The 71,617-nt window shown below is 42.1% G+C and overlaps 3 protein-coding genes across 6 annotated transcripts in view; 2 read left to right on the forward strand and 1 right to left on the reverse strand.

Moving 5' to 3' along the window:
- Window positions 1–4,340: 4,340 nt before the first annotated feature.
- Window positions 4,341–7,667, reverse strand: barx1 (BARX homeobox 1). The gene is made up of 4 exons (XM_075461866.1): window positions 7,111–7,667; window positions 5,702–5,993; window positions 5,175–5,259; window positions 4,341–4,784 (listed from the first exon to the last, which is right to left on the reverse strand). The coding sequence occupies exons 1-4, from the start codon at window positions 7,310–7,312 to the stop codon at window positions 4,617–4,619; spliced, it is 747 nt and encodes a 248-aa protein (XP_075317981.1). The 5' UTR covers window positions 7,313–7,667; the 3' UTR covers window positions 4,341–4,616.
- A 14,106-nt stretch (window positions 7,668–21,773) lies between these two features.
- ptpdc1a (protein tyrosine phosphatase domain containing 1a) lies at window positions 21,774–50,357 on the forward strand. Of its 4 annotated transcripts, none has more exons than XM_075461863.1 (10): window positions 21,774–21,952; window positions 29,349–29,444; window positions 36,089–36,260; window positions 37,050–37,130; window positions 37,330–37,448; window positions 42,066–42,203; window positions 42,294–43,396; window positions 44,445–44,630; window positions 49,660–49,770; window positions 49,841–50,357. In XM_075461863.1, exons 2-10 carry the CDS (start codon window positions 29,357–29,359, stop codon window positions 49,952–49,954), a joined length of 2,112 nt encoding a protein of 703 aa, XP_075317978.1. In that variant the 5' UTR covers window positions 21,774–21,952; window positions 29,349–29,356; the 3' UTR covers window positions 49,955–50,357. The 4 variants fall into 4 exon arrangements, with proteins under 4 accessions (XP_075317978.1, XP_075317979.1, XP_075317980.1 ...); XM_075461864.1 differs by lacking the exon at window positions 21,774–21,952 and adding an exon at window positions 22,007–22,204; XM_075461862.1 differs by lacking the exons at window positions 21,774–21,952; window positions 29,349–29,444 and adding an exon at window positions 35,429–35,975.
- Window positions 50,358–63,772: 13,415 nt separating this feature from the next.
- wnt7aa (wingless-type MMTV integration site family, member 7Aa) overlaps window positions 63,773–71,617 on the forward strand; it is a 13,528-nt gene continuing 5,683 nt past the window's right edge. The window contains exons 1-3 of the mRNA XM_075461867.1: window positions 63,773–64,195; window positions 64,518–64,744; window positions 66,918–67,189. Of these exons, the coding sequence (XP_075317982.1) occupies window positions 64,125–64,195; window positions 64,518–64,744; window positions 66,918–67,189 (570 nt within the window). The 5' untranslated portion in view covers window positions 63,773–64,124. The remainder of the gene's footprint in view (window positions 64,196–64,517; window positions 64,745–66,917; window positions 67,190–71,617) is intronic.

Consider the following 71,617-nt stretch of genomic DNA (forward strand, 5'->3'; position numbering starts at 1 on the left):
TGAGAGTTAAAGGAATAACTGGCTCAGCAGAGCTCGGACTCTTAGTCAGACTGGCTACAGTGCTGAAAAGAAACCTGGGATTATTCTTATTCTCTTCTATCAATGATGAATAATAAGCAGTTCTAGCTTTACGAAGGGCTTTCTTATACATTGTTAAACTATCTTTCCAGACTAATTGAGACTCTTCTAAATTAGAGGAACGCCACTGTCTCTCCAGCTTTCTTGCAGTCTGCTTTAAAGCACGCAGCTGTGAATTATACCAAGGAGCCAGCCTCTTCTGACTGATTACCTTCCTTTTCAGAGGGGCAACATTGTCCAGTGCTGTACGCATTGAAACTATAGTGCTGTCAACAAGAGAGTCAAGTGTTGCTGGAGTAAAGTCTAGGTAGCAGTCATCTGTCCTATTTGTGAACTCTTGGCTGTGGATAAGAAAAATTTGTTCAATATATTCAAAATATTCACAGAATTAATTTGCCAAAAAACATGCAAAGTTCAAACTGACAGATGGAACTGTTATTATTATTATTATTATTATTATTATTATTATTATTATTATTATCATGAAATCTTATGGCAAAACAGTGAGTGGGGTGGAAATCTGATATTGTGACAGCTCTAATCATAACTGCATCTATTTTAATCCTATTGAATGTGAGTCCCTCTGCAACCTTCAGAAAATAAGCCACAGGTTGTGTGTGGAAGTGCACAAGGACCACCATGGTGGTTCTGTGTGTGCTGATACAAGCTCAAACTCAGGGGATTGGGGAGCAAGCTTTTTTTTTTCTTTTTAGGAGGTGGGGGAGGGGACCATGAGGTTGACAATAAGAAATATTGTTATTACTAAGCTGTTAAACTCATTCTGAACTCCCAACATGCTATTTCACTGCTGAGCTGGATGTGAAAAAAATTATCGAAAACTCTGATAGGAAAACATCTGTAAACATACATGAGCATTGTTTTTCATAACTCCAGTCCTCCTTGCATGTTTCTATACTTTAAATAAATTAAGTTGTTAACCTGCAAGTTGCACTTAAGGCCTTTAATTTCTATATTAACATTGTGTGTAAAACACATTTCCTTTGAAGTAAATGCTCTCGGCACTCGGGCTTTGTTCTTTTGTTTACAGCGCTGTGTAATTGCAGACATGAGCGGCGGTGTTTGCCCCATCCTGACCCAGCTGCGCGTCAATCCCACACACTTCCAAGCCACAGGGACAAGCCCTTAAGGTCATCAGAGCCAAAGTGAAGCTTTCAATTGAGGAGCAATTACAAAGAGGCACATGTTAAATCTGTTGCTTTTCACATGGTGTTATCAGCTCTACTGACCTGCGCTTATGTCCACTCGTGTAAAATCTTTTTCATGGAAACTGATTTAAGCTGGAAATTTGTGATTCAGAGAAGTGCCATTTTGAAGAGCATTTCATCCTGTTAAAACAGATTTGATTATATTATTCTATTTAAGTGTCTGCTGTCTTCACAGATTTAGTCATGATAAGTGTTGTTTGTTTTTTACTGTGCCTTTTTGGCATATTTTAATGTTGTAATTGTCTAATCAACAGTTTGATCTGCTGCTATAAATATCTATATATTGCTGATCCCATGATAAATATACAGGAAAAACAGCTCTAAAGTTGTGACATGACAAGTAATGTTTATGGACAACAAAAAAAGTTTTTACACATCATGAAATATGGTTGTGGTGTGACTTGTCCTTCGCTCACAGTAAATTGCCTGCTTTGGTCACTTTCGCCATTACTTTACACTATTAGCTGCCTGTTTTAACACATGCAATATTAGATTTAAAAAATAAATTTAACATCTCCTATATTGTCAACTGGCTGTTAGGCTGCAAAGATAAGATTTATAAGCAACACGGGACACTTTATCAGGATGTTCAAAAGTTCATTTGCTTGAAAACAAAAACGACATTGGAGCTTGGAATGTTTGGAAGGGAGATTTCAGCCATCTTGGAAACGTTCTGGGATGCTGAAGGACAAATTTCTTATTTCGCTGCCTTGAAACAACTTTCTGAGTTGTGACATTTTGTCCACTTCTGAGGAAAAAAATGTGCAGCATGTGAAATGTCACTCAGTTTGATATATTGTATTTCAGTAGGTTAACTGTACAAATAAAGTGTGTTTTTAAACGGCTGTCAATTTTAGCTACTTCCATAGAGAGTAATGATTTCAGTAATTTATGTTTATACATTAATGCTGCTGAAAAGTGTCTTCTTCCATTTGGACCATTAACCACTGTACTGTGATGTTTACATGAAACGTTATTAGGAATTAGACTGAGGTATGTAAAAGAAATGTTAGCCATATTCTGCCTGTAGAAGGGAACCACATATTTTTTGAAGTCCTACTTAATGGTATGAAACAACTTTGCCTGAATGATGTCTGCAGCACACTGATGAACTTGTGATGACCACATATTTAATGATATTACCTGCACTGCATCTGTTGTAGGAGGAACAGGAGCTTTGGTGGAAGACTCGCATGTGCTGTTAATGTTCCAGAAAATAAAAGTATAATATAGAGACAAATGCAGCCTGCAGATGTAAAAGTAGCCTTTCACTAGAAGCCATCAGTCATATAAAGGTGGGTCTTTCCTTCCTTTCTCCTTGAATAGTCTTAACTTTTGAATAGACTTAACTATTTAAAAGCAAATGCTGTGACCAAGTAGTATTTTCATGCATTTGAATTTGTGGCTGCATTTACACATTTCTAAACTGAAACTAAGAGAATATTCGATAAATTCTTTATTTTATTTAACAAGACTTAAATATATATATATATATTTTTTTTTTATTTTTTTTTTATTCTTTTTTTAATTGGCGTTACATGAATACAGTTCAAATTAATTTGGCTGATTTGAGAAAAATTGGATTCGAATTGAAATGTTTCCTTTTTTCTCTCCGCGCTTAGATGACGCGTGTTGTAAAGTGGCGCCATATAAATAAACTGAACTAAATCTAATCCAATTAATCTATTTACTTCACTTTATCAGATCAGACTTGAAGTTGTTTGGGCTGGATACAGTCTACATACAGCCTGACGCAAAAGGTTTGGGAATATTTTCAGGTCAAATCCCAGTTTGTTCGCTTCAAATGTCTCAAATGTTCATTTCAAAACGACGTGTTTCATTTCGGGTCGCAAACCTTGAGCCAGAAGACAAATGATGCCAGGAAATAAAGCTGATATCTAAGAGTCTGTTTGTTCAACGCGTTTGGATGCGGGCTGTTGATCCAGGCTGCAGCTTCGGCGCGCGCTGCGGTGCGCGCTGCGGTGCGCGCAGCTGCTAATGAGAAGGTGTGAAAGAGCAGAATGAATTAGTTTGAATGAATGCCGTGTTTGTGTTCATTCTCAAAACTTCAGAGAGGTGTGACGCTGTTACGGCATAATGTGAATATAAATAGGTTAGGCTTGGAAGTAATAGCTCATAGGTTTCTACATTAAAAAAAACGCAAGCCGGAATTATCTATTTAATTTAGCCTGGGCAAAAATGATCAATTCACTTGATAGAGCAAGAAATAGTTAAATAAACTTTGAGTTCTCAAGGATGAAGGCTGTAAGAATCCAAGAGCTCCACTTATCACTTTGAAAAAAAGCGGCTGGAAGGCTCTGGGGTTTGATGAATTAGGCTGAAAAAAATGATCATTTGCACTTTAATTTGATACAGAATAAAGATGGGTGTTAATGAATATTGTAACATAGGGCGATATTTTTTTTTAAATTGGTTAAGGTGGACAAAAGGCATCAGCTTCATGGCAGTTTCCCCCCTGAGTCTCAGCACCTCGGCCCCTTTAATTCTATTTATAAAGTCCACAAAGACACTCTATCCGTCTGGGCTCAGTTAGGTAGTTACCAAGGAAAAAACATCAAACGAAAGTATAGAAATATATCCGCATAAAAATAGTTTTGAAAACCAAACGTTATCTTTTCTTTTGTGCACTGTGAACCCTCTGCAGGAGCATTTGGCTTTTAAAGAACTGCTGCAAACACAATGAGGCCTCAGCCTCAGTGGGCTGCCAGTGGTTTTAAAATGAATGAAAAATGCTTCCGGTCAAGAGAGTTTGCAAAAGGTTACGTGAAGTCAATCAGTCAATAAATAAAGAGGAGGGTCCATATAACTGCTGACCCAATAAGCATTTTCTTGAAATGAGGGTTTCTAATCATATCAGGCCTGTGTGAATGTGTCTGTCTGACTGATGGCTGAGCTGCACTCACATGGCATTAAAAGCTCATCTTGACACGTTTCCTTGATGATAAATGAAGAACCGCGTTAGTGAAAATATATTTAATAATTAAACATGGCATAGTTACACAAAGGAAATGCAAAACAAAGGAGTGAAAGTGGATCCGTAGAATATAAAAGAAAGACCTACTGCAAAGGTTTGAGTTTCCCCGTCAACAGCAGCAAGTTCATCACGAGGGAATGCAAGGCAGGGCTAGGACAAAAACACATTTCTGCTGGAGGATGCTTCCTCCTATCGCTTACGTCTGTGCGGGTCTTTCTGTGTGGAGACTGCACGAGACGGTCCAGCAAATAACTTTCTCCACTCACACTGAGTGTCCCAAAGGTTCTGCAAGTCCAGTCCTATAATCTGCGTGCGGGTCACTCCTCCTGGGTGTTCTCTGAGTGAGAGCTCGAGCTTTCGGACTGCCGGTCCGTGTCGGCAGCAGATCTTTCCTGTTCAGAGAGCTGCTCGCTGCTGGGGATGGAGTTCTTCTTTGGGCGACCTTTTGGTTTAGTAGGCGACTCCAGGCCCCCGCCTTGTAGTACCTTCGGGTCCAAAGTGAGTGAGAAAAATCAGATTTAGGTTAGAAAAAGAACTGACTGTAAAGAATTTAGGTAATGAAAGCGCAGCCGTCACGATGCAACAGCCTCTTAAAGCTTTCTGAATACTACAGCTTTAAGCACTTAGACTGATTTATTTCAGAGGACTTCCAAAAAAAGTCTCCAACGTGGGCATGTTCTCTAAACAGCGTAGTGTGACAGTGACATTTCATTTCGCTTAACTACGCCTCCAATCATTTGTTAAAATAACTGAAGGCAAAATCATTTTCTGGTGTTTGTACTGCTTCTTTATTGTTGCAGCGTTTAACTTGTCCACTTACAAAACCACCGCATACTGTACAACTGTCATGGCATCGTCATCAGTGTCCAACTTACAATTTTCTTCCACTTCATCCTTCTGTTCTGGTACCACGTTTTCACTTGCAGTTGACTGAGGCCCAGAGACTCCGCCAGGTCTATTCTGTAAGGAGCAAACACATAATTAAATTCAAATATTTGATATTTTAATTCAAAATCAGGTCAGAAAAAAACTTCTACATTTTACATTGCTTGCTCCTAATAGTTTGAATGAGTTTTTCTTTTTTTACTTTTTGTGGTTTAGCTGCTTTATAAGGTTGAAATTTACACTCTTTGATTTAAAAAAATAAAATGCGCATAATGTGTATTTTTAGTAATATTTTCGTTCCTGAATTTTGAGAGTGCACATGTTTAAATTGGACCAGAGACCAATAAATTAAATGATTGCCACAGTGTGTGAAGATAAAAATCCAACAGGAAATGCGATGTGCAGACATTTTTATTGGATAAATCTGAAAGGGGACATTAAAAATAAGATCACATGTGTTTTTTTCTGGTCAGAGGATGGTAGTCACTGTCCACTATTCACGCCGTCATGGACGCACCTGTCGGGCGTAGAGAGGTACTTCTGCTTCTCGAAGCGCTTCTCCAGGCCCATGAGCTGCAGCTCGGTGAACACGGTGCGGCTGCGGCGGCCCTTCTTGGTCTTGCTGCCTCCGTCGGCTCCATGTTCCAGCTTCCCGCGGAGGTGCAGGTCCAGCGGCAGGTGGTGGGACGCGGCGCCGACCTGTAGGCCCGGGGCCGCGGACAGAAGCGGGGAGCCGAGCGGGGAGCCCAGCGAGCAGGACAGGGGTGACATGGGGAACTTCAGCAGGCTCGTCTGGTCGGCTTTTAGTACTATAACAATGTCAAGAAGAAATAGAAGAAAAATTAGGTTTGTTTTGTTTTGTTTTGTTTAAAAAAAAAAACAGGTCTGTGGTCGCTGTTTTTCTTTTGGCTGCACGTGAGATTAACGTAACTAGTCTCAACCAAAGTAAATGCTATATTTATTTTATTAGTTTATTCTCTAACACGGTATTTTCAATAGTGGAGAAATAATACTACATGCAGGGAAGATTTTTGGTCATCTGGGAAGAAAAAAAATTGAATCATGAATTTATAAAAGGCTGAATTAGACCCACTGATGCAAAAAAAACTTAAAAACATGAATTATCCTTAAGTAAACATCTGTTATCATACCAGGCTGTTATATCATTAAGGACAAGCCTGTGTAGACTATTTTAAATTAAACCAGATTAAGAAGGGATTGATAATAAGATCGTATCTAAAATGTAAGTGGTAGAAGTCACAGTTTTGGCTCAAGTTGACCTCCTGACTTTGAGTTTGGGAAAAAAAAAAGTCCTCCTTGATAAATCTTCATCAAACAAATCGAAGCTTCAGTTTGCCACAGGTTTGGAGTAATGTTAGATATTAGAGGTAGGCTACAGGCGCTACAGGGTCCGAAAAACATTAAAAATCACCTTAAATATCACTGTTATTATCTGACATACCTGAACGAAAGTAAATTAAATAAATGTATCCTGAAACCTGACAGGAAATCCTCAACTGAAGCACCTTCCAAAATAATAATAAAAAATCTTTGATTTGAAAATACAAGCTTATTTTGGGAGCCTTAAATATTATTATCAATCACATAAAAACAGATGTTTTATTCGTTTACTGTCAGTTTATACTAGAAATCCTAATAGGCTATATAAATATATTTTTTTATCAGAGGCTAATATTTGGATTAATTTAATATCTTAGCTGTTACCGAAATGTAACACAGAAATGGAAAAATGCAGCAACATTTACAATTATGTTAATATTGTAGGTTGTTACATATTATAGCATCAATAAAATGTTCAAACATTAAGCTACAATAATAAAAACAGTAAGGACAATGCTGTTATTATCAATGCTGTTCCTTTGGCCTGTTTTCCAGCAGGACCCCCCTCACCGACCACCCTCTTACCCAGCTGGCTGTGGAAGGGCCGGGCAGAGAGAAGAGCCTGTACTCCGAATTTGAGCAGCTCCCCTGCCGGGGCTGAAACTTTGTGCTCCGGGTGGTCAGTCAGGATTTCCTCTATCATGAAACTCCTGTAACGATGAGTTCTGTGGTCCGGGTGGACTTCGGGAGGATAGTAATGCGCCCCCATATCCAGAGGATGATGCATATCGTGGCCGCGCGGTCACCGTGACGGACACCAAACGCCTTCACCAATTATCACTCCTTCAGTGGCCCAAGCCAGAACTCATGTTCCCTATGTAGCCCCACTTCAGTCCGAAGATCACCACCGTGGCTCGGAGTTATCCTCAGGCTCAGACCGAGCGAAGGTCGCGGAGTTTCTCTGCGCGTCTGTGGCTCCTCTGATGGGACTTTATTCGCTACTTCTGTCCAGTTAGGGCTTCTTTAAGAGAAAATTTTTTTTGGAGACGATGGGAAACAGTTGACCAAAAATCCCCGAATCCGACCGTGTGCATGCCCAGTCGATGTCTGGGGACCGCGTGGGTCAGAGCTATTTGTCAGGCGCGCAGCGCGTCACCTTGGCAGTGAGTTGAGGAATAAGCTTTTGGTTTTAAGAGTCTCGTTATGGCTCCACCTCCTCTCTGAGTTAGTCTGCCTTCAGCCTTTTCTAACCAAAGATACATGCAAACCGCACTTGACCTTCACGGATTTATGCAAAACGGAATAAAATAAGGACTTCAAAGCGTGAACACTTTTAGCCACTTGCGAGTAACTTTTCCGCTTTTGAGGCCATTCGCCTTGTGATGATGAACATGTTGAAAATGATGAGCAGACACAGCATCAGAGGAAGCTCCACTTACAGAATGATTTTTCTGATAATGTGTATGTCACTGCATGCTTTGATAAACATTCACGTGGGCTGATTTGCATGAGGCGTTCCGGCTGAATTTTGCAGTATAGCGTTGGTTTTGATGCTGTTTTCTGACTGGATCAATGTTCTGCTCCGCTCCACTCACGCATCTCAGAGGTCAGAAAAATACAATTCCACAGCACATCTTTCTTTGCAGATGCTCAGATATCTCCGGCACGATACTTTTCCTCCAAAATAAATCTACAAAGGCACACGTTTTATTGGCTAAATAGAAATATGCTTGCGTAACATAAATGCAATGAGTTCAGGTTTACTAACTGATTCATTCTTGTTGGTTTTCATCAAAGATTTGTTGAATGAACATTTAAGATGGTTTATGGTTTATTTTTATGGTTTATTTCAGCATTAGACAGTTCTATTGTATCATGCGAAATTATTTGGGTCAACATACTCTAGGGCCAATTAAATGTACTTATTTTGTAAAATAGTTTTGGTTTTACGAGGTTTGTCCTTATCAGTCTCGTGGTTCCAGTTCGGTCTGTTTTCATTCATTAAATAAGACTTACAAGTAACTGAGACAAGATTCAGTTTAATTTCAGTAAAAGTTATGTTGATCCAACCCAGATACCCAAGTAGACGCAACAGAATAAAATATTGTTTAAAGAAAACTATAGTTGTGTGGAAATGTGCTGTTTTTTTTCTTTTTGTATTAATTCAACAAATCGTGTTTTTGAGGAGCTCTGGTTCTGTACCATGGAGCTGAAACCTTAAGAGGATCCAGGGATGATTTACAATCTGAGATTTAGTGAGTTGAAATTTTCATTCTCTGAGTTTTAAACTTTTCAACTATGAGCAGACTGGAATGTAGAGAAAATGGGAATACATCTCACAGCACCATAGGTCTCAGATTTAGATGTGTGCACATCAAAAATAATTCCCACTGTAGGCAGTATAAAATGTTAAGAATCTTAAATGTTTAAAGAAGTGTGTACTTAGAGCTCAAGATAAAAACTTTGATCTTAGCAGACCTCCTTGTAGAATAGAGTACAAATTTAGAATGTCCATCATATGCTTTTCATTCTGCTGTCTAACTGATCTATAAGTGGCTCATGCATGGAGTTTTACATTTCTTATACTAAAGCAAATATTCTGTAAAATGCCTTGGCAGTTTTAGAGTTGGTCTCGACGGATAACCCACACCAATAAGGGAGGCATCTGATTGGTCATACATTCATTCTGTTGCAGAGCAGCAAGCTCAAACATATGCCACATTCATTAAATAAACTGTCATCAACCTCATGAAGCTCAATGATAGATCCCCTACAAAGACTTGATCTGGTATTAAGCTGAGATTTAAAAAAAAATCAACAGAGGTTCTCCAAGATGCTGAACAATGTAGTGGTCTGAGTTCCAATGTAGGAGAATAAATGCAAAATGGCCAAATGTATTGATACGTTTCGAATAGCTGTTTTTGGAATGAAAGCAAGTGATCAATATTTTATATTCATGCAATTAAACACATACCTGATGCCATTTTTTCATCTTAAAATGAATTTCCTGCACTGCTTGACTAGATCTTCCTCTGGTGGCCACAACTGAGATTGCCACGAGGTCTTCATGATGCTCATTATTTCCACCTCTGATGGTCAAAGTAAAATGACAGGCAGACATACCAGCCATGTATTTTATCTGACATTATATTTCCAAGTGTGATGGATGTATCTTGTAGTATTCTTATTATGTTGGTCAGAGGTTGAGCACACTGTCCATTAATTAGAAGACCCGTGTCATTGGGCATTATAAATACAGATTCCCTAGTTACCCCAGAAACACCAGTGTTATGTGAGTGCTTTTTTTCTTCTTTATTAAGGTGGATGAAAAGATTGTGTGAATGTGGCCTCTATTCTGAAGTACTTCCAGTGATCAAAAATACTGGAGAAGTGCTATATAAATGCAGTAATGTGTCTTACTTGGGTTATGCTCCTTTTGTTTGACATTACATGTAAGTTTTAGAAACTCATCAGCTGATTGACTAGAAATGATTTAGAAATTACTCTTTGAATTAAACAATAAGATTGTTCCAGCCCCACCCCCCCATGAGCTGTCACCTTACCATGGTGGGGGGGTTTGCTTCGAGGACCTCCTCAATAATACCGACACGCCTTCCGATGAGGAAGCAAAGTTGGGGAGCTCGGACGTGGGGCCTCCCATTTCTGGGGCTGAGGTTGCCGAGGTTGTCAAAAAACTCCTCGGTGGCAAGGCCCCGGGGGTGGATGAGGTCCGTCCTGAGTTCCTCAAGGCTCTGTATGTTGTAGGGCTGTCTTGGTTGACACGCCTCTGGGCAGTGGGGGCAGTGCCTCTGGACTGGCAGATCGGGGTGGTGGTCCCCCTCTTTAAAAAGGGGGACCGGAGGGTGTGTTCCAACTATAGGGGGATCACACTCCTCAGCCTCCCTGGTAAGGTCTATTCGGGGGTACTGGAGAGGAGGATCCGCCGGATAATCGAATCTCGGATTCAGGAGGTGCAGACTAGTGTGGTTTTCGTCCTGGCCGTGGAACAGTGGACCAGCTCCATACCCTTGGCAGGATCCTGGAGGGTTCATGGGAGTTTGCCCAACCGGCCTACATGTGTTTTGTGGACTTGGAGAAGGCGTTCGACCCTCGGGGACTCTTGTGGGGGGTGCTCCGGGAGTATGGAGTGCCGGACCCCTTGATATGGGCTGTTCGGTCTCTGTATGACCGGTGTCAGAGTTTGGTCCGTATTGCCGGCAGTAAGTTGGACATGTTTCCTGTGAGGGTTGGACTCCGTCAGGGCTGCCCTTTGTCACCGATTCTGTTCATAATATTTATGGACAGAATTTCTAGGCGCAGCCAGGGCGTTGAGGGGGTCCGTTTTGGCGACCTCAGAATCGGGTCTCTGCTTTTTGCAGACGATGCGGTTCTGTTGGCGTCGTCGGGCCGTGACCTTCAGCTCTCACTGGAGCGGTTCGCAGCCGAGTGTGAAGCGGCTGGGATGAGAATCAGCACCTCCAAATCTGAGACCATGGTCCTCAGCCGGAAAAGGGTGGAATGCTCTCTCCGGGTCGGGAATGAGATCCTTCCCCAAGTGGAGGAGTTCAAGTATCTCGGGGTCTTGTTCACAAGTGAGGGACGAATGGAGCAGGAGATTGACAGGCGGATCGGTGCGGCGTCTGCAGTGATGCGGGCTCTGCACCGGCCCGTCGTGGTGAAGAAGGAGCTGAGCCAGAAGGCGAAGCTCTCGATTTACCGCTCAATCTATGTTCCTACCCTCACCTATGGTCCCGAGCTGTGGGTAGTGACCGAAAGAACGAGATCGCGAATACAAGCGGCCGAAATGAGTTTCCTCCGCAGGGTGTCTGGGCTCTGCCTTAGAGATAGGGTGAGAAGCTCGGTCATCCGGGAGGGGCTCAGAGTAGAACCGCTGCTCCTCCGCATCGAGAGGAGTCAGATGAGGTGGCTCGGGCATCTGGTTAGGATGCCTCCTGGACGCCTCCCTGGTGAGGTGTTCCGGGCCCGTCCCAGGCCAGCCGAGAAACATAGTCTCTCCAACGTGTCCTGGGTCTTCCCCGGGGTCCCCCCAGAAGAGCTGGAGGAAGTGGCTGGGGACAGGGACGTCTGGGTTTCTCTGCTCAAGCTGCTGCCCCCGTGACCCGACCCCCAGAGAAGCGGAAAATAATGGATGGATGGATGGATTGTTCCAGCCACTCCCATGTGAATGTTTTCATGATAACATGTTTGCTTACAACACAGGAAAACAAGGAAAACCCATATTCGAAAGTTTTAGGACGCTGTGTAAAATGTTAAGAAAAACCGAATGCAATGATTTTGCAAATCACATAAACAGTTATTCAATTCACAATAGAACAGAAAATATGTTGATCGTTGAAAGTGAGACATTTTACTCTTTAATGAACAATATCAGCTTGAGTTCGATGGCAGGGACAGTTGTGAAGGGGGCTGGAAATTTAAGTGGTAATAAAGATAAACCGCTTGAGGAATATGATGTAACTAATTAGGTTAATTGGCAACAGGTCAGTAACATTCTTGCACAGAGCACCTTTCCTTACTCTGCTCTCTTACTCAGCATAAATACATGAAATTTTTGTTGTCATTATTGTGTTTCTCTCTTTTTTCTCTCTCAGCAGGTACCGCTGGCCAATTGTTATCATGCCTTCTGATCCCTCTTCCTTTCCCTTCTCTTCTGCTCACTCAATCCACAACTGGTTGAGGCAGATGGGCCTGAGGTCTCATCTGGTCTTTTTCTCTCTATTGTCTCTTTGTACATGCTCAGAACAGGGTTTTGGAATCCAGTGGTTTCCCTGACTGGATAACTTTTTTTGAATTGGCATTTTATAAACCGGAACGTATTTTATATTCATTTGATTTAATTGCATTATAATTGGATTTTAATTTATTAGATTGAGCAGGAGCTCATATTTCAATTTACTTGGACTGTATCTTTCAAGTGCCGCAGGATAACTTTTGTTATTACTGAATAAGAGCACCTAAGAGTGGGAGAGAAGATGGACAGAGGTTAAACCATCTCCAAAAAACTGCAAAGACAAATAGTGGAGCAATTCCAGAATAAAAATCCTGATTGTAAACTTGTGAGGAATTTAAATATTCCATCATCTACATTACAATCAATTAAATTCAATTCAATTCAATTCAAAAATACTTTATTTATCCCAGAGGGAAATTAAATGTTGATGTAACTCAATTAAATCAAGGAGTTATTATAGATACTGATGGCTGTGGGCAGGAAAGATTTCCTGTAGCGGTCCGTTTTGCATCCAAACTGAAGAAGCCTTTGACTGAAGAGACTCTGTTTTCCGATAACAGTCTCATGGAGAGGATGTTCAGGGTTGTCCATAATTCTCTTGATTTTATGCAAAATCCTTCTTTGCATTATTGTCTCCAGAGGTTCCACAGTCGTCCCCAGAACAGAACCAGCCTTCCTTATTACATTACATCACAAATCGGTCATTTTGCAGACGCTTTTAAAGACCAAAGCGACTTACAATAAGTGCGTTCAACATCGGTAGGCAAAAGAACTTCAGGTCACAAGAAATCATAAGTGCATTTCCTTCCAAAACCAAACAGCTAAGTGCAAAACTAGTGCTAGAGTAAGTGCGATAAGTTAGGTACCTCAGCCTCTCACCAACTGCACACCAGTCACAGCGGGGTGGGGATGCGAACCCTGGTTCGGGTAGGGGAAGAAATAAAAGAGGTAAGAAAAGCAGGAATGGGATTCAAACCCTGGTTCGGGTAGGGGGTAATGAAAATATAGAGGGTGCCAGTGGTGGAGGAAAAAATAAGTGCGTAAGGAACTAGGACGGAGCAGGTGATGTCCTAAGAGGGCGGATCAGGGTAGTGTTTCCTGAAGAGGTGGGTTTTCAGCCTGCGGCGAAAGATGGGCAGCGACTCAGCTGTCCTGATATCAGTCGGGAGATCGTTCCACCATCGGGGTGCCAGAACAGAGAAAAGCCGTGACCGTGTCGATCGTGCGCAGGGACCCCTGAGTGACGGGGCAGCCAGGCACCTGGTGGCCGCAGAGCGAAGTGTTCGGGCGGGGGTGAAGGGCTTGACCATAGCCTGGAGGTATGAAGGAGCTGTTCCTTCCACTGCCCTGTAGGCCAGCACCAGAGTCTTAAACTGGAGGCGAGCGGCTACAGGGAGCCAGCGTAGAGAGCGGAGAAGGGGAGTGGTGTGGGAGAACTTGGGGAGGTTGAACACCAGACGAGCAGCAGCTTTCTGAACCAGCTCCAGAGGTCTGATGGCAGAAGCCAGGGCGCCAGCAAGGAGGGAGTTGCAGTAGTCCAGGCGGGAGATGACAAGAGCCTGGATGAGCACCTGTGCTGCCTTGTCGGTGAGGAAGGGGCGAATCCTCCGGATGTTGTAGAGGAGGAATCGGCAGGAACGGGACAGTTGGTCGTCCAGGGTCACACCCAGATTCCTCGCGGTCCGGGTTGACGTCACCACGGAGTCATCCATGGTGATGGCCAGATCTCGGAATGGGCAGCCCTTCCCCGGGAGAAACACCAGCTCAGTCTTGTCCAGGTTGAGCTTAAGGTGGTGCATCGACATCCACCCCGAGATGTCTGCCAGGCACGCAGCAATGCGTGCTTCCACTTGGGTGTCAGAAGGGGGAAAAGACAGAATCAGCTGGGTGTCGTCTGCATAGCAGTGGTAGGAAAAGTTATGGGAGTGGATGACAGAACCAAGAGATGATGTGTAGAGGGAGAAAAGAAGAGGACCCAGGACCGAACCTTGGGGAACCCCAGTGGTGAGCCTACGTGGCTTCGAGACAGACCCTCTCAGTGTGACCTGGTAGGAGCGATCTGTCAGGTAGGATGAGAACATGGAGAGTGCAGAGCCAGAAACCCCCATTCCCTCCAGGGTAGAGAGAAGGATGTCGTGCTTCTCTGTGTCAAATGCTGCAGACAGGTCCAGGAGAATCAGGACAGAGGAGAGAGAGTTAGCTCGAGCAGTTTGGAGTGACTCAGTTACTGCTAGGAGGGCCGTCTCAGTTGAGTGGCCCACCTTGAACCCGGACTGGTAGGGATCCAAGAGGTTGTTTTGGTGGAGGTAAGAGGACAGTTGTTTAAAGACAGCACGTTCAAGAGTTTTGGACAGGAAGGGTAGAAGGGATACCGGTCTGTAATTCTTGATCTCTGAAGGGTCAAGAGCTGGTTTCTTTAGAAGAGGAGTGACTCTGGCAGTCCTGAAAGCAGAAGGAAAAGAGCTTGATGTCAAAGATGTGTTAATGAGGTGGGTCAGGTAAGGAAGAAGATCAGGTGCAGCAGAATGAAGGAGAGGGGAAGGGACTGGGTCAAGGGAACATGTGGTGGGGCGGCTGGATGTTACAAGGTGAAGGACCTCATTTGCAGAGAGGGGAGAGAAGTGGGACAGAGAGGGAGGTGGAGAGGGAGAAGGTGGTAGAGAGGGAGGAGTGGGAGAGCGACAGGTGTGGGTGGTGTGGACAGCTGGGAGGTGAGGGAAGGAAGATCGGATATTGTTAACCTTCTTGTCAAAGAAGTCGGCGAAATCGTCAGGGAGGAGGGAGGAGGAGGGGAGAGGGGGTGGGGGTTGGAGGAGGGATGAGAAAGTTTGGAAGAGTTTTTGGGGTTGGAAGCAGAAGTTTGAATTTTGTTACAGAAGAAGGCCGTTTTTGCAGCAGAGAGAGAGGAGGAAAAAGTGGAAAGCAAGGACTGGAAGGCAAGAAGGTCTTCAGGAAGTTTACTTTTCCTCCATTTGCGCTCAGCCGCCCTCACGCTCCGCCTCTCAGTACGCACTGAGTCCGACAGCCAAGGGGCAGGTGGAGCTGAGCGTGCAGGCCTGGAGGTGAGGGGACAGAGTTTGTCCAGAGAGGAGGACAGGGTGGAGAGAAGAAGATCAGTAGAAGTGTCAGGGGAAAGCGGAGAAAAAGATTCAGGGGCAGGCAGAGCAGAGAGAACAGAAGAGGAGAAGTCAGTGGGGGAGAGAGAGCGGAGATTGGGACGAGAAGATACCAAGTGGGTGGGGGGAGGTCGGGAGGGAGGAGAGGAGAGGGAGAGGGTGTAGGACATGAAGTAGTGGTCAGAGAGATGAAGGGGAGTGACAGAGAGGTTGGCGCTAGAACAGTGCCTGGTGAAGATAAGGTCCAGTATGTTGCCAGCCTTGTGGGTAGGAGGAGATGGGGAGAGAGCTAGGTCGAAGGAGAAGAGAAAAGAAACAAGAGGGTAAAGCTTCTCTGTCTGGATGTTGAAATCACCGAGAAGGATGAGGCCGGAGCCATCATCAGGGAAGTGAGAGACAAGAGTGTCCAGCTCCTCCAGGAAGTCCCCAATAGGGCCTGGTGGGCGATAAACTACAGCGATGGTGAGCTTGACTGGGTGAGAGACAGTGACAGCATGAAATTCAAAGGAGGGAGAGAATTGCAAGAGGGAACAAAGAGAGTATTTCCAGTCCTTGGAAATCAGCAGGCCAGTACCACCGCCCCGCCTCGCAGCTCTGGGAGTGTGAGAGAAAGAGTACGCATCAGACAGAGCTGCGGGCGTGGCAGTGTTTTCTGGGGTGATCCAGGTCTCTGTAAGAGCAAGAAAGTTAAGGAAGAGCATGGATGCATAACCTGAGATAAACTCAGCCTTCTGCACAGCAGACTGGCAGTTCCACAGCCCCCCTGCCACCACTTGCTCAACATGAGTAGAGAGAGAAGGGTGGATGAGGTTAGTGGGGTCCCGGCCTCTGGGTCTGACCCTGCATCTGCGTGGTCGCCGAGACCGAGAGGAAAGAACAGGAATGAAGCACATGGTTTCTTGAAAAATGGTACTTTACACTTACAGACACCGTCCAGACGAAGATCGTCCTTCAGGAAGTCGGACTTGACAAAGTCAAGTGCCTTTGTACGACAGCCTTCGTTTGGAGACTGACGCTTGAAAGCTGACGCTTCCAACAACAGGAGTTGCTTTGTACTGATTCACTAATTGCTGATTGTCTGCAGGAGTGCAGACCCCTCCCACAGATTAAAAGACAAGTGGCCACTCAGGGCTGAAGCTAGTTTCAGTGAGGCTGTTATCACACAGTGAAAACAAGCCTCCGGCAAATTTACTTTTAGCAGTCAAAAATCTAATAAAGATCTAGCAAAGATTTAGCAAAAATCTAGCAAAAGCAAAATGGTACACAAGATAAATGTAGCTTACGAATTCTGGATGAATCAAGAAGTCCACAGCTCCTCCAGAAGGTCAAACACACTCCTTATCAGGTTGTTGAGTCTTTTTAGGTCCCTGGTTCTGATGCTGCTGCCCCAACAGATGACGCAAGAGGAAATGACGCTCTCAACAACAGACTTGTAGAAGATCTGCAACATCTTGCTGCAAACCTTGAAGGACCTTAGCTTCCTCAGGAAGTACAGTCTGCTCTGTCCTTTCTTGTAGATGGCTTCACTGTTGTGTCTCCAGTCCAGTCTGTTGTCCAGATGAACACCAAGGTATTTATATTCCTCAACCACATCCACTTCTTCTCCCATGATGGAAACAGGGTTTGATCTGACCCTGTTTCTCCTGAAATCTACAATCATCTCCTTTGTTTTGTTAACATTCAAGATGAGATGATTGTTCCCACACCATGCCACAAAGCGGTCCACCAGCTCTCTGTACTCAGCTTCTTGTCCATCTCTGATACACCCGACAACTGCAGAGTCATCTGAATATTTCTGTAGATGACAGGAGTCTGACTTGTACTGGAAGTCTGAAGTGTACAGAGTGAAAAGGAATGGTGAGAGTACAGTCCCCTGTGGTGCTCCTGTGCTGCTGATCACCTGGTTAGACACACAATTCTTCAGTCTGACAAACTGTGGTCTGTTTGTCAGGTAGTCATTAATCCAGGTGATTGTTGAGGCCTCCACCTGAGTCTTCTGGAGTTTCAGACGAAGCAGATCAGGCTGAATTGTGTTAAATGCACTGGAGAAATCAAAGAACATGATCCTCACAATGCTGCCTGCTTTGTCCAGATGACAGTGGGTTTGTTGAAGCAGGTGTATGATAGCGTCTTCAACTCCAACTCCATGGCGATAAGCAAACTGCAGGGGATTCTGATATGTGCTGGTTTGCTTACACAGGTGGGTCAACAGGAGTCTCTCCAGGACCTTCATGATGTGGGATGTCAGGGCAACAGGTCTGTAGTCATTGATGACTGAAGGGTGAGTTTTCTTTGGTACCGGAACCAGACAGGATGTCTTCCACAACAGTGGTACCTTCTCTTGGGTCAAGCTAAGGTTGAAAAGGTGTTGCAGAATCCCACAGAGCTGCTCTGCACAGGCCTTCAGGACTCGGGGGCTGACACCATCTGGACCTGCAGCCTTATTCCGGTTCAGTCTCTCCAACTGCCTCTTCACCTGACTTCTAGAAACAGAAAAGTGGGAGGGGGAGGCAAAGGGGACAGCAGCATCTCCTGATTTGGTTGAAGACAAACTAGTGGAAGCAGAAGAATCCATGACTGAGGTGGAGGTGGAGATGTTACAGGAAAGCTGTGGGTCAGAGGAGGGTGGGATGTCTCTTTGGCTGGGAACAGGAGGGGAGGATGGTGAGCTTATTCCTGAACTGAACCTGTTGAAGAATGTGTTCAGCTCATTTGCTCTGTCCAGACTTCCATCCATCCGATCCTCCCTCTGCTTGAGGCCTGTGATCTTCTTCATTCCTGACCACACATCTCTGATATTGTTCCTCTGCAGTTTACTCTCAAGCTTCTTTCTATACACCTCCTTGCTTTCTCTGATCTTGACTTTGAGCTGCTTCTGTATACTCCTCAGTAACTCCCTGTCTCGCTCCCTAAAGGCTCTTTTTTTCTTGTTCAATAGTTCCTTTAGCTCAATGGGGATCCAGGGTTTGTTATTAGGGAAGCATCTCACTGTTCTGGTGGGGATGGTGTTGTCCACACAGAAGTTTATATAGTCAGTCACACACTCAGTCATGGCATTAATGTCCTCTCCATGTGGCTTACAAAGAGAAATCCAATCAGTTGCATCAAAACAACCCTGTAAGGCTTCTTCAGCTTCCTGTGACCACTTTCTAACAGTCCTTTTTGTGACAGGTAGTCTCTGGACAAGGGGTTTATATGCTGAACAGAGAAAAACAAGGTAGTGATCTGATTTACCCAGGGGAGGTCTTGATTTGGAAATGTATGAATCCTTGACATTTGTGTAAAACAAATCCAATGTCTTGTTTTCTCTGGTAGAGCAGCTGACAAACTGTTGAAAAGTTGGCAGTGTAGCAGAGAGTGAGGCATGATTAAAATCACCAGATATTGCCACAAAAGAATTGGGGTATTGTGTCTGTATCTTAGCAACAACGGAACTGATGACATCACATGCAGTGTCGGCAACAGCTGAGGGTGGAATGTAAACAGCCACCAAAACAACACTGGTGAACTCTCTTGGCAAATAATATGGACAAAAACTTACAGAGATGGATGGCAGAGATGGTTTGAACTTCTTCTTTCTTTCTCTCTTCTTTGCTCCTGCTCTGCATCCACGACGCCTCCTTTTCAATTCCAGTGGGATTTCTGGCTTCAGTTGTCAAATTATTTCTGCTTTTCCAATGTTAATCAGCTGCTCCCTGTTGTAAACCATCCTGTTGCTATGGTTATGCATCATAACAAAAGAGCAAAATATACAAAAGTATTGGGAAAAATCAATCCAGCTGCACAGCATCCAAGGCAGGAAGGAACAGTTGTCCAAAAAATGCAATTTCTTCCAAGAAAAAACAGGAATGAAATTTAGAAAAAAGAAAAAATCTCAATGTGAGGTACAGAGCTACTCCAACATGCTGCCACCCTCAGCGGCGCATTCTAGAACATATGTACTGTCATCAAAAGATTAAGAGAATCCAATTACATATCTATGCACAAGGGACACGGCTGAAAATCAGTACTGAATGCTGGGGATATTTGAGCCCTCAGGGAGAACTACATTAAGACAGGCATGATTCTGTCATGGAAATCCCTCAATGAGCTCAAGAACACCTCCAGAAATCATTGTAAACACAGTTCCCTGTGACATCCAAAACTGTAAGTAAAAGTTCTGTCATGCAAAGAATCCATACATACATTCAGAAACAACCCCCTTCCTCTGTAAGTCAAAGCTAAAATATAACAGGTAACATAACTGTTACTAGTTATAGCAATAACTGAGCCTGATGTCGCCATTAAAGCTGCAGTCTGCAACTCTTTTTCAAGCATAATGCCTGGAACTGTCCGGGGATTCTGAAAGTAGTACATTAAATACCCCAATACAAAAAAAATGAGTTCTCTAGGTCCCCTATATGTCCCGCTAGGTCCCTCCAAAGCCAGCAGGTTTGTTTACAAAATTGCAGACCGGACCGGTAAAAGGTAACCAATCAGGTTACGAGCTGGGCTCTGCTGCCTGTCAATCACCGATTGTGCACGCGCGATACAAGGTAGGCTCGTCCCCACGCTTATTTATCTGGACTATTGAACTTCATTACGGGCTAGTCTACTTACTGTGTCTTCCATGATCGCAAATGACAGGTGAGGTGATGAATGAGGAGTCGTGTACGCGCATCTGGCGTGCACGTCTACGTGCACGAGTTCTCATGTGTTTTGAAGGGGCGGGACAGGAAGTTGAATAACTTTTTATTTTTGGTTAAAAAATAAGCATTTCTTGCATTTTGCGATTACGGAGGTCACCGTTTTCAACTTCAAGCGTTCTGATAGATCATGTAAACTCTTAAAATGCCAAAAATTAGGACTTTACGTATGACAACAACAAATCTTGCAGACTGCAGCTTTAACTGCATAGTTGACCAGCTGAGTTTTGACAAAACAAGAACAAATACTTCACTGATACACTAAAGGTGTGCACTATAAGTAGCCTCTCTGGTCCACTTTGTTCTACATGACCAGCACCGGAAATCAGTATTATCGCTCCAAATATGATTTGACTGTTAAATAATAAGATTAACATCATATTTAAATTTGAAAATCAGTTTAATGCAAAAGATTTGAATACAAAAATAAAATACAAAAACATTTTCTTTCATTCCACAACATCACAACATCTCATTACACCGCAAAAACTCAGTCTTACCAAGAATATGTGTCATTTTTCTCATCAAAAATAGTACTTAGTTATAAGATTTGTTGACAAGAAATAAGACAATTATTTCTTGGTAAGATTTTGAGCTTTTGCAGTGCACATGAGCAGACACGCTTCACGCAGATGAATCATGTCGTTATCAAGAGACAACGGAGGAAAAAAATATCACGTGATCATGAGAAAAAGGAGGGATATAATATCTCGTTATCACGGGAAAATGGATAGAATAAAATGTATGTATGTATGACCCTCTATGGCTTCCGTACTTCTTCACTTCAGGAGTGTTTGGCCCATATGCATGAGACTGATAGAGAGCATCACACTTCTATTCTATTTTGCACTTCCCTTTATAATATATCTCGATGGCATAACTTCAACAAACAACCACTAGGCTGCACCAGAGCACAGCAGGAAAAGAAGTAAGACTCGTGTCAGTACTCCATATTTCCAAAATATGTTTCTGTGTAGTTTGGAGAGGTTTGCCCTCTTATCGTTAAGTTGGGCAGAAAAGCTTCAGGAAGTCATGTGAGATAGCACAACCAGTGAAAAGACCATTAAAGTCACTAGATTTCAGTGGATCGATGGATCTAGCTCAGGATCAACGACCAGGAGAGTCTGAAACTGTTGAACTGCACTGACTGACTGCACCCCATTCAGTTTTCTGTTGCAGTTTGCTTAAGTTTGACAAATGGTTTTAAGCTAAGTCAATTAATTCAGTTTAGTATAAAATGGACCATGTAACGAAACAGAAATTGAAAAATATTTTCTGTCCGAGAATCCGGTCGTAAAACCTCCATTACTGCATCACCCGGGTGCAATAAGGCCAGAGCAGCGTAGTAATAGTGCTGTAAAGCGTTAAGATGACTCGTCAGGCACAATAACGTGTTTACAATTCCTCCAATATTTTTTATATGTGCATTATTTTGATTGAAAGACATATTACTTAATGAAAACAACAGGCCTAAAAAATAAAATATTGGGCTGTGTTACTCAAATTTACAATAAATATGTGACTAACAGAAATAATAGAATTCTTTGTTTTCAGTATGTATGAATACATAAGACGAATTATTAAAATCGGCCTCTTTTAAACTGAATATAGCCATCAAAACTATGCCAGTGGGCTCAAAACAATAGAAATAAACAACTGAGTTGTAAATGCGGTCACGTGGCGTATCTTATACACGACAACATGTCAGGTTGCTAAGAAAGCTAGAAAGCTAGCTGTGGTTAGTTAAATGATGTGGCAAGAGAAAAACACCGGCTTGCTACGTGCCAGCGATAAAACAGCAATGGCTTTGGAGAGCTGACGAGACTTTGTCAGACACTGTAAAGACTGCCCCGCACTCGGACGACAGGAAAACGGTAAATAAGGCCTTTTCCAGGCACTTTGCTAGCTTCAGCTAACAGAGAGGAATAAGCTAATTAGCTAGCATTAAGTCTTCAGCTTGCGTCTTCAGCTTGCAGCATCAGCACCAGGACACACACTGAGCTAACGTTCCGTAACGGTCAATAAGTCAGTCTTTCAAACGCTACAGTTGATCTTAATATGGCTCAGGGAACTTCCGAGTCAAATAGTTAACGCTTTAAGGGTTAGTGGAGCCGGCAGTTCTGAAGGTAAGTGGACTTAGAACATAACTGCTCACTGGCTTTACTAAACTGTGACTGTATCCGCTGGCACACTTCAACATGAATCGGTGACCACATACTCATCAGCAGATGCCTCTGTGCCGTACTGCACTAGTTTCTGTGAAAGATAGCCTCTCTGTTACTCAGATTACTAACCTCAGATTCCTTATGCCTGGGAAGTGGTACATAGAGGGAGGGTCACCATGTAGAAGGTTATTGAAGCTGTTTAAGATCAGGAAGTTGTCCCTCCATGCTGGTAGTGTAAAGACTGTTCCTTTTCTTCTGTCTCATCATCATCATCAGCTCCTTCACTAGTGTGATCAACATGGCTAAATGCAGTGTTGGCTTGGATTGAACATAAGATATGATCATTTCAGTTCTTTGTCACTAAGAAGGCCTACAGCATTGAAGGTCAAATGAGGTTCTTTTTTTTTGTTTTTTTACTTGCAAAAGATGCAACTGGTGCAGTGCTTATCTCAGAGAACATAGATTTAACTTTTTGCTTCAATAGATTAAGTCAGTGAAAGGCTTTGCTAAAATCACATCTGCACTGAGTGTTAAATGCTGTGCGGGGTTTGTTGTGCAACAAAAACGACTTTGATTAAAGATCTTGTGCACGTTTCTATTAAGAAGTGTAAAATCTGAGTTAAGTGTGACGGCTAATGGAAATGTTGGTGTTGGGATACATTACTTGCTGAGATAAGAAAAAAGTGGAAGACAGATTTGTCGTTTCAGATACAACAGCACTGTGTTTAGTACAGACAGGAAAAGATGTGTACCTGTGATAACAAACATTTTGATTTTACTTTCTGTTAGTGTTTAGTTATGAATCAAGCAATAGATTCCTTTGACTTGGTTGCATTGTAGCTAACTTGTTGTTGGAAAAAAAGTCTTTATCTTCTCCGTTGCTGCTCTTACAAAAGGCCAAACTTTTGTCCAGTTTCCCTTCCCATTGTGGGTTTTATGTAGATTTTGGAGTTCATGGTGCATTGTAATCTGAATTCGCCTTAGACGTTAAACTTGGTGTTTTTTCTTTTAACCTCGCAAGCATGGATACTTTGTGCAGGATTTGCAGCAAAAATGCTTAATCCCAGCACCCCGTAAAGAAACACAAGAAGCAAATTAGTCAGCTGACGTTTTAACTTGAGACTCGGCCTATTTCCTCGTCTGCTTTATGATGTAATTACATCCGCATTATTAAAATCAGGCTGTGACTTGTCTTGGTGAATCTTTGTACACTTTTTGATAAATCAGCGCAATCATATTTCAAGCCAAAGAAGAAAGCACGTCAGGTCATGTATAAATGCATGTATTCAGGTCTGAATAATTACAAACTGAATAATTTGGGGTTTAGAATTATTTTACAAAATAAGATCTTAAAAAGGCCATTTTGGGCTCCACTAAGATTTAACGAGCATTTTTGTCACTATTGTCTGACAATGTTGATATTTGTGCTTATTTTTCTCAGTCAGTAGGACTTTCTGGTAGAAGGGGTTGGGATTCAGGTTTTTGTTTTTTTTTCTTCGGCAGATGCTTTCCCCTCACAAACTGTTTGATTCGAGTCACTTACCAGGGTAAAACCTCCCACTGGAGTTCCTCTGGGTTTTTATTTCTTTTTTTAATTCTGCTTTCCGAGTGGCTGATTAATAACCGGGATACCAGCTGGAAAAGCAGCTTATTAATCGCACAGGTTCACTACGGTCTGTTACTCTGTGTTATTGAGCACACACTGTGTTCTTATCAGGATCCCTTTAGGCACATTACCATGAATTAAACATGGTGCGAGAAACACCATCCTGTCGGCCATATTTCTTTATCAGCACTGAGTGGAAATGACTCTCACATCCCACACTCATTAGCAGCTTGACAGACAACTCTCAGCTTTCACACCATCTCCTCCATGTCCACCAACACGCTGGCCTCCCAGTGGACATGAGTATGGATTCACCACAAAAGTGTGAAGCATTCAGCTTAATTGGTTCTTAATTAACAATTGAGGGAAGAGATTAAACGTGACTGCAATATAATATCTGTTGCACATGCATCACGCTTGTCTTGAATAACAGCTTCTCATTCACTACTTTGTTACCAAGAGCTTCCTATTAAACAATGCCAGGTGGTGTCAGGCCCCAGTTACACTGAATGAACTGATTGGGTTGGTTTTTTTCTGTGATGTTGGAAACCCTCCAGCCAGTATTATACTAGCCTTTGGTGCCATTGTAAGTTTGTAAAGGGAAGTGTGGATTACAGTGTGAAATAGTGGTGAAAAAAAACACAGGCACTAACTTTACATTGTCAATTATCCATGGACTTCAGGAGCTAACAGAAGTGGTGTTCTGTCACAGGTTGGGAAACGATGCCTCTCGGTAACAGCTTCTCACTTTGCAAAAGACAAAAAGATCAATTACTAGTCGATGTACAACAATGACAAAAGATGATCGTGGACCTGAACAGAAACCACCCCCCATCAAGTGGACTCCTGCTTGTTGTTGCCAAATATGTCTTTTGAGGCCTCAAAGAAGAGACTTCATCCGTATTCACTGGTGACGAGTTAAATCACTTCTCAGGACTATGTGTGTTCCTTTGTAAGGAGAAAAAAAAATGTTGAATGATCTTATCAAAAATAATGCTGACATGTTCACGATATCTTCATGTCAGACAATGTAGATCAGTTCATTTTGATTTTTGGGCTGAATTTTCATCTCTGGTTTGCTCATTTCTCACGACACCATTGTGCAGAGGCAAACTGTGTTCTTCAGGATTGATTTTATGGTTGAAATAAGACTCTTTGTCGGTCCAAATTGTTTTTGAGCCTCATTAGAAAACGAGCTGCATGTTAGCTGAAGTTACAGACTGAAAGCTCTCAGTCCGGCTTCAGTGAAACAATGCACCCTCTGGCAAACGGAGCCAAGATCATCTTAACTGAAGCAAAATTCTGAAAGCAGCAGATATTGATTATTTTGGTCACCTTTAGGGTTGCAAAATTCCCGGAATTTTCAAAGACGGAAACTTTCCATGGGAATTTAAGGGAATTAACGGGAATTTTTGAATGAGTGGGGATAGGGAATGGATAATATTGAACTAGGGGTGGGCGATATGGGCAAAAAAATATATCTCGATATTTTTTAGGATTTTCACGATAAAGATATTTTGACGATATTTAAAAAAAAATTAAAACTTGCGTTAAGATCACAATAAAATGAACACAAGCATGCAAGTCTAAGGTGCTGTTTACACATACCCGGGTATTTTGATAAACGCATATTTTCTAACCTTCGTTTGCAAAAAAAACTAGGTGCACACAGCCCCGTTTTTAAAAAAAAACACGTCTACATTGATCCGCATAAATACGCTATCAAGAGCTGTTAAATTACGCCAAGCCTGACGGTGGCAGTGTTAGAACAATGAGAATTCCACACAAGCCAATCAGAAGCCTAATAGAGAACCGCTGACAGGAAGAACTTCCGGATCCTTTTCAAGAAGAAAATATGGCGCCAGGCTCATGTGTGTGAAAACTGATAGCGAGACTGAGCTACTTTTACACTTTGCGCTGGACTATAAAACTGCTAAAGCCGTGAAATTTGTCTTTGTTGTTCAATACATTGTATGACTGTAATTTTCAAAATCACACAAGCGAGTATAGCTCTCAACAACAGAAATGCTGCTAGTACCTCCATGCTTGCCAGATAAACAATGGACGGAGAGAATGGCGTTTTCACGCTAGCATCCTGCCAACATGGCGGATAGGGGCGGGGCTCTGTACTATGACGACAACTCCTCATTCCATTCCCAAAACTCCATTTTTGTCTCTTTCAACCAGTTTACACACAAACGCTAAACGGAGTTTTTAAAAAATCTCCACTTTTGCCGGAGTTTTTTTTTTAGCTTCATTTTCGGAGGAAATAACTCCGTTTGTGTATAAACGAAAGGCACAAACGAAGGGAAAGGTCTTCGTTTATCAAAATACCCGGGTATGTGTAAACAGCACCTAAGCACACACGGCCGGTACAGTGAAACTGCAAATGGCTCATTAAATCAGTTATGGTTCCTTTGATCGCTCTACCGTTACTTGGATAACTGTGGCAATTCTAGAGCTAATACATGCGAAACGAGCGCTGACCTTCGGGGATGCGTGCATTTATCAGACCCAAAACCCATGCGGGGTGCCTCTCGGGGTGCCCCGGCCGCTTTGGTGACTGATAACCTCGAGCCGTTTCTCAGGCTACTTCTCCCTCCGGAGAGGGAGCCTGAGAAACGGCTACCACATCCAAGGAAGGCAGCAGGCGCGCAAATTACCCACTCCCGACTCGGGGAGGTAGTGACGAAAAATAACAATACAGGACTCTTTCAATTCTTTAACGGGGATCAATTGAAGGGCAAGTCTGGTGCCAGCAGCCGCGGTAATTCCAGCTCCAATAGCGTATCTTAAAGTTGCTGCAGTTAAAAAGCTCGTAGTTGGATCTCGGGATCGAGCTGACGGTCCGCCGCGAGGTGAGCTACCGTCTGTCCCAGCCCCTGCCTCTCGGCGCCCCCTCGATGCTCTTAGCTGAGTGTCCCGCGGGGTCCGAAGCGTTTACTTTGAAAAAATTAGAGTGTTCAAAGCAGGGCGTGGCGTGGCGCCGTGGTAAGGGCAGAGGACCACTGGCGCCGCACTTTATTGATTTTTGGCGATTGAAAAAAAAAAAAATGTATATATATATATATATATATATGTAGCCTATATCTCGATATTGCAAAATTACTCATCGTCAAAACAACATTCACGATAATTTCACAAACGATACATATCGCCCACCCCTATATTGAACCCAACACTCCTGTTTTTGTTCATCCATGAAACAAGTGATTAGAATGTGTTCTACTCTACTTACAAATAAATCTGTTGAAATATCTGTTGAAAACATTTTGTATGGATGTTTTCTTATGACTTCTGTTTATATTTATGCTTGGATATAATATAGTCCCAGTTAGTTCTCCTAAATTCCCATTAGTTCCCATAATTCCCATTATTCCCATAGAAAGTTTCCAATATGGAAAATATCAAAAATTCCCAAGCTTAACTTCCCATTGAAATTTACCGGAAACTTTCCGGAAATTTACCGAAAATTTTCCGCCCCTTTGCAACCCTAGTCACCTTCCATTTGTGGTACAAGTTATCAGCATGATTAAGAACTGCAGCTGACATGCTCATGAAAGACTTGCGAGAATTCAGAGGCGGTGCAGCGTGAGCATGCCGTGTTCAGCGGCCGCAGCGATCCTTTGAGTGTCCATTGACCGCAGTCTCTCCTGAAACTTTGCTTCTTAGATTAGGTGGACAGCTCTCTAACCTCCATGGTGTGGTGCTGGCTCCTCTCAAAATCTGTCAAGAGTCCGTTTAGAGTTGTATTGGCACCCCAAAAAGATGAATATTTCAATGCATAAGCACGTTGACGTGATTGCCCTTGCGAGCTTGTCAGAGAAACACGTCGGGTTCTTCCGAGAAAAAATGGTCAAGCACCTTCCATTTAGAGAGCGGGGAATAACACACAGGTCACCAGAAAAGTATGTGAGCGTTCACTCACTGCTACACTGACAGCAGATGTTGGAGGGTTAACTCCTACAGATCAATACTGATTCTCCCACGAGGGAGAAACAAATGTGGCTCCTCAAAATATGCTGGTTTGTTATTTTTTTTAAATCTATTTATTTATCAGACTTGATCAGTCTAAAGGTGGAAAACTGTCCTGCGAACACACTTTTCTGGTCATTAATCAACACAGTAAGGACTGAGAAATAATTAATGTAATTACCTTGAAGGGGTATTGAGGGGTATTGATTAATTTTGTATTGTTTTATGTACAAATAGATATAACTGAACAATAAAATAACAAAAAAAGATGTCAGTATGCCTGTCATAGGATGGTTTGCTCTGACTCGCAGCTCAGGCAGGTGCGTGGTATCTCCATCCTGTTCACACTAAGCCCAGAGGTTCTGTGACCCCCTTAGGGAAATAAGTGATGTGGCACTGGCCTTGTTTAGGAACAGAGGGAAGATTGTGACTGTCTTTCACATTTGATTTGATTGGAAATTGAATTGTGGTGGTTGTAAAGGTATTTGTTTCAGGGTTGAAGATGTGTGTGTGAAGCATCCATGTTTCAGTTTTTATAATATTACAAAGTCATGCAGCGCTACAGCAGCCTGTTTTCTAGCTCATATCGTTTAAACATCCATAGTTACTTTGATACGATGTCCATGCTGTCAGTTTCAGAGGCAGTTCTGTCCTGTTTTATTGTGTGATGTACAGACTCCTAATTCCGTGGTTAGGCCCACCTCAGTGACTGCATCAAAGTGCAAAGAAAAAGCAAAGGTCAAGGATGGTTTGCTTATCATAAAGTTAGCATGTAAGGTGCAAGACCCTGCTGAATTGTTAATGGATCACAGTGAGGCTGAGAGCTGTGAAGGTGGAGAGTTTCACTCCTGCAGCAGCACGGTTGCACACGGCTCTGAGGCCGCCAGAGCAGCTGGGAGTAACGGGAGGAACATTCGCTCCCTGGAGTTACATCGACACTGTGGGAGATTTGTGTGACACAACTGTGATGTTGAGATGCATAAATCAGATGTGTGAGTCAAGTAATGGAGCTCAGAAGCTGCACAACAGCAGGTGGAGGCAGTCACCTGTCCTGAATAATTGATAAATGTGGCATCAGCCTTGTAAAACAGGATCAATTCACCTTATCGGAGCCTATTGATGTTCAGCTCCAACCAAGAGTGAGTAGCCCTCCGTTTTGTATGCTCATCTTGAAGCATTTGTGTTTGCTGGTTGTGGGTGCTGCTGATGTCGGTGTGGTTTGTAAGTCAGCACCTCAGATCTGGGATGTGCTCCCTGCTCCTGCTGTTGTCCCCCGGCCACACCTGCTTGCTCCCAGAGGTGCTGGGGTCAGACTGACACATGAGCTGCTGGCACGGCGGCTCACTTTGCACATTTCTTCCTCTCCCCTGAGTTCTCCTGCCAGGCAACGACGCTCACACTCCTCACACCACATCTTCCCTTTCGCTGTTTGCGTAATCGACACAACCGACCTGCTGGTTAGCTATTGGTTTGTCCGTTTTTTTTTTACCTTCCTCTGACACAAGGTTTATTGTCCCCTTTCAGCCCCTGCCATGGCAGCTGGTGTCAGCATTGTGACTGACCTGCCCTTCTCCACGAGTGGTTCCCAGAGAGGAGAGATCGGCGCAGAGATGGAGACAGGTACCAAAGCTCTGCAACACGAAAACAACACGAGTGCCCTGCTTTTTAAAAAACAATGTTCTCTCTCGTTAGCTGCACAGGTCTGTCAACTTCACACGATTTCTGTGATGTTAACCTGCCATTTCATATGAAGTTAGATTAGAAATTAATTCCAGTGTTTTTCAGTCTTGTTATTTTTGTAATTGTGTTGTAATTGGTGACCCATATTAACCTCGGCAGTAATGCACAAAGCTAATGTATTGCTATGAAATTTGATATAATCTACTTCAAGGAGCTGGAAAATTAGGCCAGCTAAATATCTTGTGTTAAGTTAAGACAATGGAAATGGTGAACCGCGGTTCTTATGAAGAGATCAGGAGCTTTTTAAGCTGCAGGTGCTTTTTGAAGGTCCTTTTGAATATTGCCGCTTTCAGAAATTGATTGATGCAGGTTTGTTGTGGATCTATGATATTCCATCCTTTCTGAAGCTGGTCTCCAGGCTAAGTCATATTTTAAAACAACAGCCCAAAATGTGACTGATAAATGTGAGTACACAGAATCATGGAAAACCCAAACTGATCTTCAAGCTGTTTCAAACTTGAACTTTAACAATAAGCAGGTGGGCTGGAGATGACTTGCTAACTGTTTTTATATTCAGATTATTGTACTCAGGATTGTAATAATGATTAATTTAAAATGGAGTAAAATCAATTAAGTGAACAGTGCAACATCACAGATATTTTTCAGCATTCCCTGAATCATATAAATAGAATAAATACTAAAAGCATGAACAATAAAAATGATCACTAAAGCCGTTAAAAAGCCTTAAATTAAAAGTTTAGTATTTACTAAACGGTATATTATTCAGTATATTTTAAGGAAAAGTATCAAGCCTTTGCTAGTTCCAGCATTTCCTTTGCAAAGATTTTGAGATTTGCAATAATAATTAAATTGAATGATGATTTAATTGATTACTTGAAGAATTGATTTTAATAACACATCTAACTTCATACACTGAAATAAAAGAAAGCATTTAACCTTTTAACCTCTTTCAGGCTCGTTTTAAAGATGAATAAAGAGAAACAGCATAGCTGCCACCCTGCATCAGCCCTTTGGCTTATGGTGTGAACACAGTTTGAATTCAGGCCAGGAAGGATTTTTACCTTTTACATAGAACGTTTTGTCTCCTCAAATGTGTTGTCTGAATCGTTGAGTTATCATCTTTAGGCTCTCTAAAATGTATCATCATTTGCATCCTAAGAAAATCTACAGCTGGCTGTAAGACTGTGAGAGGAATGTGACTGATGTACATTATGTTGTTGATGCTCTTGGCTTGTTATCGCCTGCTCTTTCCTGATGCATCCCCCTTTCATCTTCGCTGGTACTCAGTCTGAATGCTGATCCCACGCGCAGAGTGAGCCAGCGGTATCACTTGACCTATTGGATTCATTTTGATGGCAGACTGGCAGCTGAATTGTTGAGTGGTCTTTAAGCACATTGGGCCTCATGCAAGAACATTTTCGTATTTTTATTCTAAATTTCTCTAACCTTTTTCGTACGAAGGTCTCGTACGAACACGCCACGTCAGATTCAACAAATGCTCTAAACTTGGGAAAAAGTGTGTAAACGACCTGCGTAAATGATGAATGCCACCCGTGCGTATTTCAGTGCACCAGGATAGTAGATTTGCATACTCCACACCCAAAATGATACCATATAAGGCTACGCTTCCTCTCTCCTGTGCCAGGAAGTGTTGAGTCATGAGAATGGCATCAAGGCGCAAAAAGAGCAACTTTAGGGCCTCTGAGATTGAAGTTCTGCTTTCAAAGATCCAAAAAGGAAAATCTGTCATTTTAGCAGTGTCAGCAGTGGAATTACGGGACCTGCTAAAGCAAAGAAATGGGAAGTTATTACGAGTGCTGTTAATACCATGTCACCTGTAGTTCGTAATGTCACTGAGATAAAGAAGAAATGGTTTGATATGAAAATGGCTTTAAAAAAACGTCTCGCCATGGCTCGATGACTGCAACTAAAGCCGTGCAATCAGTTGTTGCCTCATCATGATGGCACTTTGATGGGGCGGTTAATGAGGGGGGTCTTCTGGCACCACACCTTGTCTGCCTGGGCTGGTTCAGGTAGTGGGAGACCCTCGTTCATGGCAATATTGTGCAAAATACCTTCTCTGGGCTATAGAGCAGTTTAAATTAACCTTCAATTAGTGCATTATTTAAGTCAAACAGAATAATGTCGGCATCATTATGGGGTATAATGTATATATTTATTTATGATTGCTTCAAAGTAATTAAATATACAATCCATTAGTCAAGCAAACTTGATTAGAATAACAGCGGACTATTTCAGGACACGCCTGCGACAGGTCTGGATCACTCGTAAATTCTGTTCGTACCTGAAAGAAAACGGAAAATACCAAAAGATTGGTGAATGCGCAAATTCTTCTAAATCACTCGTACACACGACTTAAGAACAAATGTCTTCATACGAGTGGTTGTTGCATGAGGCCCAGTGTCTTTAGACCTCTTGTTTTTCAAATGACGCAGTAGTTACATGTAGTTAATCAGTTATGCAGGTTGATTTGTCGTCTTAATGGACTGCCTTTCAGTAACAACTCCAGAGCTGTTTGAACATGTGACTAAGAAACAGAAAATTAAACGAATGAGAGCAGCTTTGTTGGGAATTCGGCTGCATTAATTAATACTGCACATGTGAGCACAAGGAGTAGGTAAGAAGCAAACATGTAAAAGGGATGGACAAAGCTGAATGCAGGCGCCATGACGACACGCCATCGAGTGTTCCTATGCAGCACAATATTCAATTCAATTCAATTCATTTTTATTTATATAGCGCCAAAAACAACAAATGTCATCTCAAGGCACTTAGATAGTAAGTCCAATTCAAGCCAATTGGAATTCAATTAATTAATAATAATCATAATTCATAAAATAATCCAATTCGTTCATATAGAGCCAATTCAAAAACAATTTCCTAGCTAAGAAAACCAACAGATTGCACTGAAAACTTTTTGTTTTTCGGTCCAATCTCCCGGCCTGAGCGGCGTGCCTGAGGCGACTGTGGAGAGAAACGACTCCCTTTTAACAGGAAGAAACCTCTGGCAGAACCAGACTCAGGAAGGGTGGCCATCCGCCTCGACCAGCTGGGGTTTGAGAAGACAGAAAAAGGGGGGGGGGGCAGGGGACCACCGCGACGGCGGCACTGTAACACCATTCAAAGGATATCTGTTGGAACAGGGAAACACGAGTTAATGACCACAATAATATCACATATACATAAAGAGAGTAAAGTGAGGAAAGGTGTGTCAGATGAGGCCCCCCAGCAGTCTAGGCCTATAGCAGCTTAACTATGGGATGTTTCAGGATCACCTGAGCCATCCCTAACTATAAGCTTTATCAAAAAGGAAAGTTTTAAGCCTGGTCTTAAAAGTGGAAAGGGTGTCTGCTTCCCGGACATTTACTGGCAGCTTATTCCACAATTGAGGGGCCTGATAACTGAAGGCTCTGCCTCCCATTCTACTTTTAGAAACTCTGGGAACCTCAAGTAAACCTGCAGTTTGGGAACGAAGTGCTCTGTTAGGAAAATATCTTACAATGAGATCTTTAAGATATGATGGAGCTCGGTCATTAAGAGCTTTATATGTAAGGAGAAGAATCTTAAATTCTATTCTGAATTTAACAGGGAGCCAATGAAGAGAAGCTAAAACTGGAGAAATATGATCTCTCCTGTTAGTTCTCGTCAAAACTCTGGCTGCAGCATTTTGGATCAACTGAAGGCTTTTCAGAGAATATGTAGGACAGCCCAATAATAAAGAATTACAGTAGTCCAATCTTGAAGTAACAAATGCATGGACTAGTTTTTCTGCATCACTCTGAGACAAGATGTTCCTGATTTTAACAATATTACGAAGGTGAAAGAAGGCAGTCCTAGAAACCTGTTTTATATGCGAGTCAAATGATAAGTTCTGGTCAAAAATAACTCCAAGGTTCCTCACTGTAGAACTAGAAGCCAAGGAAATACCATCTAGAGTAACTATATAGCTAGACAATTTCTCCCTGAAACGCTCAGGTCCAAAGATAACGACTTCAGTTTTGTCTGAATTTAGCAGCAGACAGTTCTGAGTCATCCAGGTCTTTATGTCTTTAAGACATGCTTGTAGTCTGACCAACCTATTGGGTTCATCTGGTTTTATAGATAAGTACAGCTGAGTATCATCAGCATAGCAATGGAAATTTATGCCATGCTGTCTAATAATGTTACCTAATGGAAGCATGTATAAAGTGAAAAGAATCGGTCCAAGCACAGAACCCTGGGGAACTCCATGACTTACTCTGGTGTGTGAGGAAGATTCTTCATTTACAAGAACAAACTGAAATCTATCAGATAAATATGATTTAAACCAGCCTAATGCAGTTCCTTTAATCCCAATAACATGTTCAAGTCTGTGTATTAAGATACTGTGATCGACCGTATCAAATGCAGCACTGAGATCCAACAGGACAAGCACAGACACAAGTCCGCTATCTTCCTCCTCTATCGTCCTCTAATATTAGAGTTAGCACCATGGTTGGCACATTCTTTTAAATCACTCGTACACACGACTTAAGAACAAATCTGTGCGTACGAACGGTTGTTGCATAAGGCCCAGTGTCTCAACTTAACCCAACACATACAAGTTTGTCTTCTGTTCTCGCTCTTCTGTTACTGATTTATTTAATATAGCAATTTCTATTGTGGTAGTGATTAAAAAAAAAATTTAAAAATGCAAAGTGTTATCTTCTAACCCCATGTCATTGACTCCAATGACATGTTGGTCAGCACTGCTCACTGATCTACATAGGGAATTATTCACTGAGTCTGGTCCATTATTTCTTGTGTTTACCTTAAATAAAGTAGAATTATTATAATAATAATATAACATAATATAAATTATTATAAATATTTATATATAAAGTACATTTACATTTATAAAAATACAATAATAAGGATTGAAATGAACATAGTTGCTATTGTTATCCATGTCACACTCTTCTGTGCACTACAGTTTTGTCTTGTTTGGCTCATCATCACATTTGGGGGAATCTGCTGTAAATGAATGATGTTCCAGATGTGTTCGACTTTGCAAATGACTTTTTGTCACTTCAGCCTAACATAGATTACCTCATGTGACTAACTCTGCTCAAGAATTGTGGATGGAGCTCGACCTTGTGGACTGGTTCATTTCACGTTGGTCAGTGGTTGCGCCACAACTTCTTTGTAAGACTGCACCTGCTGAATTGTTGTGTTTCTTTTGAGCTGGCTCAGGATGAATACATATAGCGTTATATGATTAAATTGCCATGACAACTGTGTCATGGCAATGGCAAAGGTGCTGAGCCCTGTCATTGCTGCATGGAGCTACATTTAGGATGAAAATGTGAAGTTTAAAGGGACACTGTGTAATTTCTTCCCCCATCTAGTGGTGCAATTTTATTTTGTCGAATGAATTTGCTCTCTAGCGCCTCGCTGTTTCAAATGTGCGTTGCAACTTGTTGAACTACGGCAGACGGTATGTGTCAAGATTCTCTTTTTGGCTTTTTTGGCGACGAGGATCCCAAAATGTCGTCATTTCGTCACTTGCAGGCCTGGCGTTGGGGAAAACGCGATTCGAAGTGCTTTATGTCCCTCTCAGCACGTCGTCGTTTTTCATAGACCGGAAGGACATGGCAGCCTCCATAGAGCTTGCCCGCTCTATGTAGATACAGACAAGTTATTCTTCACTCAGGAGGATAAGTGGGATTGTTGAAAGAGATAATTTTACACCAATGAGGACTAATTTATGAATGAATATGATTTGAGCTAATAAATGACTTAATATATTACACAGTGTCCCTTTAATAAGGGTATTGTACTTCTTCTCATTAAGTTTTAATGTGCTGCATTTTATTTGATGTAAACCACTTTATTATTAAGGATCCAATCAGAAACGGTACAAGTGTTGACACTGGTTGATGCTGCGTGTTTTTGTGCTGCACCAGAACACCGTCATTCTCTCTTACTTACAAGCCTACTGCCTTAGATCTGTTGTGTGTATATCTGTGACTGTAATGTGCCCCTGACTGCTGTGTCGATGGTTGTCATGGTGACACTTCAAATGCTGCTCATGACCTGATCAGCAGTGGGTTAATGCTGAACGATGATTCACTGTGCACACAGAGCCGTTGAGCCACCAGCCTTTGTTAGTTCAGAGACACCCGCAGTGCAGGCAGCAGCGCAGGCAGCAGCACAGCCTCCGCTCACAGATGCAGCAGCACAGAGGACGCCACTCCGTAGCCGGGGAGATGTCTGCCAGTGTGAGGAGGCATGACCGCAGGCACTCTGCCTCGGACATCCTGCTGAAGGTCCTGCGGTGCAGACGCAGCTCTGCCCTGGAGATCCTCTCCTCCTCCTCCCACAGACTGATGGTGGCTGTCATCATGAACCAGCCTCAGCCTCCCACTGAGCGCAGGAGCAGGAGATGCAGCCACACCAGAGGAATAACAAGTGCTTTGCATTTTGCAGTTCGATCTGACTTTAGATGCAAGGGGAAAGTTTGAACAAAGCCTACTGGAGACTTGTCAAATCAATTAATTTCATGTTTCTTTTTCTTTCACCAGCCAATGCTCGAGTCCCCACAGCAAAGTACACCAAGATGGGGGAGACTCTGAGGCACGTTATCCCCGGTCACATGCAGTGCTCCATGGCCTGTGGAGGGAGAGCCTGTAAATATGAGAACCCCTCTCGCTGGAGTGACGAGGAGCAAGCCATTAAGGGACTCTATTCATCCTGGTATGTTGGCGAGTGCTACTTTGCTCAGGGTACTATGTACTTACTTTGAAAGCCTCTGGGCTTTCAAATGAAAGCCCAGAGGCTCGAGATTCCATTTTTTTTTTTTTTTTGTTTGTAGTTTTGTTTTAGCTTGTAAAGTAGGGCCGGGTGCTGTAACAACTTTTTCCTTCATATGACCAGTTTCTCCAAACAAAATCTAAAGTAAGACTATATATTTTATGTCAGTACGGTCTGATGCTGCATGCTTTTCCCTATAAAGCCGTGCCAGAGTGTGTACGTTTCTCCTCACTCACGGCACAGCCCCCCCCCATGCCAGAAGACCACTGACAACCTCTCTCCATCGTTAGCAAATTAGTCTGCATATTTTTCATCAGCCATAAAAGCAAGTAGTATTAAATAATCAGCGTGTGGACAAATCCTGGCTGTTTTGCATTGAAGAATGTCACCATAACGGCCCTGTGAGCGTTAGTTTGTAAAAGGTTAATGTGTGCTCTTTAACAGGTGGTGTCTCAGTCACTATATCTGACTATAACAGAAATCCAAAAAAGATTCAAATAAGCTTTATGGGAAATGAAGTTGAATTTATGAAAGCACAAAGCAAATATGCTGATTGAAAATTTTAAGAGCTTAATATTCTATAGAGCTGTTCTCAATGATATGATGATAAATATCAGGGTGTGTATGGTTTGTCCAGAATTACTCCTTCCTCGTTACACAGTTTGAAATGTGCGCTTTTTTCCCCCCGCTGTCTACATCTGCTTCTGACTTGTTTCTTTTTTCCATTTGAAGGATCACTGACAACTTGCTAGCTATGGCAAGGCCTTCCACTGAAATCATAGAGAAGTATAATATAATCGAGCAGTTTCAAAGGTACAGTATTATTCTTTGACTCCTCATTTTGAATCAAACGTTGGATTTTTTATCGTGTACACTAACTAAAGGAACTCACTAAAAATGGATAACCTTTGCAGAGGGGTTTTCTCTCGCTGTTGTTCAGCTGCAGTGCCGTTCGGTGCCGGTGTGTAAACGTTGTTCTGAACACATGTGTCGTGTTGACTGCTGTTCACAGGTGTGGTTTGAAGACGGTCATTAACCTGCAGCGACCCGGAGAACACGCCAGTTGTGGCAACCCTCTAGAGCAGCAGAGTGGTTTCACTTATCGACCTGAAATTTTCATGGCGGCGGACGGTGAGTTTACCTCTACTGACACACTATTCTTTAAGAACACAGGTTGAATCATTGCTCATACTCAGCGGTAAAGCGATGGATGGAAAATCAATGTTCAAAATGCAGTTCACTGCTTTATTGGAAAAAAGAAAACAGAAGGAGCTGTTACTTTGCTCCTTTTGCTTGTACCTGTTATTCATAAATCCAGCTTAGTAAAATGTTACACTATGATTTTGAATGAAAATATCACAAATTATCCAAGATGCAGCACACACACTGAAGTTTCGACTTTGCCGAATCTGCTGTTAATGTTGCTGTCGTGGCTTTGTGAGTCATGTTAAATTTGCACTCAATGATCCACAGGGAAATCCGCCATTGCATTTAGATGTTGCTTTTCCTCAGCAACAAGTTGGCAGTTCAACTGCTGTGCACTCTTAAATTAAAACCGATGGATGCCAGCAGTGCACGAGAAGGTTCCAAGAGGGAATAAAATCAAACTTTATTTATAAAGCACTTTTCATACATTAAAAATGTAGCACAAAGTGCTATACATGTTTAAAAGCAGCCCCCATCCCCACCCCACCCTGCCCCAACTTAGCACATACAAACAAACAGACATATGTAAACACACACATATATATATATATATATATATATATATATATATATATATATATATATATATGTATATATATATATATGTATATATAGATATACACACACATATATGCATATATATATATATATATATATATATTCATAAATAAATAAAATAAACTTAGAAACGTGTGGCTGAATACAGAGGAGCCAGGTCAGGAAACGCCATCACAGGAGGCCATCTGCGCTGGGTGCTGCTCACAACCCACGACCAGGACGCCTCCACCCGGGCACACACCAAGCTAAAAGGCCAGTTTTAAATGAAGTTACAATTCTAAAGGCCACGACCAAAGATGTGTTTGAAAAAGAAAAGGATGAACAATGTAATAAGTGGAACACTTCTCCTTTTGTTAAGCACAGTGGTTGATCAGTCATGCTTTGGGCTTCTGTTGGAACCAGTGGCACAAGGACTGTTAAGAGAATAGACTATGTTAAAAAGCAGCTCATTTTGGAGCCACCGGTCGTGTTAAAACCTGAATGAAAGGAGGACGGCTTCGACAACAGAAAAGTGAATTTTAACACACTGTTTTAACTCCTTAACCCATTTAGGCCTAAAACGCCTGGAAAAGAATGCCTGTAAAACCTATGGGCGATTTCAGAAAGACCCCCTAAAACCTGAAGTTTTTCTGGAAATTCAGCAATTGTGTCAACGCCTACTAAATGATTGATTTCTCAGCCTCTGTAGCAGATAGAAACAAAATTCAAAAAGTATTTGAGAGCTTACACCTGTGGCTTTCTTTGGAAATTGAGTTTATTTACATACACCACGAAAATAGAAAATATAAAAAGTAAAGTGCAGGAACAGCACTATTTTCAATAAAAAAACAGTAATAAAATAAAATAAAAAGTAAAGTGCAGCAACAGCACTGTTTTCAATTAGAAAACAGTAATAAAATAAAATTTAATTTTATATTTAAATGATTTATTTATATATTTATATATTTATTTTATCGCCAGTAATCTCTTCGTACTGGCAGCACAAGGAGTCCCATGCCCATACACATCCCAATAAACGTTTTCATCTCCGGCACAGTTACGTGTGACCACCTTGCCGTCTTTGCTCGAGCTGGAGTCTGAAGTACCTGGTCACTGTATCTATTCGTCTCGGAAACGAGATGCGCCCAAAGCTCCTCAGTAAAAATATGATTAAATGCCTGCAACGGTGTGGCATCTGCAGGTAAATCGACTTTCACCCCTGGTGTGCGGTTGAAATCTCTCCGTCGATTACGGTGGTAATTGTCAGTCTTCCACTCACATTCAAACCCTTCAAAATCATCCTCGTCATTATCGTCATCTTCAAACATATACAACATATCGCCATAAATCTCGATCAAGGGGGTCAGCACGTTCATCAGCATCATCAAAGCCAAGAAACTCCTCACAATCGCTACCGTCTGAAAAAGATGTGTACGCTTTCCCGGCCTTAATGGTAGAATAACGCAACAGCGCCCCCGGCTTTAAAGGTAGAAATGCGACAATGCTTTCCCGGCCTAAATGGGTCAAGAGAATAGACTCCGTTAAAAAGCAGCTCATTTTGGAGCCACCAGTCGTGTTAAAACCTGAATGAAAACAGGATGGCTTCGACAACAGAAAAGTGAATTTTAACACACCTCAGATTCTACTGTGAAGAAGCACAAGCTAAAGGTTTTGCCTATAGTCTGCCAACCTAATCACCAACAAAAATGTGTGGACAGACCTCAAACGAGCAGCGCACATAAGATGACCAAAGGCTGACGCCGCGAGATGCTTTTTTTGGTAAGCATGGAGTAAATCCACCAAAAACTTGCTAGAAAAGATTTTAAGAGGCTGTGTCATTCGCTAAAGGTTGCTAACGAACATGGAATATGATTGGCTCTATATGAACGAATTGGATTATTTTATGAATTATGATTATTATTAATTAATTGAATTCCAATTGGCTTGAATTGGACTTACTATCTAAGTGCCTTGAGATGACATTTGTTGTATTTGGCGCTATATAAATAAAAATGAATTGAATTGAATTGAATTGAATAAAGAAAAAAATGGGTGAAAAATATCTGTATTTCACTTTTGATATTTAAAAACAAACTTGAAAAATGGTTTTGTCTTCTTGAAGAAATGTAGAGAGCTTTAATTAGTATACACTCTTTATTAAGTGTCTTGTGTGTTCTTGAGTCCCCAAATTTTTAGAAATATGAATGAAGAATGCGAAGTGAGCTTTCCCCACAGGACACAATAGATGCAAAATACTCAAGTCTGACAGACAACGGTGTTACACAGCCTAATGTTTAAACCTCCAAACTGCAATCTGCACTACAGGAAGATGAATGTTAATGAACTGGAGACAACTTTTAAGGCTTTTTTTGTTTTTCACCCATCCCGGGGTCATTTTTAAAAATGGCATAAACACAATAATTCCATATATTCAGAATGAGCAAAGCAAAAGATTCCAGCTTGATAATTACATCGATGAATCAAATAGAGGATGAATGACCTGACTACAGTGAGTAAATGTATTAGTTTTTCCATTAAATATCATGGTCCACATTGGAGTGTGCTCATGTTTCTGGAGTGAAATCGTGACGGCTCTGTTTACCAGTGAGTCATAGAAACGGAGCTCCATTGTTGATGGGGTTTTTTTCCCACTGGACACTTACTCACCGTAACTTAGAGTGAACATAGTCAAAGCTGATTGAACGAACTCAATGTTTCATCTCAGTCTTCATCACCGCACTTTCTGTAGCATTGCGTATGGGACACACCACTGGTCAAGATTAGAAAAATGTGAGTTTTTTGTGCACAATCATGTATGATTAGATGTTACTGGTTGATCCGTCGTTTTGGAGCAGATTGTGGATTGGAGTTAAGGTAGACTCAACATTTCCCTCAGTAACGTCAGTGTTGTTTTGTTTTGCCAACAACTCTGACGTGATGCAGTAATGAGTGATTACTGAGAGATCTCACGTGCTTTCTGTCCTAGGAGGGTAGTGATCTCCATTCCTCTTCCTAACGAGCTCTCCTGAGATGTTCAGCCAAGTCACCTGATCAAAGCATCAACTGCATTTATGACAGTACGGTCTTTCGTCTGACACTCTGAAAGCTTCCTCAACAAACACTTGTTCCAACCTGAAAGTGATGGAGTTGGAAACCTCTAAATCAGCGTTGTTTTTTTTATATAATCCCATCTCACATCTTCTCCAGTTCCATAACACAAGGAACTCAACCGAATGCTTTCAGTCTTTTCATGGGATTTACTGAATAGAGAAAATGTGTATATATATATATCTATATTCTGTTTATGTATATATATGTAGATATACTGTATATGTGTGTATGTCAGATCTACTGACTCAGGTCAGATAGTGGAGCCCAGAGTTCAAACTAGACCCGGTGAAGCAGCTTTTAGCTGTTATGCTGCACACAACTGGAACAAACTACCAGCAGAACTGAAATCAGCCCAACTGTAAGCACTTTTAAATCCAGGTTAAAAACATTTCTCTTTCGGTGTGCTTATGGTTGAGTTCCTTTAAATAATTTTAAAGCATAATGCTATAAATCCTCTTAATTGTTTTATATTTTTTTCTTTTTTCCCCTCTTCTTTGATTGCTTTTAACTGTGTTTTAATTTTTATTCAATTTTTTTTAATTCTCTTTAAATGGCTTGTTTTTATGCTGCTTTATGCTGTTCTTTTAAATGCCTTGTCTTTATGTAAAGCACATTGAGTTGCCTGTGGTATGAAATGCGCTATATAAATAAAGATGCCTTGCCTTGCCTTTGTGTGTGTAGCTCATCACTTCATGGGCCACTTGCAAGCAAACCTGCGTAGCTCAAACAATAAAAATGAAGCAGTTAGTTATCAAACAAAATCAAAAACCTGATAAAGAGGAGAATCAAGGCAGAAGGTCAACAGGTGAACATGAATAATCAGCTGAAGCAGGAAGGGGCAGAGGGGGATCGTGCCCAGCTCTTATTTCTGTTCTCTGACCTTGTTTATTTCAGTCTATTACTACAACTTCGGATGGAAGGACTATGGCGTAGCATCTCTGACTACAATTCTTGATATGGTGAAAGTCATGTCATTTGCTGTTCAAGAAGGAAAAATGGCTGTCCACTGCCATGCCGGTCTTGGAAGAACAGGTCTGTAACACCACCTGGTTACATACTTGAGATGCTCGGTTTTGCTTTTTGAAATATCAGGGTTTTTTTTGTTTGTTTTCTTTCACTCAGGCGTGTTGTTGGCTTGTTACTTGATCTTCACAACCCGGATGAACGCTGACCAAGCCATCCTTTTTGTGCGAGCTAAAAGACCCAACTCCATTCAGACCAGAGGCCAGCTGCTGTGTGTCAGGGAATTTGCCCAGTTCCTGGTTCCTCTGCGAAGTGTGTTTTCATGTGCAGATCCCAAAGCAAGCGCTGTCACCTTGTCCCAGTACCTCACCCGGCAGCGTCACCTGCTGCATGGCTACGAGGCTCGGCAGATGAAGAATGTGCCAAAGATTGTCCAGCTGGTCTGCAGACTCCTCGTCGAAATTGCAGCCAACAGACAAGTAGTGATTGAGGAGGAGTGGCTGGAGATCCCTGACCTCACAGCTGAGGTGGAGAAGACGGTGTCCCAGCAGGCCCTTCAGCAACTTGGGAATGAAATGAGAGGGAAAGGGATCCTTGTCCTACCTTGTGCATCAACCTCTATCAGCCCACCAGCACTACAGACCAGAGCAGCTAATGATCAACCTCTTGCCAGTGACAATGAGCTTGACCCTCTGTGGAGGCAGCAGAATTCAGAAAGCCCTCCTAGATCCTCTCTGTCCAACAACAGGAGCCTCAGTGATTCTGTACTTCATAAATTTGAACAGTGGCACAATTTAGAAAATCCTAAGATCAAGAAACCAGTCAAATGCCTGATCAAACGCTCGCTGTCCCACAGCAGCCTTATAGCCCGTAACCCTTCCGGTTGTTGGGATCTCTCTCCATGGGACATTATGAACAGCATTCAAGACCCTGAGACAGAAGCAAAGCAAGACACTGAGTTCTCTCTTTTAAAAAAGCCACCGCATAAGCGTCATCAGAGTTTGACTCTCGATCTGTCTGAGCATGGAAGGAAATGTCTCTGTGATGAAACATGGCACACTATGTCACCCAAGAGTACACCAGTATCCAGTGAAGAGGATGTCTTACAGGATGGAGGAACCGCCAAAGAAAATACCACGGAGGTCCCTGTCTTCACCCTCCAGTCTGAGCTCTCCGCTGAGAGCAGGCGACTGCTGGTGGCCAGAGCTCTGCTCATGGATCATACAGACAAGGAGCTCTCCTCCAAGGTCTCAGTGTGGCAGGTATTCCCCTAATAAGGTCTTTCCAAATGTATCTTGTACCATGAATTATGATGTGCTAACATCTAACTTGATTGTAGCAACCATGTATTCCAGATTATTCTTTTCCAACTTGAACTGCCTCTGTAAGTAGAGACTGGATTTCCCAGCAGAGACTGTGAGCCTCCCTCCACTGTGTCCACATTTCATGGAAGTTTTGACAGTGTCTTCTGTTGTACACAGCGCTGACGTGAAATGTGACTAATAATGGCGTGCTTTGCAGAAAATGTTAAATTATTAAAATAGTAAACACATTAGCTTCATATTAGAGGTGTGACGATATGCTTTGGTCACGATTCGATTGTATCACGATTCTTGATAATTGCGATTCTACAAGTATTGCGATTTGATATAATCAGTAATTGCAATTTTCTTCCTCCTTAAACAACAAACAAGTTGAATCATACACTTCTAGAATGAATGTCGTTCCCATAAACAACGCACATCAGTCTGTGTCAGTCAGTCCAGCAGCTGACATTTATTTCAACTGAGACAAAAAGAGGTACTTAACATGTACAGCATTTTTTAAAGTTTACAGTTAAAAAATTAATTGAAATGTCCACACAGCACAAATGTGGGCTAATCTTAACATAACTTAATGTAATGAATTGATGAAGTTTTTCTGGACACGGATATGACGTAATATAATCGATTCAGGGGAGAAAAATCGATTTTTAAAATCATCCCATAAAAAAATTGCGATATGTACATGAATCGATTTTTTCGCCCACCCCTACTTCATATGCACTCTCTGTTCAAGCCACGCTGAAAACTACTCAAATGGGTGGAACCTTTCATCTGAGCAGAGTTGTGCTGTGAGACTAATTAGCCCAGTGTGACTGGCCAATTGTTTCTTCCTCTAAAGCTGCGAAAGAAGTGTTGCTTTTTGCAGTGCAGCATACATTTAGAGCTCCAATTTACCAGTGAACAAAGAAGTTCCATCCCTAAAACACAGTCTGAAGTTAGAACAGTCGGCCCTTCGTTCATTGTCAGACTTTGTTGTGCTGTGCAGATGGAGCTGAACTCCAGAGAGGGGGCGTGGGAGAGGCTGTGTATGGAGAGGGACCCTCTGGTCCTCTCCAGCCTGATGTGGTCGTGGCTGGAGCAGCTCAAGGATCCTGTCATCAGCAGTGAGGACATAAAGGTCCTCATGGAGAAGAACGTAAACCCGCAAAATGCCCTAAACTCCCTAGAAAAGGTAGCTGTGCTGAATATCTTCCAGAACGTTTTTACCTTCAGAAGAAAATAACAAAATGTATCCACCAAGTTTCAACTGCACACCAGTGACAGACTTCCTTTTGCAGCAATACACGGCCAAACCATAGCACTGCCCATTACAAGCTCCTTTTCTTGATACTGTTCTCTTTCCATCAGTCTGCTTCTCGTTCATTTTGGTTTTATCTGTTTACATGATTTACTGTTCTGCCAGGAGACGGGGTGGGGGTGGTGTTGTTTTTTAGCACAACCTTATGTGGCCAGTGAGTATAATTGAGCCTGGAGAAGAGAGACTGTGCTGCATTGTAGGTGTTGGGAAGGTGGTACCTGAGACCACCTCCTCTGTTCAAAGAGGGTTTCTCCACTTTAACATAGATGGCTTCCTTTTCTCCTCTCTGAAACCATCTGTCTTCTCTGTCCAGAATGTGTACATTACCGTCCTCGAAAGAGGAGACATTACTGTCTCATTTCCTTCAGATGGAGGTGAACTGCTGAGTCTTGACCGGAGGAGGTGGCTCTCCTATGTTGTTCCATGCACTTGGGGAGCTGTTGTTTGACCTCTCCTATATATAGAGGTCCACACACTATTCACTGCATTACATACACGACGCCACTCAGTTTGTGTTTGTCCTTTGGGTGAACCAATCTTTGGAGAAGGTCCTTCACAGTTTCTGAGACTTCAGCCACATATGGAATTACAGTATGTTTGCAGCTGTTCTTCTTAGCTTCTCTAATGGTGTGCTTTGGTCCATTTGTCTTTGCTGATTTGACAAAGGCCCAGTTTGGGTATCCACAGGTTTGAAGAGCTTTATTGGAGCGCTGATGTTCCTTTTGTTTTCCCTCAGCCTTAGTAGGTTCACTCTCAGCCTGGTGGTGTAGAGTTCTGATGACAGCCAGTTTGTGTTCTAGTGGAGGATGTGAGTTGGAAAGCAGGCACTGGTTTGTATGTGTGGGTTTCCTGTAAACCTCAGTATTGAGACTTCCATCCTCTTCAATGTGCATGGCACAGTCCAAAAAAGGCAGCTTGTGGTCTTTTGCATCGTCCCTCGTGAACTTGATGTTGCTGTCCACTAAGGCTTCATTTACACTGCAAGTCTTGATGCCCAGATCTGATTTTTTGCCTAAATCCAATTTTTTTTAACGTGTGGTTACACGTACTTTAATAATGTGACTCATATCTGATTCACGCGATTACACTTGCCTATCACCTGAAACATCGCGCATGCCTACTGAAGTGTTTACCAAACTGTACTGCTGAGGCAAATGGACGACGTTGACACAGGTGTGATGCTAGTGTTGCGGTACAAGAGAAGTTCGCCCAACATTGGCAGGATTTTAAGGCAGAGAAGGAGGAAAAGGGCCGTTATTGCATCCTGTGCACACGCTGTAATTATTGCCTCCTCAGCTGTTCAGAGGTGTGTCTGGGTGCGAGACCGATCCCAGGACTGGTGGGAGAATGTTGTGGCGGGCTTTGATGAAGAGCAGTGGGTCAGCAATTTTAGAATGAGCCGACAAACTTTTGATATGCTGTGCGAGAGTTTGTCCCCATTCTTCTCCTACCAAGACACCACATTTCGTCGGGCGATTCCACTGAAAATGCGTGTCGGTGTCGCTCTTTGGTTGCTCGCAACATGTGTAGGCTATCGCACATTGGCTCACCTATTTGGCATTAGCAACGCATCAGTGTGCCTGATTATAAACAACTTCTGCCAAGTCGTGCGAGGCGAGCTGTGGCATCGGTACATACAGCTTCCACGAGCTGATGAACTACAGACCGTCCTCCGAGGTTGACGTGTGGAATGCAAATGTGTAAGAATATCCGATCTGCCTGTTTACACGGCGGTCGCATTGTCACATATCCGATTCGTATCTGATAAATTTCCACATATGAAGGAGGACTGTATCCGATATCAAAATATCCGAATGCATGCGTCCTTGTCCTATTTACATAGTCAAAAAACATATCCGATCTGTGTCACATGAGAGCAAAAAATCGGAATTGGGTAACATTTAACTGACAGTGTAAATGTAGCCTAAGTTGACGTGCTCCATGAGAGCCTCTACTTCTTGAGTTTTGTAGTTTGTCCACATATCTGAACCAGCGGCTTGGTGTTGTTCCTTTGTATGAGCTCAGTGCTTTCCACTTCCTCCATATAACGATTAGCCACAATGGGGGACACAGGAGATCCCATGGCCTGTAGAAAGTCATCGTATTTCAAATAGGTGGTGGAGAGGCAACAGGACACAGATCTGATCAGGAGTGAAGTCGGTTTTCTGTCGTTGAGTGAGTCATCTTCCTGCAGCCGTTTCCTGACAGTCTCCACTGCTGCTGAAATCGGTATGAAGGTAAAAAGTGAGGTCCCATCGAAGGACACAATAATTTCACTTGGAACCAGTTTCAGATGTTGGATCCTCTTCACAAAGTCTGTGGAGTTCCGTATGTGATGCGGAGAGTTTTCTACCAGGGCGCTAAGATAGATATCACCTCATAGGTGGTATTATCACTCAGCAATGTTGTTATTTTTCTGTGATAATCTGCTGTGTTGAGAACCACTGTGGGGCGGCCGTGGCTCAGTGGTTAGATAACCACTGAGCCGTCCAATAACCGGAAGGTTGGCGGTTCGATTCCCACTCTCCTCACTCAAAAAAGATTGGTGGAACTGATAGCTGGAGGGGTGTCAATCCACCTCCTTGTCACGGCTGAGGTGCCCTTGAGCAAGGCACCGTACCCCCCACGCTCCCCAGGCGCTTCATGGCTGCCCACCGCTCCAGGTTGGCACCTGTCTCTTGAGTGTGTGACCCTGTGCATGTGTGTGTTAACAGGTGCCAACCTGGATGGGTTAAAAGCGGAGGACAAATTTCATGTGTATGCATGACCAATAAATCTGATCTTAATCTTCCCTTGTCTGCTGGCAAAATGGGAATGTTTTTGTCTCTGCTGAGGGATGACACTGCCTTCCTTTCCTGTGGTGGGAGCTTTGAGGGCTGCTGTCATACGCAGCTGTTCTGCTTCTGCCTCAGAGATTTTGTCGTTCCTTACGGCAGATTCAGTAGCTGTAATGAGGTCCACCACTGGCGGTTGTTGAGAAATGGTGAAGTTGAGTCCTTTGGCCTTTTCTGGTTGGGTGAGGTCCCTATTTGAAAAGTTCTTAACCCAGTCTGTGGTGCCTGAAGCATAAGTTCTTTGCTGTATGGTTTGAAATTTCTGCTTTTGACGTTCTTGTTGTGTTGTGAAAACTGTGCCTTTTTAGTGAAACCTCCTCTGTGATCGTATTAGGTAGAAGTGCTGACAGTTTTTGGCTAGTCAGATCCATCTTGTGAATAAGTGCATCAAAGTAAAATGGACCTGTCTTATTCTTTTGTTAAGAAGCTGGTTTTGAGCCCTCAACAGTTTCTGTCCTGCTCTGTGAGCTCTGATATTGGAGCTAAGCCGTACGCTGATGGGGATGACTCTGTGATTCCTGTAGTCTGCAAGCTTTCTTGAAGTAAACCTGCAGTCTGAGAGCAAAGTGCTCTGTTAGGAAAATATTTTATAATGAGATCTTTAAGATATGATGGAGCTCGGTCATTAAGAGCTTTATATGTGAGCAGAAGAATCTTAAATTCTATTCTGAATTTAACAGGGAGCCAATGAAGAGAAGCTAAAACTGGAGAAATATGATCTCTCCTGTTAGTTCTCATCAGAACTCTGGCTGCAGCATTTTGGATCAGCTGAAGGCTTTTCAGAGAATATGTGGGACAGCCCAATAATAAAGAATTACAGTAGTCCAATCTTGAAGTAACAAATGCATGGACTCTCCCTTTGATAAGTATGGAAAAGTATTTAATTCAGTATTTATCTTTTTGGGCTGTGATGCATCATTGGCATAGTGACACAGATAGCCACACCGATTCACACTAAGATACGTCCTGAATGAATAGAAGTTTTTATTATTGTTAGTCAGGAAGATGCAAAGCTAACAATTTGTAAGATCTGATGGAAGAAAAGAAGCTTTGGATGAACAAGCACAAAATGTAACAGCTTCATCCCCAAAGCACTGCTGCCAATTTGAAGAAGCTAATGAAGGCAAAACAACTAGAATGAAATGATGCATTTGATTTGAGTCCCAATATTAAAATCCAACATGGCTGCCCTGTGTGGAAAAAGTGGTGACAGATGAATTGTTTAGCTCTTCTGTCAGCTTTCGTCTCATTGAATCAAGCAGACACTGTTATCATAATAAAAATGACTAATCAAGTGAGAAGACTCCCATTGGCCAATAAGGAGACAGCAGTTAAAGGAGCCTCCATGTTGGCTTTAGTTTTTAGATCTGGTGGGGAATGTCTGTCTTTCAGTGGTTAAAGCAGGCAGCTGGCGAGCCACATCCCTGTGCAGGAGAGGGTAAATCAGAGAAAATTTCAAATTTCAAATTTTGATTCTGGAGAAGTTTAACCCTCATACCCGATTTAAAACACAACTTAATTTCTGAAAAGGGACATTTTTGTCCCCTTTTAAAACAACCTAAAAACATCATATGTTAATATTTTAACATTATTAACATATGATGTTAATAATGAAGATTTTCTTCGTAGATCTTTTATTCCACTTCAGTTCTAATCATAACTACCAAGTTTTCAATTATTTAAAAAAAATTTAACCCTTTAAATACTGGTTTATATGATGTAAACGCCAATTTCAGTTCTAATCAAAATACTGCCACCTAAAGGCTTAAAATTTGGGCAAATTGTTTTTACACAATGAAAAATTGCATTGTATATGATGTGTGTTTGAAATTCGAAAAAATAGTCAAAAATGCCCAACTGGACCAAATATGATGAGTATCACTATCTACAGTGTGAAATTAGAGGAGAAAGTTCACCCCATGTGGACAAAAATGTCCCCTATCAGGGATTAGGGTTAAAAGGTATATTTCTAATAAAAAGTGTTTTCAAATTGTTACTTTCTACATGTGTGAAAATCCAAACGCTGTCTCTTCTGTAATGTGGCTGTCGCGCTTCCTCCACCCTAACAGGGTCACAGGCTCACTTTGCTGTGTATCCTCGACTGTGCTGCTCACCTCCTGCCAGTGCCTCAACAAGTGGTGACGAGTTTCCTAAACCAAACAATCAGAGTGTTCACGCAGGTAAGTGTGAACGCACCCAGACTGTCGATCGTGTCCAGATGTGTACACTCATGCTTGTTTTGCTTTCCAGATCGATCCCGCCTCAGACAAGAATAAGCTCCTGTACTCGACACTGAAAGCAATCCTGACTCCCATCCTTTATGAGCTGCGTGACAAAGCTGTGGAGGTGAATGAAGACACCTGATCAGCATCGAAGCAATTTGTGTGAGAAGATTAAGACTCACAAACAGGGTTGCACTTTCATTTGTGAGCCTTACTGAATCCAAAGCCAGTTCCTTGCACCAGACACTGCTGAGATCCGCCAATCTGTGTTCTGTGAAGCAATTTGACACAAATGTATGTCTTAAAATAAGTCCATTTTCTGTTTTTCTTTAAAGCTCTTAATAGACACTAAGCACTGCCATTACCAATGTTATTGTGCCACTGTGCTCAGTTTAAAACACTTGTCTGTTACATGTTATACTGTAATGTTTTTGAGGGACTACATGCTTGTATTATCTAACTCTAAGCTGGTAGCAACATGACTTAGGAAAGCTTTCATTATTTTAATGTTATTTAAATGTGTAACTCAGATTTCAGAGCTGTGGGGAGGACGGGGGGGGGGGGGGGGGGGGGGGGTCGTATTTAAACCAAAATATGTTTTTACACTGTACAGATGTGTCAAAGTGTCTTATTTATTCAATTCTTTTCCATTGAGACGCAGCTCTTGGATGAATGGCTATAACATGACAAGCTGCAAAGTTCCTGTAGAATGTAAGATGTTTTTTGTCGAGTCAGGTACAAAACTGTGACTGTTGTCATGGCAAATTCAACCGGCCTTTGTGCATTTGCTTTTCCAATCAGATTTGATCTCCTTAATACTGTGTACCAGAAGAAACCTCTTGTTCTACTGTTCTGTCATTCGTGCATTTGTAAAGTATCTTTCTGCCTCAACTGAAACAGCACCTGCCTTTTATTTTTATTTTTTAAACGTTGCCTCAGCTGTGCGCTTGTGTGTGTTTTGTGTGCAATTTGTGGGGGGTATTGAGACACATCAACCCCTTCTACTGTATGTCTCACATATAAACACAGTACCATGTAGACCTGCTGACGTGCCGTGATGGCGAAACACTGATGGTAATAACATGTCAAGGACATTACACTGTGGAAAATTTTAAACAAATGCTAGTTTTTTATTGTTTCAACAGGTTGCTTCTTACAGAATTAAACACATCTTGACTGCAAGCCGTGTGGATTGAAAATTTGTATTTGCATTCTTATTTAGTAGCACTGTCGCCTCACAGTAAGGGGGTTCCTGGTTCGAATCCCAGCTGGGGGCTTTCCGTGGGGAGCTGGCATGTTCTGTCCATGCATGCTTTGGCTTGCAAAGCTGTATCTGAACAAATCCAAGATTTCAAACACAGACTCAAAGACATCTCATACCAACTGTCAAGTCCAGTGGTAGAGGGGCGATGATTTGGGCTTGTTTTGCAGCCACAGGATCTGGACACTTTACAGTCATTGACTTGACCATGAATGCCTCCTTTAAACCAAAGTATTCTCAAGTCAAATGTTCATCTGTAGCCATATTTGCTTAATTTTTTATTTATTTATTCAACATTTATTTATTCATCTGCAGTGTACTTACAGTCAACATAATACTATAACACAGGCTTTTACATTGTGTATATAGCACAAGACACTCGACTAATAGATCTTCATTAATACAATAATATAGCATGGTTCCTACCAAAGTGTGCATATCACAGCCAAAACCGCCCTCGGGAAAAAGGAGGACACGCATGAACTCTTAGTATTCTGGCTGTAATCACCTAACTGCAGAATAAATTGCAATATAAGAACAATTTAATCTTTTTTTTTTTTTTTAGAAATAAAAAAAACTGAACCAGGTGAGTGGAGTGGAGTCAAAAAAATCGGGGTTTGAAAGCATTACCCATTATCGTAATAAAGTCTGTCCCGATCTTCCAGTAACTTTCAAACGTATCTTTTTCAAGTCTAAGTATGAACGTCAGCCTCTCCATTGTAAAGATATCCTGAACCACTTTGATCCAGTCCTCGACCTGTAGGAGAATCTTTTACCAACCATTTCCTTGTGATAGCTTTCTTACTCGCTAGTAATAGGATATTATAGATATATGTGTTTTCAGACCCCTTCACAGTGTCCCGTCTTAATCCCAGGCACAAAGTCTCAAAGTCTTTTTTAGACTATTTTCATCATTTTCTCCATGGTCAATTTAATTTCTTCCCAATATTTTGAAATGACTGGACAGTCCCAAAACACATGAAAGTGTGTTGCCTTATTCTCTCCACAGGATCTCCAACAGGATGTACTTACTCCCAGAGAGATCCTTTGAGCTGGAACTCTAAAATATCAAACTATATTCTTCCACCCAAATTCTCTCCAGGACAGGGCAGACGTACTTTTCCACCGTTGTGCAATTATTTTTTTCCCATGTTTCCATCTGCATCATGGTGTTACTCTCCTTATCCCCTTTCTCCTTTATATATGCAGTATCTTCCCCTTCTACCTCTTGTAACACCTTATATATCTTTGATATGTTTCCACGTCCAGGGTCTGACCTGTAGGCGAGTAGAAATATCATCACTATACGCGAATTAGTTTGTTGCAATTGCTCCTTTCTCATTATTTTCTCTAGGTAATGTCTAAGTTGCAAAAATCTATAAAAATCCTGATTGGATTCTGCAATCGATTCCTGTCTCAATTCATCCAACTGCAGCCAATCAAGCTAATATCAGCTCAATAGATATTAGTAATATCTATTACTCAATTTTACTAACACAAATTGCAAATAAAGTAAACTCACTCACTGAAGCACCATCACCCGCGTTGGTGGACATGGCTGATCTGTCCAGTGGAGCGTAACTTGATTGGCTGCCGTTGGGAATTGAGACAGGGATCGATTGCTTCTCCCTGTTTACCCGGATGTTGAGTCTGGTTCTTTTTCCACAGAATTTTTTTTTAATGTTGAATTTTTTTACACTGATTTTTTAGAAATTGATTTTTTTTTACACTGTTGGTTTTTCAAATTCAAAGTCTGATTTTGATGCTGTAAAAAAAAATCAATATTAGAAATTCGTATTCAAACTCTGATGGCACAGAAAAACTTCCATAGAAAAGCAGCTCCTGGTTGTTCTTTAATCGAAATTGTTAACTAACTCCAGAAGATGGCAGCACTGTAGCAGGACTGACGCTGCCTGCCCATCTGAAAGAAGAAGATGTTGAAAACCACGAAGAAGAAGCCGTTGGAGGGCGGAGGAGCATTTCGACATGGCTGTCAGGTGAGTAGACTGTTTTATTTGAATGTGAAATATTTGAATACACATATTTTTAACGTTTTGATATCTAGTCTTGTATTACATTTAAAAACAAAAGCCGGTATGAATTTGCAGCCAACAAGCCAGCCGCTGCATTTTTGTCCGACCTTTGCTTTTTTCTACAACCATGCTGGAACGGGAAGCTAGCTTGACTGTGTTAGCCAGCAAGTTATTAAGGCTGGTTAACAGACGTAACCGGCGAAGTGCGCTGAGACAATGGAAGAATTTTAGACTTCTGTGCTTTCGTTGCTTCACTTAGAAGGGCTTGTCCAAAGGGGAAAAAAATGTCTCTGAAAGACGTGAGGCTCGTCAAATGCCCAGTCACGTTGGCTGATAATTAGGATTAGCTTGCTAGCTTCCATCGCCTGTGAAGGAGGGCTTCTGGTAATAACGTTAGGTCAGAATCTGGTTATATTTTTCTGAGAAAACACCCAGTCTGGTTTAATGTGTTGCCTCCTTTCTAATAGACCTTGGGTATTGTAGGGTAAGACCATTCTTTGGGGGGGATGATGGAAACAACGAGCTTAATATCGGAGCGGTTTGGCAGCTGGCATCAGGTCAAATTTTTCGTCTTCTTCATTTTTGATTTGTTGAGGTGAGTAGAGTAGCAGAAATTTTTATTTGAGTAAAAGTTCAGCTATACCGTTATAGTGCGAATCACTTAAATAAATATCACGTAAAAATTATAATCATAAATCACAGGTTTTGTCAGGATTCAGGTCCAAAATTGAGACATTGAAGTCTGATATTTTGATACTTCAATTACTTACAATTTGTAGTAATGTCATTTTACATTAGAATTGATCCTTTCCTATGTGATATAGCAATGCTGCTTGTTTGAACTGAAAATACTTGATATCACGCACATATCAGTAATAAGATTATGATCGACCCTGTAATATTGAGAAGGTCTTCCTCATAAAAGTTCTCTGACCACATCTGAGGGTTTGGCAATACATCCTTTGGGCCCCCGTGGGTTGTGGACTGGGGTATTTGTGGAATGGGCTTTTCTTCCTTTACACGCCAACAGAATCCACCAAACTGGTATCTGGAGAGTTGGGAGGCTGAACACCTCAGGCTGACAGACTCTTTGTTCTGATCGTTGAATCCGTCCGAAGCAGTTTTTGTGGCGCCCACTGCGGTCCTGCTCAGGGAAGCTGCTAACACAGCCTTGTGTTGGTGCTATTTGGAGGTAACACCCATGTTACTGTCAGGTTGCAGGTGTGCCTGTTAAAGAGCCATGGCTCATTTGCCATTCTCGTGAGAGATGACGGTATACAAATTGAAGTGCAACATTGTACTTTTTGTCAGTTTTCTCACAACATGTTGATTGCCTTGTGCAGTGATTGTGTAACACATAGCAGCGGGTGGATGAACACACTTTAAAGTATTTTTGTCCTCCATGAATAGACCCATTTAACCATCAGTGATGTAATTGTCAGGATTCAGTGACACTGCTGTAACAGTAGTCATTATCAACTGTAAAAAAACATGATCTTTAGCTTCAGCTATGGAATCGTTCTCTGCAGTTTGTCCGAAGAGAAACTGAACCACCACACAAAACTCTCAAGTCCTTCTAGAGTTATGTTGGGTTATCGTAAAACTTCACCTCAAGCTTGTTATGGGAATTGATAAAATTTTAATATTAATGCATCTTATCTGATTCTTTATCAATGCCTTATCTATTTTTCAACAAGGAAACCAGTACACTGCACAGATTTTTGGCATTAACAAAAACTGCTCACTCCTTCTTCTCTTATCACCTGCCTGTGAAGCAGGTGTGTAGAGCTGATGTTAGCTTTTCTTAGTCAACATCTAAATACCGTATATGAGACGATATTGTCTTTATTTAGGCTTTGTATTTAAAGAAGAATGTGCCAACCATGGTGCTAACTCTAATATTGTGCTGCATAGGAACACTCGATGGCGTGTCGTCATGGCGCCTGCATTCAGCTTTGTCCATCCCTTTTACATGTTTGCTTCTTACCTACTCCTTGTGCTCACATGTGCAGTATTAATTAATGCAGCCAAATTCCCAACAAAGCTGCTCTCATTCGTTTAATTTTCTGTTTCTTAGTCACATGTTCAAACAGCTCTGGAGTTGTTACTGAAAGGCAGTCCATTAAGACGACAAATCAACCTGCATAACTGATTAACTACATGTAACTACTGCGTCATTTGAAAAACAAGTGGTCTAAAGACACTGGGCCTCATGCAACAACCACTCGTATGAAGACATTTGTTCTTAAGTCGTGTGTACGAGTGATTTAGAAGAATTTGCGCATTCACCAATCTTTTGGTATTTTCCGTTTTCTTTCAGGTACGAACAGAATTTACAGTGATCCAGACCTGTCGCAGGCGTGTCCTAAAATAGTCCGCTGTTATTCTAATCAAGTTTGCTTGACTAATGGATTGTATATTTAATTACTTTGAAGCAATCATAAATAAATATATACATTATACCCCATAATGATGCCAACATTATTCTGTTTGACTTAAATTATGCACTAATTGAAGGTTAATTTGACTCTGTATATAACAAGGTCAATGGGAAGCGTAACCAGCAGCTGTCTTCCTACTTTTGGATGCCTTAGTGCACGTGTGCTCCGAGACCCTGTAGATATTCATGTGGAGACAGACAAATGGCTGATATCGCGATTTAGATTGCCAAGAACTGTGGTGCTGCAAATATGCAGCTTGCTAGAGCCACAACTCCAGAGAGAAACTGCTCTGTAGCCCAGAGAAGGCGTTTTGCACAATATTGCCATGAACGAGGTTCTCCCACTATCTGAACCAGCCCAGGCAGACAACATGCCAGAAGACCCCCCCCCCCCCCCCCCCCCCCCATGGACCGCCCCATCAAAGTGCCATCCTGAGGCAACAACTGATAGCACGGCTTTAGTTGCAGTCATTGAGCGCCTGGCCATGGCGCCTGTTTTCAAGGTGCAGACCGAGCAGTCCCCTGCTTCTGAGCAGCAAACACTGTAACAGGCTCGGCAGGCGGCAGCAGGCAGTGATACGAAGGGAGAGAAAATAGGGCCAAGTGATTGTGAGGTCTGACTTTTTCCTGGAGAATGATTTTGTGAAGCAAATGTATTACTCTGTTGAACGCATATTGTTTTGAGAAGCAAAACGCTTTATCTTTTAAACCCCAGCCAACTAGCCGGACTACCTTCATCAACGCCAAAACGAGGCTGGAACTCTGCTCACAGGACGCAGCAGGGGGTAAGGAAATGTTCATAAATGATATTGTTAGTAGGGGATCTCATACAGCTTCATGTCAAAAGAGGCGAACTATCCCTTTTAAGTCCTTAAAAACTAGTGTGTTCCTGAAAATATGGGTATTTTTAAGCTTTTTCCCAGATTAGTGGAAAGTGGAGCACATGTGAATAGAACTAAAGCCGTTAAAGCTGTTCGGAGACCAGTCGTATCTGTTCATCTGATGGCTCACTTTGATGAAAGTTAGCCTGGAGCATGTCGTGTAAGGACCGTTTTAATGTTAATTATTGATCAATGAGGTGGTTTCTGTGCACTTTGTGCTCTTGTGCTGCTCTCTGTAAACACTATTGTTTCCGGTGTGAATCAGTCGGAGCAAAATTGTGAACATAAGAAGAATACAGTTGGTTTCTTCCAATGTTTTCTCCTCTGCCACTTGCCTCATGTCACCATCAGTGCCCTTACTCCTGTGAAACCGTGTCTCCGCGTCAGTATCCAGGTTTCCATTGCCATTTATGATTCATATTACAAAGATTTAAATTGAAGAAAGGTGAATGGAAATACTAAAAAGAGAAAGTTTCTGCGCATGTTTGCGGTGGTAATACCTGTTTAAAGGAATCCTTGATGCACATTGGAGGGAATGTAAACGGCTTTATAACTTCAATGATACCTGCCGGAGATTACAATGACGAGACTCGCTGGTTGTTGCTGATCTGAGGCAGCGAATGATAAGCGACTGAATGCTGTTTTCCCAGATATGATATCCCAGATATTTTCCTAAATGACAGGAACTCCTTAAGAGGAGCTCTCTCCATGTTCCTTGTGTGGAAGTTCACCAAAGTTGTATTTTTTTGCCTTGTTCAGCTCAGTTTTTAGTCAGGACAACTACAAACTCCTGTTATGGAGTCACTAAACTTTGTGTGATTTATGTAAAATAAACAAAACAATTTCACTTCATAGCTGCACGTTCTGATTTGGTTGGAAATATAAATGTTCTGAAATGATTTTACCAACTACAGTTAGTATTTAGCTTCAGCTCGTCTGTCTGTATGACAGCTTCAACTCTGAGGCATGGACTTGAAAATGAAAGCTGGGGGCGCTGTTTCGTTATCTGGTGGAAAAAGAAATTGGAGGAGTAAAACTCACCTGCAGAGACCTGCTGCACTACTTCAAAGTGAGTTTACGTTTTATACTCGGTACACTGAGTTTGTAAGAATCACACCTTTCTGCTACATCAGGGGTCGGGGAGCCGAAAGCAGCTCTTTCATCCTTATGCTGCAGCTCCGCGTGGCTTGGGAAAATAAATTTAAAAAGTATCCAATTGAAGTGTATTTTATTTGTGTTTTAACTTTTTTTTATTGTAGTTCTAAATTGGAAGATTATTGTAATCTTGAAATATTAAAATAAATTATATATATGTATATATATATTTTTTTTGTCGCTCAAAATATGAGTCACACTCGCCGAAAGCCGGTATATACACGCTAAAACGCTGCGCATTTATCGAGACTTTCAACCCCAGGTAGGCCAAGTATGGAGAAATGTAAGAAAATAAAAGTATCTGAAGAAAATTGGTGCAAAACAACCCTTATTCCTGGGAAAAAAGACGTGTACGCTTTCCCGGCCTTAATGGTAGAATAACGCTACAGCGCTCCCGGCTTTAAAGGTAGAAATGCGGCAATGCTTTCCTGGCCTAAATGGGTTAACTGATGACTCATCTGCATATTTAGTCTTGTGTGTCTTTAGAAATACAAATTAGAAGCCGATTCTGTCATTTTTCTTTCCAAGGTTTGTACTTTTGCTGAATTTCGACCACTTGTATTGCAGCCTGTGGGCGGCTGTGGCTCAGTGGTTAGAGTTGGTCGTCCAATAACCGGAAGGTTGGTGGTTCGATTCCCACTCTCGCCACTCGGAAAAAAGATTGTTGGAACTGATAGCTGGAGGGGTGTCAGTCCACCTCCTTGTCACGGCTGAGGTGCCCTTGAGCAAGGCACCGTACCCCCATGCTCCCCGGGCGCCTTCTGGCTGCTTCATGGCTGCCCACCGCTCCAGGTTGGCATCTGTCTCCAATTGTGTGACAAATTTCGTGTGTACATATGTACGCATGACAATAAATCTGATTTTTTAAAAAAAAAAAAAAAACCTTCTGACAGCTGCACAGTTTAGTTGATTCACTTCAAACCAGCTAACAGAAATGCGTAGAATTTGAAATTTTTATATTTTATATTTTTTTATTTAGTTATTGATTGGAAACTGTTGAGTGTAGGCATGTCACAAGATGCTTCGGTACCAAGTCGATGCCACATTTCTAAAAACGTGACGTACTCGTTTTTCTACAGTACCGTTGGTACCGGGGATGAAATTCCTCCGGACGTAACGTGTGCAAGTGTTCTGCCGTTAAATGCCAAAGGAACACGGAAGATGGCAGCTGCAGCGACAGCTCCGCCTCGACTCGTGGAAAAGGAAAATAGTAAGAGTCGTGTCTGGAAGTACTTTGAGGCGGATGATCAGGGATTAATAATAGATTTGCTAAAAACAATATGCAAACGGTGCCAAAGAGCTTTTCAGACGAAAGAAGCTACGCTTCCAATTTAGCGAAGCAGCTCAAAGACAGACATCCAGACTTATTCACAGAATTAAAGGTGAGTGACTTTCAAGTCATGTTAACGTTCACTTTGCAGACATCTTAATCTTAAACTTCACACCCATTGTTCTGCTCTGAACGAACTCCCCGTCGCATAGATATGAAACACATATCACAAGAAAGAGCGGAAACAGAGCTTTGCAAAGAGTATCTGTACATACCGAAATAATCCTGTTAGGAAGACAACAAAAACAAACAGAACAAAGTTATTATGTCTTTGCAAAGTCCCCGTCACTACACAATAACCAGTATATCAAAATAAACAGCAGAAATGACCCTTTCCGAAAGTATTCCTCGTTTCTCTGTGACAACGCGAGTTATCGGGTTTTTAAATGGATCAAATAATGCATCTGCTTACATTGCAAAGACTAAAGTTGTGTTCAAAAGACGCGCAGATCACCTGTGTAAGCTACAGCTACAGTGCACATGCGCGATGGGCACCAAGCAGATATATCATAGAAATCATAGAATATCCCACTATCATGGTTCTGATTTTGCCTGATTCAAATGTTAATAGTGGTTTAGTTTGATCTATTACTTGAACGCTACATGTCGCTGTTTTTTTTTTTTTTTTTTTTGTAGTAATGTTAATAGTTTATTGTTTTTATTCATTACTTGAAGCCTACATGCCAGTGCCACTGTTGTTTTTTGTAATGTTGAAATGTTTTGAATAAATAGTAAGTTGAAGTACATGGAATTTATTGTTTTGTTTTTTACCGCAGTATCAAACTGGGTATCGAATGGAGGAATTTCACTGGTATTGGTATCGACCTCTAAATGTCTGGCATTTGTCTCTAAACCTGTTGATCAACATTTCAAACAAGGTTACTTATTTAAATAGTTTTTTAAAAGAATGTGAAAATTATGGATGTGTGGGGGTAGGGGGTGATGGATTTTACAGCTCTGAGGAAGAAGCTGTGTCTGTTGGTGTGGGTTTTGATACTCGTGTAGTCAACAAATAACATCCTGACATGTGTTGGGATGCTCCCGGTGAGTCGGGGCTGTGTGTAGTGCTAGTGAGACGGCGTCCTCTGTCCAACCGTTCTCCCTGTGGGCGAACTGATGTCCTTGATGTGACTTGTGATGGCTTCAGAGCGACAGGGCGGTAATCGTTGAGGCTGGTGACAGCAGGTTTTTCGGCACAGGCGCAACGATGGAGGACTTGAGGCAAGCAGGAAGTGAAGCGAGTTGCAGGGAAAGCGTTGCAGAAGCCAGCGTATGTGCTTCCTGCCTGCCGTCAGCCACTTCAACACCCGTCTGCTTCTCTGCTAATCTTTGCACTCCCGTATCATATTTAGATTTCACTGAATTCCACATGAAACAGATCTTTTTTCCCTACTTTGCTGTTTTTTGTACGAGACAACAGAAATGCAGCTTATGATCATGTGATGTGGAGGACGACGTGAATCCTGCACAGAGTTCAGCCACTATTTATCCCAACAGATTTTCTTCTTTTTTTCCTTTTCATCGGTAGTCAGAAAATAGATTCACTCTCCAGCTGTGTGGGACATGTGGTCCAAAGCACCTGTTTAGTTGTTTCTCTCCATAAACTGTAGGTTTTCCTCCTTTAATTCCAGCCTGATGTGTCCTGTCGTCAGTATTGACCTGTACTCTTCCGCTCCCATCTGACTCTCCAGGCCTCCACCTCCAGCTGATCGGGGCTCAGCTGGGTGCTTTCCCTGGTCTGAAACAGCCGCCTGCCTGCAGCCAGCAGTCTTGTTTGCTCTGTGGGATGAGGTAGTAGGTTGTATAGTTTTAGGGTCACACCCGCACTGGGAGATAACTATTCAACCTACTGTCTTTCTCAAAGGGCAATTGTGCTTCACTTCTTCTTTCTTTTAATTCTGCCTGCCAACATTCTTTGAATTGACCCAGATGTTGCTTTCATTAAAGTTAGTCTCGCAGCTGCTCGCACAGTGTGAGGTAGTAGATTGTATAGTTTTAGGGTTGTGATTTTCCCCTGTTTTGGAGATAACTATACAATCTATTGCCTTCCCTGAAGAGTAGAATATCTTCTTATTTCTTTTAAACTGGTTAACTGCAGCAACACTGCATGTCCTCATATCAGAATGGCAGCAGCTTCTACTGTGTTTCCACATCTATAAAAATGTCTTTACTACAATGATGTTTGAGTTGTTATGTATGATATCTGATGTGTTGCATTCCTGAAATGTGCTGCAGTGCCGCATTGGTTTGAAGTTGATAGTTCCTTATATTTATTGGCATAATTTAGTGCTCTCATTGAATCTAATCTATTAATTAAATCAGTTGTGTAGGAATAGATTAGCAGCTCAACTCTGAAATGCGAATGTTAAATAATGTGCAAATAATTAAATAAGTGCCCCTCAATGTGGAATGACTCTGGTCCAGTTCCTCTCCTTCTTCCTGTCCTGGAGTTTAGCACGGTTAAGGTGTCATTAAAAAGTTTTGGTCATCATGCCATCCAGTTAAAAGGTTAGATGGCTGCTACTTCTTGAGAAAAGAAAATTGACACCTTATCCCTTCAAAAACTAAGTGATGGGGCCAAGAGGAGGAATTTGGATTAGTCCTTTAAATTTTAATCTAACTTGTGTGGAAGGCTTGTCATTTTATTTTTGGTAATTTATTGTATTGTTTTAAAAATAAACTTGCAGAAAAGTTTCTTGTAAGTGTCTGAGTGCCTGTTATTTGTGTACGTTTACAATTTGTTGTGATGCAGGTCACGCACACACACACACACACACACACACTAACAAGATTTTATGAACAGTTTTTATGGCAGTTCCATTGTTGTGCCAGTAGATGGCGCAACTGCTCTTACACAAATCGAACCATCCTGTCCATTAAAGACGACCAGGGCTCATTCACTGGATACAAATGATAAGGAAGTCTTATATGATCCAAATATTCTGCAGCTGCTAAATAATAAACCGATTATTTTTAAGTACATTTCAGCTTAAATGGTCTTTTACAGAATGTCCGAATTTAAAAGTAATGATTTATTTATTTTTTTATAAACTGCTTTATTGGAATAAAGCAGTTTGTCAGAAATGAAAATGGGACGACATGAAATGATGATGCTGAAGCTCATCATTATACACACCTGGAAAGAAAAGGTTCCAAATTGAGTGCCAGTGACTGGAACCTCTTTTCTTCCCACAAGTAAAAGAAAGAAAGAGCTCCTAATAAGTGTTGAAAATATCTTCGAATGATTCGCGAAAAAAAAAACATTTCATAAAGGAACATTTATCTTTCACTTCTGAAAAAATTAATCTGACAAATCCAACCCAAGAGCTGAGTCTTCAGTGCAGAAACAAGTCCAGAAGCTGAAGTTGTTGAATGTGATCCGAGGGAAATTGTACTTTCTAATCCAGTCGACCACTACAGGCCGCAGTCACCCGCTCGCACAGTTTAGTGTTCACAAAGACATGATCAGAGGCGATGTAGGGGCTCAGTGTCTTGCCTCAACATGTGGTTCAGGGAATCAATCCGTCAACCTTTTGATGGGAAGACTTCTGCCCTTCCTGCTGAGCTACAGCCAACCCACGCTACATTTCCCAGTTGAAGCTGAAGTGGACCCCCCCCCCCCCCCCCCCCAGGAATTAATCGAAAAGAAGAGATGGGAGGTTGTTGAAAGACTCAAAGGTTAAAACTGAGTCGCATTGGAATGTTTTGGTCACACTTTTGTTTTAATTAGCATTAAAGTTGATTACTTGTAGTGCAATTAGCTGAAAGACATTCATCTGGATGATCTGTGATGCAGCAGCCAAAAAGTAGTCTTGAAATATCATTAACTTATCGGATACATGTCAACCCTCCTTCCACTTAAAAAAATGTTTAGATCAATATTCATTTTCTTGAGTTTGCTGTTCCCTGAGCAGGATGATGTGCGTTTATAGTGAGACACGGTTGAAATATCTCAGTATTGTTTTGTTGGAAGAAGAAAACATTTTTACCGTGCTATTTTTTGACGAGCAGCAGGTATGATTCAGAGGATTTATGATTTTTGACTGATGACGAGATCATACCAGAAGTAAAATCATGGTTTTCAACAGCAACATTCAACAAATTCAACTTATTGTGTCAAAATGGATGTATGTAGATATTTTCCTGCCAGTTGACTTTAAGTTACTTTGACAAGATTTAGCATTCTGTTGTTCTGCACACCTGAGGAATCTGTTGAGCAGAAGGACTCTGACTTTCTTTGATTGCTAAAAGGCTCAATTTTGAGTTGACTTGTTAATAAAGAGATATTTGTTTAAGAGTATTAAGTATTTACAACTGAATCGTAACAGGGTATTGTCTGTTGTGGCTCAAATGAGCATATAAGTACCTCACATGCTTATAAATATTGAAACTAAATGGCTCCACGACACGTTTCACTTGTGCTGTGCCAGTTCATTGATTGAAAGCAGGATTGGAGATGGGAGGGGGCCACACTGGGGAGGTACAAAGATGCACAAAACAAACAAACAACAAAAGAAGATTGCCCTAACAGTTGCTGAACTAATGATGCAAAACTAATCAGCAATAAACCCCCCCACAAAGAAACACTAAAAGAGGTCAAAACGTCCACAAAGAGACGACAGCAACCACAAGACGCAAACATACCATAAAGAGGTAAATGCAAAACTACAAAAATGAGCACAAGGTGAACAAAACCATGTCAGATAACTTTCAGAAGGCGACAGCCACACAAGCAAAAAGAACAACCTTTGTCTGAGAGAGCCCGCTGAAGCAGTGGGAGGGGCCGTGAAGTAAAAAAGTGCCGGTGGTTGGTGGCGTGCCAGCTCCTCTGCGCCTCGGCCCGTGCTGCCTGTTTCTCTCTGAGCGCGTGTCACGGTGTGTGTACCTGCGAGCTGGGTGTGCGCGCGCGGTTCCGCAGAGGCACATCCTCCTCAGAACACGCCCAGACAGAAAAGGTAGAAACACACACGCACAGAGAAAAGCCCCTCACATTCAGCTGGAACACTGAGCCGAGCCGCGTCACCTGTAAACAGCCTCAATGCCCCCACCGCCGGACTCCCACCCAATGCATCCGGGACGCGCCTGCTTCCAAAAGCTCTGGAGTCACTCTGTGTCCGCGGCCGCCGCTCGGAACACCTGGGACCCCCGCGGGAGTCGGTAGGAGAGATACAGCTGGTATTTGGAGGATTAATCCGCCGGCTGGCTGAGCACCATGAGCAGGAAGACCCGCCGCTGGATTTGTCAGTTTTTCCTCTGCTTTGGAATAGTTTATTTGAAAATTGGGTGAGTTAAGGATGATCTTTATTTAATTTTTTTTTATAGTGGAGCTATTTTTTTTAATTTTTTTACACAGGCGCCGTGAAGATGGAGAAATGCAGGAAAGTAGCCTAATGTTGAATATAACAGCGTCAGATTTTGAGTTCACCCCCTTCAGAAATAAATTCCTTTGTGTCTTTCATCACTTTCAGAATAAGAAACAAAGCCCCCCCCCCCTGTAATTATATACTACAGTAAGCATAATCCTCTTAGATGGGGGTCTGCGCAGAAACACCTGCAGAGCCCCCGCAGGAAAGTGCCACATTCTAACCTGTCACCTCCACCGCAGGGGCCTGTCGTCCGTGGTGGCGCTGGGAGCGAGCATCATCTGCAATAAGATCCCCGGCCTGGCCCCCCGGCAGAGGACGATCTGTCAGAGCAGACCCGACGCGATCATAGTGATCGGAGAGGGGGTTCAGATGGGGCTGAATGAGTGCCAGTTCCAGTTCAGACACGGCCGCTGGAACTGCTCGGCCCTCGGAGAGAGGACCGTGTTCGGGAAAGAGCTCAAAGTGGGTACGTAGCTGTACAAGCTGTACAAACACATGCCTACTTCTTCTGCGTTTTTATTCTTATTCTGTTGAGTTCTGTAAGGAATACAGACTGGGTGTAAGTCTGGACCGGAAGAAGACAAACACACCAAAATGAATAATTAGTCAGAATTCTGCTAAAATACCACAAAAGCTGCTGAATGGGTGTCATGTTGGAGCCATTCCAACAAAGTGCCACACAACAAGACATGATTGAAACACGCCTCAGCCTTTGAAATCAATAAAATAATGAATCTTATTGCAGGCGCACGTTTTCCCTCTGTTGACTTGTGTTCAGTGTGTTTGCAGTCCTCTTCTGACAGAACTAAGGGAAATGAGATAGACAGTGATTGTTGAAAATTGCTATAAATTGTCCAGAATAGTCCAGAGCAGGCATTCCTCTGGGGTACACGACCTCTGACACTTGGACAGATGTCTACAAGGCTGAAGCCAAGGCTCGGTGCATCTGCTGTTGGTGGGAAATGAAACCTCAGATTTGATTGTGTGTGTGGAATAAGGCTGGAGGCAATGCTCGCTCCAGAGACAGCGCTGCGGAAATCTTATTTCTTAACAAGCCGGTATTCCGCTGTCTTGTCCTTTAAGTTCACTCTGTCATCTCAGATACACAGATGTAGAGCATGGGCATGTTTTTTTCACGTAGGGACTCATTAAGGTTTAAAGCTGATGTCTTTCTTCAGCCTTGATTGCTGCATTGTATTTTGACGGCCAAAAGTCTGAAGGACTGGACCAACTGGGCTTGTTTGAACTCCCTGATTTCATGTGATGCACACAAACATGTACAAGGCACACAAACCTACATGCCTTTAATCCACTCTAAGCTGAACCATCTCCGTGTATGTTCATAAAATGCCGCCTCCCCTCCCCAAAAGCTTCAAGTTCAGACAAGTACTTTCTCCTAGGTTTACAAATTTACCTCCAGGTTCTGCAGCTTTGGCATGAGACACTTTTGCAGAATGATTTTAACCTGGTGATTCAGGGCAGAGCCGCACTTATTTTTTTCTACCCAAATTTTTCTGTATTGCAGAGTTAAAATTTTACCCAAAATGAGATGGGCTGATGGCTGAGTTCCAGCCTGAGTGCTGCTCAGGTTCAGCTGCCCTGCACACAGTCTGAATCCATTGTTTTGTTTCAGTGGACTGGAACACTGATAACTGACAGAATATATATTTAAAATTGTTATTGGCAGTCGTGCAGCAGTGTGCAGTATTTTGGCATTTGGATTCAAATCGTCCCAACCAAGCAGCTTGGCCTCTGGAGGTATATCAGTGTGATTACTGGCTTTGTCTTTGCCAGCTATGGAGGGAAATGATTTGATCCAACGTATTTCTTGATTATAATTGTAAAGCTAGGATGCTGCCGTGTTTGATCACTTATCTACTTTGACGTGGTCCTTCTATGAAAACTGAATTACGGAATCACATCCATGTGTTCCAGAAATGCTCCACAGCAGTTGATGGAAGCAGAAGTGTGAACTTAAATGTCCAAAAAGTTGCTGTGGCAGCCTAATTTGGTAAATAAAACGACTTTGAGGATCATTCCTGGATGCTTTCCACCTGTGCCCCAACAGGAGTTATCTCCACCTAATTAAAAACCTGCAGTAAAGCTGAAGTGCTCAGATTTATGAGGTGGACATCTATCCATGTAGGGAGGCTGTGCATGCCTCTCAGCTTCACCTCCACAGGGTGGAACCCAGCATGACGGCTGCTGGGGAAAGGGCCAAAACCGATGCTCAACTCTCAGTCTTTTGTCTTGTACTTTATCGGTTGAAAAAAGCATTTCCCCCGTTCATCATCAGTGACATGTTGGATTAAACAGGACTAGCAACAAATCCAATCACCACTCTTAATAAATACCATAAAACCACCCTGCTTTCCTAATTATACTTTCCTTTCTTAGTGTTTTTCTTCTATTCCAAACTGCTCCATTACCCTTTTTACATGATTCAGAGCTTCCTCCTGAAGTTTATCTGGTTAAACAGAGCTTGATTAATGAATTGAACTTGGCTTGGGTCATAGATTTCATGATTCGGTTTTAAGCAGCTATGCCAAGTATGTAAGGAGGCTTGACAGTGCCTGAAAGAGTGAATCCTGTTGTCTGCAATTGTGATTAAAAATAAATACCTTTTCTTCCTATCACAGGCAGTAAGGAGGCTGCGTTCACCTATGCTATCATAGCTGCTGGGGTCGCCCATGCAGTCACTGCAGCCTGCACCCAGGGGAGCCTGAGTGGCTGCAGCTGTGACAAAGACAAGCAGGGTTTCTACAACCAAGAGGAGGGCTGGAAGTGGGGCGGCTGCTCAGCGGACGTCCACTACGGCCTGGGCTTCTCCAAGGTGTTTGTGGATGCAAGGGAGATCAAGCAGAATGCCAGGACGCTCATGAATTTGCATAACAATGAAGTGGGACGCAAGGTATGTTTGTGCTGTACATCTCATTTACCTAACAGTAACTCATTTACATTGGACACACACGAAAAGCACAAGGATCACAATACTGTAACTGACTTTAAGAGCTGTTCACATGAATCAAAGAATATAATAATCTGCAAAAACTGTCAAGTCGAGAGATATCCAAAAATCTGCATTTAGTATCAGGTCTGTCACTCTAAGTCAGTACTTTGTTCAAAGAGCCTTTGTTCATGTTTACATGCACAGTAATATTACAATTATTGACTTTATTCTAAATCAGACAATATTCGGATTGCTAAAACTTTATTTGATTATTTGCTGACTTTGAATATGAGCTAATTCAGGTTAAGGTGATCAGAAAAGGCTGAGGTTCTAACCTCCTCACCAGTCTGCCTCCTCCCTCACCTGAGGGTAAGAGAAACGGAAGGTTGTGCAAATCTGTCAGATAATCCGGTGATTCTCACAGGAGTTAATGAACTGACCTGCATATAGACAACGTCAATGGAAATGAGGTTTAAAGCAGTGTAGCCATGGTTATAAGTTCTTTATAAGCGTGAGGGATTGACCAAAAAAAATGTATTCATATTATTTTTTTCTTTAACCAAGAGTTCAAATCTTGGAAATCTTGTTTGGAATAATTTTAACAAAGAAAGACCATATATTATCACTTTTGAGATGCTTGAGAGCAGGTGAAAGTGAATTTTTCATTTCTAATAAAATACAATCATGAAATAAATGTAGTGAGATGTATGTTGGACACTGCAGTCCTGATTACAGTTTATGCTGTTATTTTCCAACATTGTCTAGTTTGGGGATCTAACTTTTTTTTTCTTTATTTGAGAACCATTTGGCAAACTCCACATGAGCTCTCATATTTCTATCTTCCCCACTGAAATCCATTTAGGCACCGTACCATCAAAGCCTCATTTATGGAGTCCTGCTCAGATAGTCATCCTCCTGGCATGCTCTCCCATTTCTGCAGAGGATTTGTATGTCTCAAACCATTTTCAAGTAGGAACAATGAAGAATTCCCGGAGAATGCTTGGAGTGTCTTTTTTTTCTGTTCTTGCTCTGCTGTGGCTAGATTTACTTCTGCACTTCACAGCCTGATAAGTGGGAGCAAACACACACATTCACCACTGTCATTTTTTCAGAATTATTGATAAGAGGCTTGCTAGGCAATCCTTACAAAACTTGGCCTGTCAGATTCAGTGCCTGCAAAATAAAAAGGAAGAAAATTTCAGGGCTTGCGTGGAAATGGCTTCATTGATTGACTGAACCGAGGCTTATTGTGACTGAGGCCACAGAGCGTTCGCGTGGTAACTCTAAATTTCACAAATGATTTTCGAACCTTTCCCACACCACCGTTTTATCACAACAGAGTTAATAGCTTTGTGTTTTGCCTTGACTTGCAGCGAGAACTGTGTGATCATCTATGCACAGCTTTTTTTTTTTGGCCAATCAAGTTGCAAAAGGCAATGTAATGGAGTGACAAAATGTACAGTTAAAATGGTAAATGTGTTTTATACTGCAAGCCTACTAATTGGTTGAAGTAAAAGTAAAATGTTATAAGCATCCTTTTTTTGAGTCAAAATGGCAAAGTTTCTCAATTGAAAAGATCTTTTCAGTGGTCTCCCCGCTGGCTGTGGTTAAAATGGGATGGAACTAAGTGAATACATTCTGTCCGTAAAAGCGAGCTCATTGCAGGCACTGATAGACGCATGGTTCATCCAGTTATCTGCAGTATATGCCTGACAGTTTCCCCAATGAAATCCCATTTCCCGCAGTGCCCATTCTTATGTTGAAGATGATGTTTTGTTTGATAAACTTAAACATATCTTCTGCTGTTTCTCTTTTTAAATTTGCATTATGATCAGAGGAATAATAGAGGATTTCATAAAGCTGTTTGTAAAACTGTGAAGCTTCACTAGATGAGGCTTCGTGTTTGAGGTCTGGCAATAGTCACAACGTGAAATAGAGCGTGAATCTCTTAATATGCACTTACTAAACTGATATCTCTGTAATTATTGTAGGGACGCTTTCATGTTTAATTGGAGATGATGTCAGACTGTGTGTTTCAAGTGCCAACCTTCCAGTTTCTTGAGAAGAATAAACAACAGTGCAGAAGGTGCCACAGAGGGCTTACATGGGTTCTGTAAGACAAACAGTGGCAGCTTCGACGGGATTGCACTTCAGTGAGCTCCATGAATTAACTGTTTGTCAGGTCTCGGGGGCATGACCACACTAAGCTGTATGCATCCAAGGCTTTTGACAATTACCCCACGAGACTCCAGAAAGTCTGAGGCCACATCGGAGTGGAATAATTAAAAAGCAGGGTGAGGCTTCTCTAATGCCAGCAAGGGTTCCCACTCTGAGGAGGAAGCAGGGTAAGCTCATGTCATTCATCCCAAGGCACACAGAGAATGCCCCAGCAGAGCTGCCAAATGCATTGAAAGGTTCCTCTCCTTCACCGTGAAAAGGCCTTTCACCGCAGCCAGTCTGCTTGCTAAAACTGTCCCCATGTGGTAACAAGCCAAACTGTCTCTTTAGTCACCACAGGAAATTGTAAATTAATTCAGTGTCTGTCTGAACTCATCATAGTTCCGTGGTCTGGATGCTTGTTTTTCCATTCTTGTCCTAAATTTGTGAAAGGGAAAAACACAACGCAGGCTGCTCTGTAGAAACGGGGGCAAGATGGGCACACTTTACCGATTGTAACACAGTTTGACAACAGAATCAGCACCCTTTTCTAGTTTGGGTCCATTTGTCAAAAATTGGCAGATTAAATCTTGTAGTGTGATATATTCTCTTATTTGCGGTCTTCAGGTCCATTTATTGCTGCTTGGTCTCATTCTAAACCTTTCTGTGCCTTAGTAAGCATCATTTGATGTGTCCATTTTTACCTTGAAGTTCTTTGGATCGAAACCAATTCTTAGCTTTATGTCCTGATTTTATAAGCGGATCTCTTGGGTGCATATAAACATTCTAAACTTTCAGATTCAATCCTGTTTGTTTTGTGTTTTTGGAATGTGTGCGAAAGGGTGTTTTTGAGGGATTTGCAGGTTCATTCTGCTGTATTTACCCGATAGTACTCCTTTACAACTGTAAGACAAAAACAGCAGTGTCTGTGGCACAGGCTCGTGGTTGAATCCCCAACAGCTCCCCATGCCGAAATGTCTCTGTCAGGACTAGGGATGGGAATTGATAAGATTTTTACGATTCCAATTCCATTTTCGATTCTGCTTAACGATTCGGTTCTTTGTCGGTTCCCTTATCGATTCTCATTTGGAGAAAAAGGACAACAAACCGGTCGATTAGCATCAACTTTGTTTGGTTTAGAAGTAACACGAGTCATGACCTCACAAACCCAACAACGGTGAGGTCCACATTGGTCTATCATGGCCTGGGTAATTGAACTCTTCCCTGCTCTGGTGAAAGGAGAAGCTGGAGGTAGACGTGAACTGGGGGTAGTACCACCAGCCTCTGGCTCTGAGCCAGTCAGGCTCTGTCTCTCATGATTTCATCTAAATGTAATGCCTGAGAAGGCATTCATTTAACCTTAACCGTTACTAACAGCAGCTTTTACAATGAGGCAAATGGCGCTAACATGATAGGCAGTGTTTGTTAGTTAGTTAGTTACCTGCAGTGTTAGCCGAGGACATGCTAACGTTGCTAACGTTGCTAACGTTGCTGCTGGGTTCAGATTCACCAACGTTAGTCCGTAGCAGATCGAAAACGCGACATTCATTCATAGTTATTGCATGTTGGTAGTATTTCCTCCCTTTGGTGAAATATTCACTTTGCAAGTTGCCCTGTTGTCGTCTTTTTTAGGGATGTGTAACCAAACTTTCGAGCGTTTGTACCGCTTGGGCGCCATGTTTACTGTTTACTGCTGGCTGAGCTGGACTCGCCACGCAACGTTGCGTGGTGACGTCATTCGCGCCCACTGGAATCGATAAGGGAATCATTTGCAAAATCGCCAAACGATCCAAGAAATTGAAACACTGGGAACCGGTTCTCAACAAGAACCGGTTCTCGATTCCCATCCCTAGTCAGGACTCTGAGCCCTGACTTGCTCCTCGTGACAGGTGAGTTCCACCCCGGGTTTGTGAAGAGGTCAATGAGCCATTCTCTGTCACAACATCTGCATTCTGGATCTTTCTCCTTTTTAACTTCTCCCTTTAAATATCTCTTGGTGTTTTTTTCATTTCCACTATTACCAGCACTTATGGCACAGATAATCATGGTAATTCTATAGAAAAACACGTGTGGGTGTGTTTTCTAGAATTTCAGTTTTAGAGATGTAGGTTCTTGGAGTTAGAGAGGATTCTTCCTTTTTTTGAGTGTTCATCAAATCAAGTTTAAAGCTTTCAAATGTCTTTGTTGAATCACATACAAATAAATGATATTTGTTCTTGGTCATACTGATCA

This window comes from Odontesthes bonariensis, chromosome 3 (genome assembly GCF_027942865.1).
Source record: "Odontesthes bonariensis isolate fOdoBon6 chromosome 3, fOdoBon6.hap1, whole genome shotgun sequence".
Lineage (NCBI taxonomy): Eukaryota > Metazoa > Chordata > Actinopteri > Atheriniformes > Atherinopsidae > Odontesthes > Odontesthes bonariensis.

Bases quoted from the DNA above. Each gene is read 5' to 3' on its own strand.
- barx1 (XM_075461866.1), bottom strand. From the start codon at position 7,312: ATGCATCATCCTCTGGATATGGGGGCGCATTACTATCCTCCCGAAGTC. The intron at 5,260-5,701 runs GTGCGTCCATGA...TGCTCCTTACAG, and splicing joins TACCTCTCTACGCCCGACAG to AATAGACCTGGCGGAGTCTC. The intron at 4,785-5,174 runs GTAAGTTGGACA...TTGGACCCGAAG, and splicing joins GGATGAAGTGGAAGAAAATT to GTACTACAAGGCGGGGGCCT.
- ptpdc1a (XM_075461862.1), top strand. From the start codon at position 35,735: ATGCAGCAGCACAGAGGACGCCACTCCGTAGCCGGGGAGATGTCTGCC. The intron at 36,261-37,049 runs GTATGTTGGCGA...TTCCATTTGAAG, and splicing joins AAGGGACTCTATTCATCCTG to GATCACTGACAACTTGCTAG. The intron at 42,204-42,293 runs GTCTGTAACACC...TCTTTCACTCAG, and splicing joins TGCCGGTCTTGGAAGAACAG to GCGTGTTGTTGGCTTGTTAC.